We start from the raw sequence: 71,219 nt of genomic DNA on the forward strand, positions 1-71,219 counted from the left end.
GCGCACACACACACACACACACACACACACACAGAGGGAGGGAGAGAGAGAGAGTGAGTTTCAACCATTGCAGTCTGGTTTGGTTAAACCCATGGTTTTTTAAGCCACAGCGATTAAATCCACGCGCCTAGAAACCATGAGGAGACCGTTGAATGAATTGTAAATACAGTCTCATCTTTTTTTAGGAATACATAATAATATTTCCTACATAATACATGAAATTATTCCGGCTGGGTGGCTTTGGGCCAAGCACCAGGAGAGGGTGAATTCTAGTCCCGCCTTAGGCATGAAAGCCAGCTAGGTGACTTTCGGCCAAGCCCCAGGAGCTGGTGAGTTCTAGTCCCATCTTAGGCATGAAAGGAGCTAGGTGCCTGGAGCAATCACCAGGAGATGGTGAGTTCTAGTTCAGCCTTAGGCCTGAAAGCCGGCTGGATGACTGGACCAATGACCAGGAGACGGTGAATTCTAGTCCTGCGTTAAGCCTGAAAGTGGGCAGTGTTACTCTGGGCCAATCACCAGGAGATGGTGAGTTCTAGTTCAGCCTTAGGCCTGAAAGCTGGCTGGATGACTGGACCAATGACCAGGAGACGGTGAATTCTAGTCCTGCGTTAAGCCTGAAAGTGGGCTGTGTTACTCTGGGCCAATCACCAGGAGATGGTGAGTTCTAGTTCAGCCTTAGGCCTGAAAGCCGGCTGGATGACTGGACCAATGACCAGGAGATGGTGAATTCTAGTCCTGCGTTAAGCCTGAAAATGGGCTGTGTTACTCTGGGCCAATCACCAGGAGGTGGTGAGTTCTAGTGTCACCTTAGGCATGAAAGGGACTGGGTAGCTTTGGACCAATCGCCAGGAGATGGTGAGTTCTAGTCTGTTCTTAAGCATGAAAGTGACTGGGTGGCTTTGGGCCAATCACCAGGAGACGGTGAATTCTAGTCCCGCCTCAGGCCTGAAAGCTGGCTAGGTTAATCTGGGCCGATCACCGGGAGATGGTGAATTCTAGTCCTACCTCAGGCCGTGACCCGACAATTGAGCAATAGACATCTGTGCGCCGACAAAACCGCGATGTCAAAATCACGCCCACAAATTCGCGACGTCAAAATCGCACCGACAAAAGCGCAATGACAATCACAATTAGAGTTAGGGTTAGGGTTAAGGTAATAACGTACGTATACGCGTCCCACTATGTAGCTTGTTGATGACGCGCATTTGTCGGCGCGCTTTTGTCGAAAATCAATTAGCGATTTTGACGTCGCGGTTTTGTCGTCGCGGTTTTGTCGTCGCGGTTTTGTCATCGCACATATGTCTATCGCGCATTTGTCGGTGAACCACCTCAGGCATGAAACTCGGTTGGGTGACGTTGGGTCAATCACCCGGAGACGGTGAGTTCTAGTCTCACCTCAGGCCTGAAAGCCGGCTGGGTGACTTTGAAGCAGTCTCCCCCTCAGCGCAGGCCACCGAACAAGATTGTTGTGTGGAAAAGGAGAGAGAAAGGAGTATGAGGTACATTACTTAAAAAGTAATAATGGGAAGAGAAATATGTAATAAATATCGAAGGTTGGCCTGTTCCCATGTTTAGCCCAATTTCCAATTCTCCCGACTGTTTAATGGACCTTTCTTTAAATTATAATCATTCATTTTCAGCGAAGATTTCCTGAACGTTTGATATCGCCTCACACGACGGGACCTTCTCCTCATGGAAACTACAGTTCCAATCAAGCTAAACGGGTGAGACCCATGGGAATTGTAGTACAGGTAGTTCTCGATTTACAGAGTTCATTTAGTGGCCGTTCAAAGTTAGCCTAGCGCTGGAAAAAGTGATTGACCGCCATTTTTCTCACGACTCCTACAACCTTCCCGTGGTCACAGCCAAACTCAAATGCTTGGCAACCGACTCCTATTTACGACGGTTGTAGTGTCCCGGAGCGGTGTGCGTGTCACGTGATAACCTTTTGCGACCTCCTGACGGGCAAAAGCCAAGTGGGGAGTTGGAGTCACTTAACGGGGCCGCGTTACTACATCCCCAACTACAGGGATCCACGCGACGGACGTGCCAGTAAAATGGGAGGAAACTTCACCTCACGGCCATCTTCCGTCGCCACAGAAATGCTGGGCTCTCGGTTGTGGTCGTAAAGTTGAGGACTGCCTGGGTCAGGGTGGGAAAGGGCTGCGTTTTAGCGACCGCGTTTGAAAGAAAGAGAGCGAGACGTCAAGCGTTTGCACCAGTGGTGGGATTCAGTCGGTTCGCACCTATTCGGGAGAACCGGTTGGTAACTTTCTAAGTAGTTCGGAGAACCGATTGTTGGAAGAAATCTCCTTTTGTGTTTTTCCACTTTACAGGGCTAATCCTGTAAGGAAGGCAGGAAGGAAACATTCTGGTGTTGTTTCTAGCCTCATCTTTATTGCCCTGCTTACAGAAACTGCCTCTCCGGTTAACCCTTTTTACATTGTAACAGCTAAGGCGAAGCGCCCATCGACCTGAGTAATGTTGAGTTCGCCACGCCCACACGGTCACATGACCACTAAGCCCCACCTACCCACCTGATCATTAGGGCAGAGAACCGGTTGTTAAATTATTTGAATCTCACCACTGATTTGCACAAAAGTTAACACTTAAATGAACGGCAGGTGGCCTTTCTCAGTTTCCGTTGTCCGTTCCTGCTGCAAACGAGAATAGACGAAGCTTGTTATAAGCTTCCAGATTGTCTCTATTAGTGACGGTCCCGGTTTATTGTCCACTTGATTTGTTCTAAGTGGTTGTGATCAGTTCAGTGAGAGTGCTGTGGCCCGTCAAATGGCCAGCAGGTTCGAACAATGAGGAGGTTGGGGAGGAACATGGGCCAGTCCTGGAGTCTGGGGAAGGCTCGGACGAGGGCTCTGCGTCGGAGGCAGAGAGGGGGCCAGAGCCGTATGCCAGTTATTAGCTGCCTTCACAGTCAGACATGAGTGAGGCAGAAGAACAGCTGGAGCCTGTTTCCCAGTGTGCGCATGGGCAGAGTTGCCAGACGAAGGGAACAGCTAAACAACTGGGATCGACGGGAGTAAGGTGGACAGTGAATGGCCCCTCCCAGGGCTCTGTGTCGGAGGAAGAGAGGGGACCAGGGCCGTCTAACAGTTATCAGCTGCCTTCGGAGTCGGAGATCAGTGAGGCAGAAGAACAGCTGGAGCCTGTTCCCAGTGTGCGCCTGCGGAGACCCTCCAGGAGAAAAGACTAGCTAAGAAATCAGGGTTGACTTGAGAGTAAAGCCACACGTGGACGGTGAATGGCCCCTCCCAGAAGAAATAAAAGAGGAGCGACAGAGGAATGGAGTTTGCAGGAGACAATTAGTTCGCTTCATTGGTTCGGGACTCTCCGAGACTCCTTGCCAAGTTTTGCAGATCTCGGCCTGGCCGCTCTCCAAGCCAGATAAGGTCTGTGACCGTAAATCCTCCTTTGAAAGACTTTGCGGGATGTGAAGGAGTGGAATTCACAGTATATTAATCAAAAGGCGTTTTATTAATTAACAGCTGAGAAATCAGGGGTCGACTTGGGAGAAAAGCCACAGCTGGATGGCGATTGCTCCCCCCCCCACCCGTAGGAAATAAAAGGGGAGCGAAAGGGGAGGGGGCTTTTGCAGGAAACAATTGGTTCCTGCATTAGATTCGTTTCAGGAGTGTGAAGATCTGTCCTTGAATCTCCGAGACTCTCGGCCCAGTCTTTCCTCGCACAGCACCTCATTTGGAAAATATTGACATGGCAGCTTTCCAAGCTAGATAAGGTCTGTGGCCATAAATATTCCTTTGAAAGACTGTTTGCCAGGCCTTGGCTGAAGGTGAAGGAGAGGAATTCACATTTCTTTAATAAAAGGGGTTTTGTCCGGAATCTGCTTCATGCTTTTTGGGAGAAGCTTCAGTCAGAACAGAGACAAACAGTCTTCCCCAGATTTCCCAGCGGGATGGACTACAGTTCCCATCACCTGCCCTCAAGACTAAAATGGGAACCAATGACAGGCAGTCCTCGATTTACGACCGCAACCGAGCCCAAATGTGCATTTCTAAGGAAGACGGTCGTTAAGTGAGTTTCAACCTCCGTTATGACCTTTCTCGCCACAGTTGTGAAGCGAATCTCTGCCATCGTTAAGAGGACAACACGGTTGTTAAGTGAATCTGGCTTTGCTGGTCCAAAAAAAGGGACTTGTGACCATTTTTCACACTTAACGACCGTTGCGGCAGTGGTGTGATCCAAATTCAGACGCTTGGCACGTGACTCGTATTTATGACGGTTGCAATTTCCATGGGACGGACGGTCCCCTTTTGCGACCTTCTTGTGGAAGCAGGTTATTAACTTAACAACTGTGGCCAGAAAGGGTGTCAAATGGCGCAAAACTCACTTAACAACTCTCTCGCTTGGGCTCAATAATGGTCGTAAGTCGAGGACTCTCTGGATTGAGTCGCCAACATCGAGACCTTGGCTCTGTGTTCAGCTTCAACCATCAGCAAGAATCATGCCGCTGAATTTTTAACTTTTTCCCGTACTACAGGCAGTCCTGTAGGTACGACCGCAACTGAACTCAGAATTTCTGGTTGTTAAGCGAGACATTCGTTCAGCGAGAAATTTTTGTCCCGTTTTACCACTTTTCTTGCCACGGTTGTTCCGTGAACCCCTGCAGTCGTTAAGTGAGTCCTTTGGTTGTTAAGGGAACCCTTGGCTTGTCGCAAAAAGGGGGGACGGCGTGACCCGCCGGCCAGCACCAACTGTCGTAACAACGAACCGGTGGCGCCAAGCGGCCAAATTTTGACGGCTGCACCGCCGGGGGGGGGGGGCTGCGTAACTGTGCGAAAACCGTCTTAAGTCATGTCGTAACTTGGCACGGTCGCTAAGCAGACGGTCGTAAGTCGAGGACTGCCTGTAATTGACCGAATTTTTTTAAAAAAAAATATTATTATTATTATTTTGTGATCATTATTTTAATTTCTCCCAGTTTTGGGCACCAAGCGAAGCCGTTTGTTTGCCAAGTCTCAACTCCCTCCGTGCCTCGTTTTTTTGCAGATCTGCCAGCAAGTTTCCCCCCTTTGCAACACACCACCGTAGGAATGTTAATTAGCAACCCGGACTTAATTAATTCAGCTGCCAATTAGTGTGGCGCTCGGGAGGGGGGGGGCGGTTCGAGAGGGGGGGGAGAGATGCTGCAGACTGGGGCACAGATGGCTGTTTATGGGCTGGCAGAGTGCCACTATTTTTCCCCAGGCGGGTGGGATGGGCGAGAGGGGAAAGCCAAAAGACTCTCTGTTGTGTTCGTACGTGGTTGAGGGGTGGGGGTGGCTGTGTGCGTGGGGGGGGGGGTTAGACTGTGTCGCTTCCCCGAGAAAGACGTGGCCGTGAGCTTCCACACACCCCCGTGGTTGGCATAAGGAGCAGGGCACCTGGACCCGACCTGGTACTTGGGAGTGGGGTACCGATTTGGAGGTTGGCACGGGGGCAGGGAGGGGGGGGAAAGGGGGCTGCGGAGGAGAGAGAGAGAGAGAAAGGATGGGGTGATGGGGAAAGAGGGAGAAAAGGAGGAGTGGAAGCAGGATAATATTGCCCAGAGGTTTGAGGGAAAGAAGGAAGAGAGAGACAGAGAGAGAGAGAGAGACAGAGAGAACGAAGGCGGGCATAAAAGCCAAAAGATGGTTGGAGCGAGGAAGCCCGTGATAGAAGATGGCAGGGGGAGGTGGCGTATGCCAGCCGGATACCAGGAGAGATTCTGCACAGGGGAGGGGTGATGACAGCTGGCATGGAACAGCCGCCCGCCCTGCCACCCTCCCTCCACCCCTCCCTCCCTCCTTTCTGCGGCATTCGTTCTGCTCACCATCGCCGATGCCAACTGGGCGGGTGGGGGGTTGTGGGGGGGGAAGAGCCTGCGAGAGAGAAATGCCAGGTTGGTTCACAAATTGCAGCCGAGGGAGGGCGGGCGGGGGGTGGGTGGGTGGGTGGGATGGGATGGAACCCGGATATGGAGGGGGAGGGAGAGAGGAGCAGCTGGCACGGCAGTACCCGCCAGGCGACACGGAGGCAGAGAAGGCCAGGGCAAGGGATTGGCATGCGGCCGGTCTTTCGGGACGTTTTGGGGGAGCCTTGGCACCGTGCCCCCCTCCCTCTTTGGCCTCTACAAAGAGACTTGGGCACCAGGCGGCAGCTGGCGAGAAGCGGGCAGCGTGGGGAACCCATGCGACGGCCGAGGGCTCGGAGCACTGACGGGCATTGGAGTAGCGCAGGGACTCCGACGGACGGATGGCACGAGGCAGGGAGGGAAGCGAGACGCAGGCGTAGATTGCACCGGGAAAACAACCCCGGGTAGAGGGACCCAAGGCGGGCATTGCCGGAGCCGTGGGTTGGCGAAAGCTGCTTGGCTGAGCCCCCGAGAATCGGGCCTTGGCATCCCCAATCGATTGTGCCTGCACCGTCTCCCCCCACCGCCATGTTCCTTCCCCTTGGCACCCTTGTGCCCGCCTGAACTTGGCACTGAGCCAAAGCTGGTGGGGGCTGGCATCGCCCCGGCTGGTACGTGAGTAGAATCCCTGAGGTTGGCACTCTGCAAAGAAGAGGACAGAAGCGAGGCATTGTTGGCAACGCTGCTGGCCAGCCACCACCTTGGCATCCATGTGGGCACGGAATAAGAAGTTGTTTGGTCTTCCTTCCTTCCTTCCTTCCTTCCTTCCTTCCTTCCTTCCTTCCTTCTCATTATCATCCCTCCCTTTTCCTTCCTTCCTTCTCACTATCCCTCCATTATTCTTCCTTCCTTCTCTGCCATTTTGCACCCTTCCTTCCTTCCATCCATCCATCTTTTCCTTCGTAGCCTCCTTTCATTTTTCCTTCCTATCTTTTCCTTCCTCCCTTCCTTCCTTCCTTCATTCCCTCCACCTTTTCCCTCCTTCCTAGCCATTTCATTTTTCCTCCCTATCTTTTCTTTCCTTCCTTCCTCTGCCTTCTTCACTCTCCTTCCTTCCTTCTCTGCCTTCTTCACTGGCATTCTTCTTTCCTTCCATCCATCCTGCCTTCCTTCCTTCTTCTGTCTTTTTCACTTTCCTTCCTTTCTTCTCTTCCTTCTTCACTCACATTCTTCCTTCCTTTCCTTTCCTTCCTTCCCTCTCCTTCTCCACATTCCCATCTCCTTCCTCCCTCTGCCTTCTTCACTCTCCTTCCTTCCTTCTCTGCCTTCACTGACATTCTTCTTTCCTTCCATCCATCCTTCCCCTTCCTTCCTTCCTTCCTTCCTTCCTTCCTTCCTTCCTTCCTCTGCCTTCTTCACTCTCCTTCCTTCCTTCTTTCCTTCCTTCCTTCCTTCCTCTGCCTTCTTCACTCTCCTTCCTTCCTTCTCTGCCTTCTTCGCTCACATTATTCCTTCCTTCCTTCTTCCCTCTCTCCCTCCCTCCCCAGCCGTTATCTCTCTTTCCCCCTTTCCCCACCTGGGACTACCCATCCCTGCGGATCCGGTCCAGGAGTTCCAAGCACCTGCTCATCTTCTCCTTCGCGGATCTTGGAGGTGAGCGTCCACTTTTCTTTCTCGCGGGCCTCTCGGAATGGCCTGAGTGGGTTGGGAGAGCGCTCGGCTGGCTGGCTGGACCACGAGATCCCCTGGCATGGATTGGGTGCCTCCTTCTCCCCAGAAGGAGCAAGAGGAGCTTTTGCAGTGGACTACAAGCCCAGTGAGGCTTGGCGGTGGGAGGGGTCAGAGGCGTAGCTGATGGGCTACTACTAAACGTACCGGCCTTTGCACAGAGGGCCAAAGACGCAGAAGTGGGTGTGGGGGGGGGAGCATGCGTGGGAATATTTAAAATTTGCCCCTGAAACTCCCCCCCGCCCCTATTTTATGAATTTGGACAGATTTTTCGTGCATTTCCCCCCTATTTGGACTGGAGCAAGCTTTTCTAAAAATGTCTTTTTAAGTGGCCCTTTTAGTGGAAGTTAGACTCAGTTGAAATCCATCGGGTCGTGACGGCGAACCGGTGGCACGCAGAGCCCTCTCTGTGGGCATGCACACCATTGCCAGCTGCTCTTCTGGTTTCCCGCCCATGCATGCGTGCTGACCAGCTGCTGTTGACGTGCACCAGAGCGCCATAAACCTGAAAACCAGCTGGCCAGCGTACATGTGTGTGCCGTAAACCCAAAGACCAGCTGGCCGGCGCCCATGCATCTGCCGTAAACCCAAAGATCAGCTGGTTGGCGCGTATACACATGCCGTCAACCCTAAGACCAGCTGGCCGGCGTACATGTGTCTGCTGTAAACCCAAAGACCAGCTGGCCGGCGTGTATACATGCCGTAAACCCTAAGACCAGCTGGCCAGTGCCCATGCGTCTGCCGTAAACCCAAAGATCAGCTGGTTGGCGCGTATACACATGCCGTAAACCCTAAGACCAGCTGGCCAGTGCCCATGCGTCTGCCGTAAACCCAAAGATCAGCTGGTTGGCGCGTATACATGCCGTAAACCCTAAGACCAGCTGGCCAGCACCCATGCGTCTGCCATAAACCATAGATCATCTGGCTGGTGCATATACACGCTGTAAACCCTAAGGCCAGCTGGCTGCCGTGTATGCGTATGCCATAAACCTGAAGACCAGCTGGCCGGCACATATACACACACTTTAAATCCAAAGACCAGCTGGCTGGCATACATGCACGTGCTGTAACCTAAAGACCAGCTGGCCGGCGCCCATTCGTCTGCCATAAACCCAAAGATTAGCTGGCTGGCCCATATACGCACTGTAAACCCGAAGACCAGCTGGCTGGTGCACGCATTCACGTACCGTCGACTTGGTCTTTGCATTTACGGCGCTCCAGCACTCGCAAAGACCAGCTGGCCGGCACGTATACACACGTTTTAAACCTGAAGACCAGCTGGTTAGCGTGTATGCGCACGCCATAAACCCCAAGACCAGCTGGCCAGCGCCCATGCGTCTGCCGTAAACCCAAAGACCAGCTGGCCGGCACGTATACACACGCTGTAAATCCAAAGACCAGCTGGCTGGAGTACATGCATCTGCCATAAACCCAAAGATCAGCTGGCTGGCGTGTATACATGCTGTAAACCTGAAGACCAGCTGTATGGCACGTATGCACACGCCATAAACCCGAAGACCAGCTGGCTGGCATACGTGCACGTGCCGTAACCTGAAGACCAGCTGGCCGGCGCCTATGCATCTGCCATAAACCCAAAGATCAGCTGGCTGGCACGTATACACGCCATAAACCCAAAGACCAGCTGGCTGGCGCACGCATTCACATACTGGCAACCTGGTCTTTCCGTTTACGGCACTCCAGCACTCGCAAAGACCAGCTGGCTGGCACGCATGCCCTCACCAGAAACCCAAAGAACAGGTGGCTGGCGCACGCATGGGCACCAGCCAGCTGGTCTTTGGGTTTACGGCACTCTGGGATGCAAGGGCATTCCGGTTTGGCCACTCAGTGCTGAAAAGTTTCACCCTCACTGCCATCGGGCTATTCGTATAGGCGCGTGCGCCTTTAATAACGCAACTGTCAATTATTCTAGGCGCCTTAACCATCTTCTAATCCACCGTTGTTTTTCCGGAGTTCGAAGGGATTTCCTCAGCGTTCGGCGAGGATAAGATTACCGCTTTCAGGAGAAGGGGGTGGGGTGGGGGAATACTTAACTAATTAGAAACGGTTCGATAGGGATAATCGTTTGTGTCGTACACACCAATCATTTAGAGCAAACGATTGGGGGCTAGGGCGAAACGAGCCCGCAGCTAAGAAATCGGAGAACTAATTTAAATCAACAAGTGAAATACAATATTATTGGCTTTCTGTGTTCATTAGTTATTGGTATTTCTTTTCTTTGTTTCTTTCTTTCCTTTTTTTCCCCCCTGACGGCTTCGCTCTGTTTCTTCCATTTGTGGGTTCGTTTTTGGCCTTCTTGAGTTTTTAATTTGCTTTTTTGGAATTGTTTGGCTTTGGTTTTAAGCAAGCCTTGGAGATTCTCCCCACCCTCCCGGTCTTAAAACCTAGGCTGCTGCAAATACAGATAGATCGTACCTTACGACAGCAAATGAGCTCAAACTTGGTGGTCGAGCGAGAGACGTCGGGTTAAGTGAGTTTGAACAACTTTTTTTTTGCTTCGGTTGTTAAGTGAATCGCTGCCGTTCGTAAGTTAGTCACCCGGTGGTTAAGTGAATCAGGCTTCCCCGTCGACGTTGCCGGTTGGGAGAGGTCGCAAAAGGGGATCACGTGACCTTGGGATACGGCAACGGTCGTAAGTATGAAACTGCTGCCACGTGTGTGGATTTTGATCACACAATTGATCACGGGGAGGCTGCAACGGTCGTAAATGTGAAAAAGGTCTTAAGTCTCTTTTTTTTTTCCAGTGCCATTGCAATTTTGAACCAGTGGTGGGATTCAGCCGGTTCGGGATGGTTTGAGCGAACCGGTTGTTAAATTGCTGGCTGGCCTCGCCCCTTCCAGGAGTTCACACATGCCCCGTTTTGGCTCCCAGCTAAGAGCAGGGAGGCCTACTAGTCCCAAAACAGGGCGCATTGGGGGGTACACACACACACATACAGAGCCTGTTTTTGCTCCCAGGAGGCTGCAGGGCATCCTACTAGGCCCAAAAAGCGGTGCAGGGGGGGGCACCCTCCCTGTAGCCCGTTTTCTGCTGCCAGAGGGGTTCAGGAGGCTGAGTGCTGCCTGTCACAACCCATAGCCACGCCCACCATGTCCACATCCACCCAGCTGGCCATTAGGGCAGAGAACCGGTTGTTAAATTATTTGAATCCCACCACTGCATTGAACGGTTGCTAAATGAACTCTTTTTAAGTTAAGGATTACTTGTTTGATTTTGGTTGTGAGCAAACACAGGAGATTTAATTCCCCCTCCCCTCTCTTAAAACCTAGGCTGCAAATACAGGCAGTCCTCACTTTACAACCGCCACTGTGCGCAAAATTATTGTTGCCAAGGGAGAAAGTTGCTAAGCGAATCGCTGTGGTTGTCCAATGTGGAACCCGGCCGCGAAGCAAATCGGGCTTCCCCCATCAACTTTGCTTGTCATAAGGTCGCCAACGGGAATCACGTGACCACCCCACCCGGGACTCTACGACCGTCATAAATGCGAGTCAGTGGCCAAACGTCCTAATTTAAATCACATGACTGCGGGGAGACTGCCACGGGCTTATAAGTGCGAATCACAGCCATCGGTCCCTGCTTTTTTTTCCAGTGCCATTTGCACTTCGAATGGTCACTAAATGAAGCGTCGTTAGGCGAGGACGACCCGCGTAGCAACTGATTTGTGGCTTCCAAGCCTTTGGTGACATCCACGTTCCAGAATGCTTCTACACATCCTGTAACGTCATGGAAGCTCAGCCAATCAGTGGCAGCGATTCCTCGTTTTGCAACTACAGGTTTATGGATCATTCGGAGTTACGCCGCCGCCGTAAAAAAGGGACGTACGGCCACTTCGTCTCTTTCAGACCATTGAACAACCCCGTGGTCACCTGATCGAAATTGGGACAACTGACTTGTATTTACGACAGTTGTAACATTTACGACGGTCTTACCCCCTAGGCTTCCCATGAGTAAGGTCAGGGAGTGGCTGGATTCACTGAATGACGGGATGGTTCACTTAACAGCAGTAGGGACCATAAGATGAGCAGTGACTTTTTTGTTTTGCCTTCTGTTTTCTAGCCACTTATAAATTATATTCCATATTTTATAGCAATCCGATTATTCTCTTTCTTTCAAATCCATGGTCATTTTGTCCATCTCTGCACATTCAAGTACCTTTCTAGTTATTGTTTCGTCTGCGGGTGTATTGATTTCTTTCCAGTTTTGGGTGAGGCGGCGGTAAGTGTGTGTAGTATGTTTGAATGTTGAATGTTTATTTTATTTATATGCTGCCCTTTTCCCCCGAAGGGGACTCAGGGCGGCTCACAACTCAAACCAGGGAAGGGATGATACAGACAAAATTAAAAATGACACAAAACAATGCATAATTTAAAACACACAACAGTCATACCATTCGAGACGGGGGCAACGGTTCTTTAGCCCCAGGCCTGTCGGAACAGCCAGGTTTTAAGGGCTTTGCGGAAGGCCTGGAGGGTGGTGAGGGTTCGAATCTCCACAGGGAGTTCGTTCCAGAGGGTCGGAGCAGCCACAGAGAAGGCTCTTCTCCGGGTAGTCGCCAGTTGACACTGGCCGGCGGATGGAATTCGGAGGAGGCCTAATCTGTGGGATCTAATCGGTCTAGTGGAGGTAATTGGCAGCAGGCGGTCTCTCAAGTACCCAGGTCCAATACCATGAAGGGCTTTATAAGTGACGACTAGCGCCTTGAAGCGTATCCGGAGACCAATAGGCAGCCAGTGCAGCTCGCGGAGGATAGGTGTTACGTGGGTGAACCGAGGTGCACCCACGATCGCTCGCGCGGCTGCATTCTGGACAAGCTGGAGTCGCCGAATGCTCTTCAAGGGCTGCCCCATGTAGTATTAACTGTTGAGATTTTTTGTCCGTTTTCAGGTCTAATATTCCTAATAAGAACGATTCTAGTTTCAATTTCTTTATTTCGCCCCATAATTTCTTCCAGGCATTTCTGAATTTTGCACCAGTATTTCCTTGCGATGGGGCACATCCACCACATAGGGTAGAGTGTTCCGTGGCTGCATTTCCAACATTTGGGGGATAGATTTGAATACATTTTGGCCAATCTCGCTGGGGGCAAATGAAAGTCGGCAATGACTTCCTTAAGAGCGGAAATTCTCGTGCTGATCGTGGTCGTAAGCCAAGGACTCTCTTTACGGCTGTGCTTCATTAGAGGTCCTTAATGGCCAGGGGCTAGGGGTGTTGTTAAAATGTGAGATGTAGCATTCGCAAGCAGATAGTCTTTGATTTAACAATGAAACTTAAAATTTCTTTTTTTAACAAAAAAAAAATTTAAATCACTTTTCTATTAATTACATCTCTTAGTGCTGCGTAAACATTGTGTTGTCTTGGTGTTTAATTGGCTTAACAGAACAGATTCCATAAACTGAGCATAAAATTTCTGTGGCTAAGCGAGACAGGGGTTAAGTAAACTTTGTCCCATTTTACAACCTTTCTTGCCACCGTCGTTAAATGAATCACTGCCATTGTTAAATGAGTAACACGGTTGCTAAGGGAATCTGACTTTCCCACTGACGTTGCGTTGTGTTGAAATTTGGTGGGATGACTATAGTATTTTCCCCGTCTAAAATATTGCGATTGCTTTGAAATTCGGTTGAATGACAATAGTATTTTTCCATTCTAAAATATTGCTATTGCTTTGAAATTCGGTTGAATGACAATAGTATTTTTCCATTCTAAAATATTGTGATTGCTTTGAAATTCGGTTGGATGACAATAGTATTTTTCCAGCCTAAAATATTGCAATTGTTTTGAAATTCGGTTGAATGACAATAGTATTTTTCCATTCTAAAATATTGCAATTGCTTTGAAATTCGGTTGGATGACAATACTATTTTTCCAGTCTAAAATATTGCAATTGCTTTGAAATTCGGTTGGATGACAATAGTATTTTTCCCGTCTAAAATATTGCAATTGCTTTGAAATCTGATTGGATGACAATAGTATTTTTCCCGTCTAAAATATTGCAATTGCTTTGAAATCTGGTTGGATGACAATAGCATTTTTGCATTCTAAAATATTGCTATTGCTTTGAAATTCGGTTGAATGACAATAGTATTTTTCCATTCTAAAATATTGCTATTGCTTTGAAATTCGGTTCAATGACCATAGTATTTTTCCATTCTAAAATATTGCTATTGCTTTGAAATTCGGTTCAATGACAATAGTATTTTTCCATTCTAAAATATTGCTATTGCTTTGAAATTCGGTTGGACGACAATAGTATTTTTCCATTCTAAAATATTGCAATTGTTTTGAAATTCGGTTGAATGACAATAGTATTTTTCCATTCTAAAATATTGCTATTGCTTTGAAATTCGGTTCGATGACCATAGTATTTTTCCATTCTAAAATATTGCTATTGCTTTGAAATTCGGTTGGATGACAATAATATTTTTCCATTCTAAAATATTGCTATTGCTTTGAAATTCGGTTGAATGACAATAGTATTTTTCCATTCTAAAATATTGCTATTGCTTTGAAATTCGGTTGAATGACAATAGTATTTTTCCATTCTAAAATATTGCAATTGCTTTGAAATTCGGTTGAATGACAATACTATTTTTCCAGTCTAAAATATTGCAATTGTTTTGAAATTCGGTTGAATGACAATAGTATTTTTCCATTCTAAAATATTGCGATTGCTTTGAAATTCGGTTGGATGACAATAGTATTTTTCCGGTCTAAAATATTGCTATTGCTTTGAAATTCGGTTGAATGACAATAGTATTTTTCCATTCTAAAATATTGCAATTGCTTTGAAATTCAGTTGGATGACAATAGTATTTTTCCCGTCTAAAATATTGCAATTGCTTTGAAATTCAGTTGGATGACAATAGTATTTTTCCATTCTAAAATATTGCTATTGCTTTGAAATTCAGTTGGATGACCATAGTATTTTTCCATTCTAAAATATTGCTATTGCTTTGAAATTCGGTTGGACGACAATAGTATTTTTCCATTCTAAAATATTGCTATTGCTTTGAAATTCGGTTCAATGACCATAGTATTTTTCCATTCTAAAATATTGCAATTGCTTTGAAATTCGGTTGGACGACAATAGTATTTTTCCATTCTAAAATATTGCAATTGTTTTGAAATTCGGTTGGATGACAATAGTATTTTTCTAGTCTAAAATATTGCAATTGTTTTGAAATTCAGTTGGATGACAATAGTATTTTTCCCATCTAAAATATTGCTATTGCTTTGAAATTCGGTTGGACGACAATAGTATTTTTCCATTCTAAAATATTGCTATTGCTTTGAAATTCGGTTGAACGACAATAGTATTTTTCCATTCTAAAATATTGCTATTGCTTTGAAATTCGGTTGGATGACAATAGTATTTTTCCATTCTAAAATATTGCAATTGCTTTGAAATTCGGTTGGATGACAATAGTATTTTTCCATTCTAAAATATTGCTATTGCTTTGAAATTCGGTTCAATGACCATAGTATTTTTCCATTCTAAAATATTGCTATTGCTTTGAAATTCGGTTGGACGACAATAGTATTTTTCCATTCTAAAATATTGCAATTGTTTTGAAATTCGGTTGAATGACAATAGTATTTTTCCATTCTAAAATATTGCAATTGCTTTGAAATTCGGTTGGATGACAATAGTATTTTTCCGGTCTAAAATATTGCTATTGCTTTGAAATTCGGTTGGATGACAATAGTATTTTTCCCATCTAAAATATTGCAATTGCTTTGAAATTCGGTTGGATGACAATAGTATTTTTCCCATCTAAAATATTGCAATTGCTTTGAAATTCGGTTGGATGACAATAGTATTTTTCCATTCTAAAATATTGCAATTGTTTTGAAATTCGGTTGGATGACAATAGTATTTTTCCGGTCTAAAATATTGCTATTGCGTTGAAAATCGTCGCCATCTTGGTCAAACGGGCTCCAGATTTGATAAGACCATTCTCCAAGCAGGATTGGCGTGCTCATTAAAACTTCGCTGTTAAATGTGATAAATCAATGGGTGGATTAATCATATGTCTTTGGTTTTTTTTGGGGGGGGGGTATAAATTTGTTCGTGATCATTTTCTCCCGAGAATCATTATTTTCCTATTCCGAAGGGTTTAAAAGCAGAGATGGGGTATCAAAATGTGGACTTCTAAAAATCTTTCCAGAAATCCCTACTTTTTCAGGCAGTTTTAGCAGGAGGGGGGGGGGGTTGGCAGGAGGTGGGGGTTGGCAGGACTTCCTGATGTTCAATTCCTTAGCTTCTCGTTTATTCTATTCTATTTATTAAATTTATTCGTTTCTTTGGTTTTAAGACAGAGGTGAGTTTCACATAATTGTAGCACCGGTTCGCCGCACACCGAAAAGTTTACTACTTTGCTGGTGTGTGCAGCTTGCAAGTATGTGCGGCTTAGAAAACGTGGCTAAATAGGACAGCATAGCGCCGAGGCAGGAGGGCGGGCCTCCCCGCAGGTCGCCACCACCGGATGAGCTGAACCGGTTCGAAACCGGCTGAATATCCCCACTGGTTTAAGGTTGGAATCATGAGCTGGAAGTGTGTCTGTGTGTGTGTGTATTTTACTTTTGGGGGGAAAAAAGCACCTTTGGGAGAATCACGACCGGAATGATTGAGAATCAGCATAGATATTTGCCTGTTTGCAGCGCACAATTGTGTTCAGAGTTCCCCGTCTGAGGGTGGAATATCTTTGCGGGTTCGAAACGAGGAATTTCTGAACGTGAAACACCTTATTGAGAACTTTGTGGGGTTTCTAGGCTGCTCACCAACGGTTGTTTCGCCTGGCTCGGAGAACGTTTTGTGAAATTGGACACTTAGCGCCGTGAAACCCAAGGGTGAGCTTTCAGCAAACCCTGCTGTGGTAGCAATAGCAATAGCAATAGCAGTTAGACTTATATACCGCTTCATAGGGCTTTCAGCCCTCTCTAAGCGGTTTACAGGGTCAGCATATTGCCCCCAACAATCCAGGTCCTCATTTTACCCACCTTGGAAGGATGGAAGGCTGAGTCAACCTTGAGCCGGTGAGATTAGAACCGCTGAACTGCAGATAACAGTCAGCTGAAGTGGCCTGCAGTACTGCACACCCTAACCACTGCGCCACCTCGGCTCGTAGGAGCGTAAGCGTATTTAATAGACGGCAGCTGAAACCGAATTTTCAGTGTTGTTGAAGCGACAAATACTGTGTTTCCCCCAAAATAAGGCCTATCTCAAAATAAGCCCTAGCTCGATTTTTACATGTGTGCCCCATATAAACCCTACTCCAGGTGGTGGGTTCCAGGCGCTATGGCCCGGTACAGCCGCAGCGGCCACCATACCGGTACGGTGGCTCGATTGGCCCATCCGTCCACCCATATTCCATAGCTGTTTATAACGCAACCAGCCAATTGCGCGAGCGTGCAGCGCCTGTGCAACCTCAGCCGAGCAGCTGGGTGTGGCAAGGCGGTAGCAGTGGTGGGATTCAGCCAGTTCGCACCACTTCGGGAAAACCGGTTGTTAACTTTCTGAGCAGTTTGGTGAACTGGTTGTTGGAAGAAATCATTAGGGCAGAGAACCGGTTGTTAAATTATTTGAATCCCACCACTGGGCGGTAGTATGTGCATGCGTGCGCAGTGTGTGTGCCTGACTAGGATGCCTGGACCCGTGCGCAGTGTACCGGTTGTGACGGGATCTGGAACCCACCACTGCCCTACACCAATAAACCCTAGTTAAGACCCCATCCACTCCGTTACACCAGGTTGCACGAAGTGGGGTGAGGCACACGGATAAAAATCAAGTGAGGGTGGGGATGGAGGGTGGATTTGCCCCATGTGCCCCGCATCCACGTACCTTTGGACAGCTACAACCAGGCCTCGCCCACCCTGACATCTGCCTTACCTTGCCGTCCCACTTCATCCGCAGCTGATTGCCGTCGCTTGTGGGTGTCGCCCCCTGGCCTCTGTTTCACTGTCAGGAGCCTTCAGAAAAGGCCTCTGCAGCCGGGAAAGTGGCTCTGGATTGATGTGCATGGCGCCCGCCCCCCTCAACCTCCGTTTTGCCGTCAGAGCAGTGGTGGCTAGCTGCCGGTTCTGACTAGTACAGCCGTACCAGTAGTGGCCTGGAGAAGCTGAGAGTGTACCAGTACGGTGGCTCATTTGGCCCACCCGCCCGTCCACGCTCTATAGCTGTATTAATGCCAAAAGGTACACTGCGCACCCACGCAGCGTGTGGAGCCTGCACACGCCCTGACAAGCAGCTGGGTGTCACAGGGGCGGTGGATTGCACATGCACGCCAGGGCACGCCAGGCTCTTGCACCAGTGGTGGGTTTCAAACAATTTTGGAACCTCTTCTGTAGGTGTGGCCTGCTTTCCGGGTCCACTGGTAGAACCTCTTCTAACCGATTCGGTAGATTTGACAAACCGGTTCTACCGAACTGGTGCGAACCTGTAGGAACCCACCTCTGTTGTGCACGGACATACCGCAATCAGCGTACCAGTAGCGACAATAAGAGCAACCCACCATTGCGTCAGAGGAGCCGTCAGAGCGAGTTTCTTGGCTGCAGAGGCCTACAACGGCGAGACGGAGGCTGGATGTGCCACGCACGAGCGGCGGCAAGTGGCGGCAGAAGAAGTGGGCTGGCAGAGGCCCCATGGACTCCTGCTAGGCAGGGCTGTTGCCGCCGCCGCCGTGAAGTTAGACAGTGGAAGACTTCCCCTGAAAATAAGACCTAACGCCACTTTTGGAGGCAAAAAATAAATAAAATAAGACCAGGCCTTATTTTGGGGGGGAAGACAATAGTTCTCGCCTTATGACTGGTCGCTTAGGGACTGTTCAACGTTACGACGGATCTTTCTAGTTCTGAACTTCTGATAGGTGGTGGTTCTCCCAAGGGACTGCATTTGGATGCTGGGCAACCGGTCCAAATTTAAGAGTGTTTGCAAAATCCTGTGTGTTTTTGTGTGTGTGTGTGTGTGTGTGTGTGTGTGTGTGTGTGTGTGTAGTTGTGTATCACGTGACTTTGTTTTATGATTCCACCACCACCCCCCAAATGGAGATTAACTTCTGCTTTCAGCAAACCTGGCCTGCAGCAAACGATCGGTTCACTTAACGAACGCTGGGGGGGGAAAAAGGTTGTATTGTAAAATCACGCCGGTGATGATTTAGGAGTGTAATAAGGAAGGCTCCATTATGGTCGTAAGTTCGAGGACTACAAATGAATTTTTGTGAGAAGTCTTTGGAGAAATTCCAAGGATGTTGTGGCCCTCGTTCGAGGCTAAGAAGGGATTGGACACCCATTTGTCTGAAATTGTATAGGGTTTCCTGCCTGAGCAGGGGGTTGGACTAGAAGACCTCCAAGGTCCCTGCCAACTCTTGTTGTTCTATTCCAGGGATGGCGAACCTTTTTTTCCTCGAGTGTCAAAAGCGCGTGTGTGCGCGTGCCCACAACCACAATGAAATGCCCCCCTACACACACACGTGTGACCCCCCCCTGCGCTCACCCAGCCCCTGAACATGCGGGCACAACTCCCGTTTTGGTGGGCATGTGGGGGGGGTCGCATCCTCCCACCCTCTCCACACATGTGCGCGTGACCCCAACGGCACCCATGAGTGCATGTCTCCCAAGAGAAACCCGAAAATCAGATGGCACTGCATGCGCAGTGGAGCTAACTTGGGCGACAGCTCGTGTGCCCGCAGAGATGGCTCGGCGTGCCACCTGTTACGTATGCCCCCATCACATTTCTGTTCTATTATTTTCTTCTCTTCTCTTCATATTTTATGGTATTCCCTATTCTAGTCTATTCTAGATTCTATTTTATGGTATTCTATATTCTATCCCCACTCCATTCCTATTCTATTCTATTCTATATTTTATGGTATTCTATAATCTATTCCACTCCATTCATATTCTATTCTATTCTATTCTATTCTATTCTACATTCTATTCTATTCTATTTTATAATACATTCTATTCTATTTTATGCTATTCTATATTCTATTCCCAGTCCACTCCATTCCTATTCTCTTCTCTTCTATATTTTATGGTATTCTATATTCTATTCTATTTTATGGTATTCTATATTCTATTCCACTACATTCCTATTCTATTCTATTCTACATTCTATTCTCTTCTCTTCTATATTTTATGGTATTCTATACTCTATTCTTTTCTATTCTATTTTATGGTATTCTATATTCTATTCCACTACATTTCTATTCTATTCTACATTCTATTCTAGTCTATTCTATTCTATTTTATGGTATTCTATATTCTATTCCACTCCATTCCTATTCTATTCTATTCTACATTCTATTCTATAATTTATGGTATTCTATATTCTATTCTTTTCTATTCTACTTTATGGTATTCTATATCCTACTCCACTCCATTCCTATTCTATTCTATTCTATTCTATTCTACATTCTATTCTATTTTATGGTATTCTATATTCTATTCCCACTCCACTTCTATTCTATTCTCTTCTATTTTATTTTATTTTATGGTATTCTATATTCTATTCCACTCCACTCCACTATATTCCTATTCTATTCTATTCTATTCTATTCTACATTTTATTCTATTTTATGGTATTCTATATTCTATTCCCACTCCACTTGTATTCTATTCTATATTTTATGGTATTCTATATTCTATTCCTCTCCTATTCTATTCTATTCTACATTCTACATTCTATTCTATTTTATGGTATTCTATATTCTATTCCACTCCACTCCTATTCTATTCTATTCTATTCTATTCTATTCTATTCTATTATTATTTCTATTTTTATGCTAATAAAAATAATTCTATCCCAAAGCTGTCATGTTCAGAAAAACAGAACAATTTTGTATCCTATCTCAACTGGGTTTGCTGAACACTTTTAATAAATTTTGCGGCTAAACTGAACCATTTGGGGGTGGGGGGTGTACCCCGCACACTTAATCATAAAGGAATTAAATTTGCAGAATTCTCCTGAAAATAAGGCAAGCGGGACATTAGTTGAGTTTAGTGGCTGAGAGAAGCCAGGGTTAAAATCTTAACTGGGTTAACACAAATTGCCAAATGCTAGCAGATCTGCGATTTGTCCCTTGATTTTCTGAAGCGGAATTGAAAATTTTTTATATTGGCCACTGAATTATTTTTGCCAGTCAAAAACATTTTGGACTTTTGCAATATAGGTAGTCCTCCATTAAAAACGGTCGTTTAGTGACCGTTTCAAGTTACGACGGCGCTGGAAAAAAGCAACTTACGATGGTTTGTCACACTTACAACTGCCGCCACATCCCCGTGGTCATGTGATCAAAATTTGGGCGCTTGGCAACTGACTCATATTTACGACGGTTGCAGTGTCCCGGGGTTGCGTGATCCCCTTTTGCGACCTTCCCACAAACAATGTCAATGGGGAAGCCAGATTCGCTTAATAACCGTGGCAAGAAAGGGGAGCATAATTAACTTAACCAATGTTTCACTTAGTGACAGAAATGTTGGGCTCAATTGTGGTCGTATGTCAGGACTACCTATAGAGTAAAAGGGCTGGTATTTTGGGAAGGCATCCCAACTTCTTACTACCTGTTGCGTTACTATGCAAAACAACCTACGACGGTGTGTTAATTGTACTACTGTTATTTTGTTGTTTCTTTGTACCAAAGTTGCAAAATTATTTTTAGAGGTTGAACATTTCTTGTCCCAGCTTTATTTTTCCAGTCCTCATGAGGACTAGAAGCTCATTTTTATCAAATGGAATTCTCGCCGAAATATCATGTCTCGTTCACTCCCTTGCTGACCGTTTTGCCCTGATTTTGTATCTATTTTGTATATTTAAAGAGTAAATCTTTTGGTGGCTTTTCTTATTTTGTGGCCTGTTGGCAGAGGTGGGTTCGCCACGCACCGAAAATGTGAATGACCGTGAGCTTCTGCGCACGTGTGTGGTCTTTCACACATGCGCTTTGCTCGCGTGCACATCTTGCACACATGCACACGGCTTAGAAAACATGGCTGAATAGGACTGCATAGTGCCGGGCCGGGTGGCCCACTCACAGGTCGCCACTATCGGTTCGTCTGAACTGGCTGAATACCACCGTCTGTTGGACAGTTGAGGTAAAATTTTGAGAGGTGTTGAATATAGAACAGTATTTTTCACCGTTGGCTATTCCAAGATCTGTGAATCGGTTTGAATACCACCACTGCCCGTTGGAGAGTTGAGGTAAAAGTTTGAGAGATCTTGAATCTAGAACAGTATTTTTCACCGTTGGCAATTGCAAGATATGTGGATCGGTTCGAACCGGCTGAATGCCACCACAGCCTGTTGGAGAGTTGAGGTAAAATTTTGAGAGGTCTTGAATCTAGAACAGTATTTTTCACCGTTGGCAATTCCAAGATGTGGGATCGGTTCGAACCGGCTGAATGCCACCATAGCCTGTTGGAGAGTTGAGGTAAAATTTTGAGAGGTGTTGAATCTAGAACAGTATTTTTCACCGTTGGCAATTCCAAGATATGTGGATCGGTTCGAACCGGCTGAATACCACCACTGCCTGTTGGAGAGTTGAGGTAAAATTTTGAGAGGTGTTGAATCTAGAACAGTATTTCTCACTGTTGGCAATTTCAAGATGTGGGACCGGTTCGAACCAGCTGAATACCACCACTGCCTGTTGGAGAGTTGAGGTAAAATTTTGAGAGATGTTGACTCTAGAACAGTATTTCTCACCATTGGCAATTTCAAGATGTCTGGACTTCAACTCCCAGAATTTCCCAGCCAGCTGGCTGGGGATTCTGGGAGTTGAACTCCAGTTTGAGATATAGCAACATTACAACACATTAGGAGTGACAATCAAACCGACAGACTAAAGGAAGGGAGGGAGGCCAAGGCATTCATTCAATGACCTGTCGAGGGCTACAGTGGGGTGATATCCCAAACCTGGTTAGCAGTAACCTTGGTTAGTATACTTCTGTGACTTACCTTGTCGGGTTAATCCAAAAAGTTGATTTGCTGACATTTCTGTGTGTTGGGCCACTGCCCCCCAATTAAATCAAAAACAGCCTGGTGGAATCCGGGAACCGATTAGTTGATAGTTGATAGAGCTAAGGTGAGCAGTCAAGTCCCATACAGGTAGTCCTCGACTTACAACTACAATTTTATGTTGCTAAGCGAGACAGTTGCCAAGTGAGGTTCGCCCCCATTTTATCTTGCCACAGTTAAGTGAATTGCCGCAGTAGTTATATTAGTCGCCTGGTCGTTAAGTGAATCTGGCTTTCCCCATTGATTTTGCTCATCAGGAGGTCGCAAAAGGGGATCTCATGAGTCCAGCACACCACAACCTTCATAAATACGAGTCAGTTGCTGTGGCAACTTGAAACAGTCACTAATCAGAATGGTCGTAAATCAAGGGTGAACAGTATTTGGCTATTCTGTATTTTTCCAATACAGATAGTCCTCGACTTAACGACCACAATGGAGCCCAAATTTTATGTTGCTAAGCGAGACGTGAAGGGAGCTTTGCCCTGTTTTACGACCGTCATAAATACGAACCAGCTGCCAAAACATCTGAATTTTGATCACGTGACCCTGGGGACGCTGCAAATGTTGTAACTTTGAAAAACGGTCGCAACTCACATTTTTTTCAGTGCTGTTGTAACTTTGAGGAGTCACTAAATGAACTGTTGTAACCATTTCTGTCCCTGTGAAAGATGAAAATGGAAGCATTTCTGACTTGCTCCTATTTCACGGGTCTCCAAACATGGCGACTTTAAGATGTGTGGACTTCAACTCCCAGAATTCCCCAGCCAACTCCAAGCCAAATCTCCCAATTCCAAGCTGATTTTGGGGTGCTTCATTTAAGGCCATATTTCTCAAGCATGGCCCCTTTAAGACATGTGGACTTCAACGCCCCGAATTCCCCGATGCTAACGCAGTCCTTTTGATATGTATGCCCATTGTGGACTGTATACTCTCTTCTAATCCCTTTCTCTGCAAACTCTCCGCTCTAGGAGACAGGAGGAAAAAACAACAGTGATGACTGGCTGGGGAATTCTGGGAGTTGAAGTCCACAAGTCTTACAGTTGCCAAGATAAAAATCCCCTGCCCTATTCATTCATCTCTCTGATGCATTGCAGAGATGGGGCATTTCTCCTAAAAATGTACATTTCTGGACCGTTTCGAGATTTTTGGAAATGAGATTACGAATGTGCAAGAGAAACAGGCCACGGCTGAAATCCAACACACAAAATTTCATTCCCAAACTTCCTAATTTCAGGGAAAGGGCTATTGCAGAAGTGTATCCCAGATAGTCCTCGACCAGAACAGGGCCGAAACATTCATCATTAAGCATTGTTAAGTGAGGCATCAGCTGACCGCACCTGAGTTTATGGCCCGTTTGTCATGACCGTTAAGCGAATTGGCACAGTTGTTAAAGCGAGACGCCAGATAGCCAGCTAGCTGAAGAGGTCACAAGTGATAACCGTGTGAGCATGGGAGGCTGAAATCATCATAAATGCATTGAAGGAATGCAAGAGCCACAGTGGCGCAGTGGTTAGAATGCAGTATTGCAAGCAAACTCTGCCCACTGCCTGGAGTTTGATTCTCACCATCTCGAGATTGACTCAGCCTTCCGAGGTCAGTAAAATGAGGACACAGATTGATGCTGATTCTCTAAACTGCTTAGGGAGGGCTGTAAAAGCAGTATATAAGTCTTAAGTGCTATTGCTATTCTATCCTATCTTACTTACTCACTGCCGACTGCCAGCAGTTCGATTCTGACCGACTTGAGGTTGACTCAGTCTTCCGAGATCGGTAAAACGAGGTCACAGATTGATGCTGATTCTCTAAACTGCTTAGGGAGGGCTGTCAAAGCAGTATATAAGTCTTAAGTGCTATTGCTATTCTATCCTATCTTACTTACTCACTGCCGACTGCCAGCAGTTCGATTCTGACCGACTCGAGGTTGACTCAGTCTTCCATTCTTCCGAGGTTGGTAAACTGAGGACCCAGATTGTTGGTGGCAAGACGCTAACCAGCGGTGAGCTTCACTTAGGTTTACCGCCGGTTCGCAAGTGTGCATCATGCACGCACCTTCTGTGCTTTGCTCGCGTTTTGATGCATGCGCGCAGCGTCAAAAACGGCATCAGACATTTTGGAGCTTGGGTGGATGGGTGGATCCATCTGCAGTTCAGTGCAACCGGTTCTGGCGAACCAGTACGAACCGGCTGAATACCACATCTGATGCTGACTCCGCTTAGAGTGGGCTGTAAAGCTGTATATAAGTCTAAGTGCTATTGCTATTCTATCCTATCCTGCCGACTGCCAGCAGCTGAATCCTGACCGATTCAAGGCTCACTCCTTTCGAGGTCAGTAAAACGAGGACCCAGGTTGTTGGGGGCAAGGGGCTGACTTTGTAAAACCGCTTAGAGAGGGCTACAAAGCACTGCGAAGCGGCATATAAGTCTATTGCTGTTGCCAAGCACCTGAACCGTGATCACGTGACTTCAGGCCCACTACAACGATCGTAAAAAGTGAAGGCCGGCTGTCACTATTTTCAACACCATCCTAACTTTCGCTAAACAAATGGTCATAATGCGAGGACTACTTGTATTCTCATTCTGAAAAGCTCCAACTCGGACAGTTTGCGGTTAGCACGCGCTCCGATGGAAAATTTTCACACACCCCTCCGTTCGGAACGAAAAACGGGCCGCACATTTAGAAACTTAGAAGAACTTAAGAAACTTGGACATTTACAGACTGATTTGCAAAACGACTTAAAACGAGGAATTGAAACTAAAACAAGACCCCCAAGTTTCTGTCCCCCCTGGTTTTTGGTACCTCAAATCATCTCGCATTTGATCTTTTCTTTTCCTACGAGATGTTTTTTTTCTTTAATATAATTTTTTTTATTTTTTTTTTAAGTCATTCCCCCAACCTTCCCACCCCCTCACTTTAAATACACAACAGAAAGACAATTTTCCCCCCAGTCTGGGGTGTGGCATTGTGGGGGGTGAAGGAGAGTTGAGAACAGGGGAGGGGTGGGGTTGACGGATCAGCTGTTTCTCCGTTCAGCTTTCCTTTAACTTCCTCCCCCCCGGTGTCGTTTGTTTGGTATCTGTGTAAGGGTGATGGGTTTTCATTGTTCTGCGTCCCCTTCTTTAAACCCACAAGTTTCCATCTTTGTCCAGTTCTTAAAATTCACGTCCATCTTTGTCCGCTGGAAGGGAATAGAAAATACGCCGTGGGAGGAACGGGAATCCAAAGATCGCCCCTCCCCCCTCCCAAAATAAGTGTTACAAAGGCAGGAAAGAAACGTTGTAGGGATTAATTTCTTTTTTTTCTTTTACTCCTTCATTTTATGTCTATTAAAAAAAATTATTTCCAGTTTGCTTTTTATGACTTTTTTCTTTTGAAGGTGGGTGTTCTCTCTCTCTCTCTCTCTCTTTTTTTTTTTGGTTATTGTATAGAAGGTTTTTTTTAAAGAGCTTTGGATTCCTAAAAAGGGTTTTTTGTGTATATTTTTTTTTCATTTTTTGCAAGGTTTTGTCAACACGCATGGCACCCGGGACGGCGCTTGCGTGTTTGACGAGAGTCCGTCGTTCCATGAGTCCTTTCTTTCTTTCTTTCTCTCTCTCTCGTTTTTTGTTTTTTTTACAATTTTTCTTTTCTTTTAAAGCCATCGGAGTTAGGTTTCGCGTCGTTTCCCCGCACCGAGACAGAACTCGCATCTATCAGGAGGAAAAAGACAGTTGAGGTTGTTGGGTTTTATTTGGTTCCCCAGGGGCAGGAAAAGACCCAGCTGGGGGTGTGGGAAAAAAGGAAGAGGAGAGAGACGAGAGAAAAATAAAATAATAAAATTACGGGAAAGAGAAATCTCTCTCCCTGGTTTGGTTACTGATCAAATCCATCAACAGTTCAGGAATCTGTCCGTCCGTCCATGACAGTTCTTAATATACAAAAATGGTTAGCACATGCTTTTTTTTTTTGAGGGTTGGTGTCGGGAGACTGAATTTTTCACTTTTAATCCTTCCCCCGTCTTAAATTTCATCTCCTCGAGTTTATCTTTTATTTATTTATTTTCTTGTCCATTCTTTCTTTGCTTTCATTTTTTTTGGCCTTTTTTTTTTCAGTCGGTAACACAGTAAAAGGAGCGGAAGGTTTTAAGTGTTAAAGAGAAGGAGCTTTTATGGAAAGGGGGGGTGATGTATAGGTGTGTAAGTGTGTATGCGTGTGAGAGAGAGAGGAGACTTGTGAGTGTAGGATGGACGTCAAGATTGGAGCAGCCACTGTCTTCAACAGGGTGGGTGGAAGAGATCAGATAGATGGTTGCGCAGGTAAGTCGAGGGAAGGTTTGGGGCCAGCCGCGGGAAAGGGAAACAGTAGTTATGGGAAACGTGGGTGAAGAATTTTGGAACACCAATGTGAAGAGCGGTGACATAGTTTTGATATTACAAAAGGGGGGAGGGCAATTTCTCAGCATCATCAGAAGATGTTAAAAGCCTGGGGGAGGGGATGCAGCCTTAAATCCTATACCTGTACTCAAATTGTTTTTGCTTCGCACAGTTGCTTTCGGGAAGTGAGGGGAGCCGAATGTCAACTCATAAAGCATTTGCATGTTTGTTATAAGTTGCCACGGTGAGGAAAGGGGGAGAGCGCATTCCACGCACACCTTCAGCTAGAGTCGGATCTCAGATTACTGCAGCAGGCTTGTGAGGCGTGCACCTCGTTGGAGAATGCGATTTCTGACATTGACTAAGGGGAGGGAAGAAACAGGGACAAAGTTCAGCCATAATTTAAATGAGGTCAGATCTGACTGCAATGAGGTATTGCCGAAATGGTGTTCCTAATAAATGACTGGGTTTCTTTTGAAACTTGGCTGGAGGCTCACGAATTAATTAGAGCATCTTTCGGAAACCTGACAGCATCTCCTTGAGATGTTCCTTGCAGATGGGAATGTGGTGGAAGATGTAGAGGGACCCGTCGGCAGCACAGGAGGCGGAAGACTCAGGAATACAGAAATAGGTGGGTCGGGATTCTGGAGGAGGTCATGAGCTGCCAATCTCATTGGATCTGGCCACAGGATCTGGGAGAGGGGGTAGGAGAGGTAGGGAATTAGCATCAGTGGGTCCTTAGGGAGATGCCTGAATGGGAGGAAGGACAGAGCAGTGTGAAGAAAAGCTAGTAGGAGAATATCTGCAACAGCCAGTGTTGAGTTGGGTAGAGAAGATGACGCTTTGTAAGGACCAAGGCTCCCCCAATGGATGGGTTGTGTTTGGCTCAATCTGTGGAAGTCGAGTGACATTTAGAATAAAAAGGGGGGGGCTCAGGCCCTTGAAAGCCTGGGGAGGGGACATGAAGGAACCCCCTTCTCAAGAAAGCTTCCTGGCTGGCAGTGAGAAATGGGGGAGAACCTGGGTCTGAAATGGACCTTGAAGAAGGACGACTGTTGGGTGGAAGTAGAGGGGTGGTCCTCGCAGGTGTCCACCCACCCACAGGTTCGTTCGCTAGTCAATCTGTCTCCATTGATGGCAGTACAACATCCATCTCTATAAAGCTAGTAGTGTCGTAGAGGTAGCGTTACTTTTTGGATTGGAGTCCGAGTGAGGTAATTTGGATTCCTCTTTGGCAAACACCGATGCGGTTGCTGTGGTGGAGCTGGCCTTGCGGCGGTGAGCGCTGGATCGCAGGTGGGCTCCCAACGCCTCCCGGCCACTCACGAGCACCTCGCAGGCCAGGCAGTGGTAGGTGCACACGGGCACGCGCAGGGGAGGCGGCGCCGCCTGGCGCCCGAAGTAGCAGAGCGCCGTTTGATGGGCGACGGCCGCCCCCTCACTCTCGAAGGCAGCTTTGCACTGGCGACAAAGGTACTGGTGAGTCACGTCGACTGTAGAGATGCCTGGGGCCTCGGACACCTCGACGGGGGGCTCGGGTGTGGGCGTCGGGAGCAAGGGGCTGGGCAGCAGCCCCATAAGTGTCTGAGGTATGACGGGGTTCATGGGGAACAGCCCCTTCTTCATGCCGTAGAGCTGCTGAAAGTACGCCCCCGGCAGTTGAGCTCCGAAAAGAGAGGGGGCGGCGGCGGCTGCAGTAGCTGCTGCTGGCAGTGGGAAGGGCAGGAACTGGCCTCCCAGCAGGGCCGGCACTGCAGCCTTCAACGTCTTGAGGTTCTTTAGCGTTGCAGTGGAGGACAAGGAGGGTTCCTGGGCTGGATTTGAAGTTGGTTCGGCCTGACCGTCACTAGGAGCGGTCTCAGGAGCAGGAACAGGAGCAGGCTCAGTTAAGGGGCCGACCTGGCTAGAATCCGGTGGCAGATGCTGAGGTAAGGAGAGGCCTGGCTGGGAGGTGGCCAAAGGGGAGCTCAGGATCCCCGCTGAGGAAGCAGGCGTGCCTGTTCAGGTCGGAGAAAAAAGGAGAGATGAATCAAGGGGTGGTGCTGTCTCTCCTTTGGGAATGTGTCCTTTCTGAATACCTCACCCCTCACCCACCCCCCCCCCGCTTAAAATTGCAGGATCCTCTTCCGGCCTTTGCGAGTTAGCCCGTTCCCCTCCTCCAATCTCACCACCATCTCCTCTGCACCGGGAGTCCCCCTGCAGCCCTTGATGCAAAGATAGAGGGGAGAGAACGGGAAAATTCCTCGGCTCTCTGCATATTCCTGCCCCCCACCCTTCACAAAAAAAAGCGAGGAAGGTATGAAAATGAAGATTCATGAACCACGGAAGGAAACCAGGAAATAAAAATGTGGTGGTCGGCCAGCCTTCCAGGTCAAACGTGGACCAGAACTTAGAATGGATTTGGCAAATGTCGGAACGTCACTGGTGTTCCTGGAAAGATCAGAACAACAGTCCCTACAGCAGGGAGGACGTCATACAGTAAGCGTACAGTAGAGTACGTTGCAGCGTACAGGGCGCTGTACAGCAAAACCCATCACGCAACTCAACCCCGAGGCGCCACAACTATCCTTGGATGCCCACCGTTCTACAATCTCACTTACCTGGCACAAAAGGGGGCTTGGCCCCAAGAGAAGTTGGCATAGCTGTAGGAGTCATTGGCACGCCCAGCCTGGTTGGGGAGGGTGCTCCTTTGTCCGGCACCAGCTCGTAGCATTTGCTCTCACTCTTGAGCTGGGATCGGATGGCCTCCTTTAGCCGAGCGAGGTGGCCGCGAGAAAAGAGGTGCCCGCGACAAGAGACGTAGAAATCATACTTGACTTCACAGTAGCGGCATTCGGATTGAGCCTGAGCACTGGAGGGGGCCTCATCACTGCCACTGGTCCCGCCGGAGGCAGCCTTGGCCTTTTTCTCTTTCGCCCGCGCGTTCTGAAACCAGACTTGAATCACCCGTTTGGGGAGTCCGATCTCCTCCCCCAGCACCTCGCACTCCTGCATGGTTGGAGTTCGGTAGATCTCATAACACGCCTTCATGATCTTCAGCTGGACGCTGGACATCTGGGTACGATACCGTCTCTGACCCAGAGAGTCGTGGTACTCTCCAGAACCGCCATCCATCATTCGATTCCTCTGACCGCCAGAGAAGTCCAGGTCAGCCGAGGAGGAAGAGGAGGAAGAATCGCTCAGCTCCCCTCCAGACAAGCTTCGGTCTTCGTGCTCCTTGGATAATTCTTCTTCGGCCATTTCTTCCTGGATCTGTTGTTCCATGACAACGTCTGGCTTCGTTAGAAGGGGCTGGAGGTTAATCACAGAGAGGTTGGGTGCGAAGGACCCACCATAATGAACAGGGTTATCCCGTGGTGCGGGGTTGAACTTTGGGAAAGTGTTAAGTTGTGCTGGTGGGGGCTTGCTGGTTGGGGTGGCGGCACTGGTATTACACCGGAACTGGCCCTTTCGCTCACGGGCTCTTGTGTTCTGGAACCACACCTGGACGACTCTCTTTTTCAGCCCGACTTCTTCAGAGATGCAGTCAAGCATTTTCCGGGTGGGGTTCGAATCTTGCATGTACCAGCGGTAGAGAATCTCTAGTTGCTCGGGCAGAATGGTGGTCCGCAGACGCTTGTCCCTGGGGGGTTCGTTGTCTCCTCCGGCGATGCTGGCTGTTTCACTTCCCGTGGGAGACAAGGTCCCATCTTCGTGTTTTCGCTTCTGTGCCCGGGAAGGGTCTGGTTGGACCAGGCGGTCGCCAAATACTAAGGGAGTCATGTCGAGGGGAGATTGAGGACCCGTCGAAGCTAAGGGAGGGCCAGCTGCTGGGAGGTGACTAATGCGGTGGATATTCAGGAGGTCGCTGCTGGAGAATACGGCGGTGCACTGATCACAGGGATGGTTCTTGGAGATGTCGGGGGGCATAGAAGGGGCAGGTTGCTCTTCTTCCACGGGTTTGTCTCCAGCAACATCTGTCTTCATATCCCCACCAGATCCCGAGATTTCTCGTTTCTCGTCCCCTTCCTCTTCCTCCTCCTGCTCCTCCTCCTCAGGCCCTTCGTTCTCTTCCTCATCTCCTTCCCCCTCGTCCAGCTGATCATTGTAACACTTCTTCAGGTGGCGCACCAGCTCAAAGATGCAGCGGAAGGCCGTCCGACATTTTTTACAGGATGGCTGTGCGGCGGCATTTCCGCAGTTGCCCATGCTTGCTTCGTTCCCACCACTCTTTCGGGCTTTCTGGCGTGCGTTTTGGAACCAGACCACAATGACTCTATTGGGCAAGCCCAAAAGGGCAGACAGGCGTTCCACCTCGCCATCTTTGGGATAAGCACTCGACTCAAAGAAGGACTGCAGAGCCTGAGACTGGAACTCAGTGAATTTGGTACGAGAAAAACGCCGGGTTGAAGGGAAGCCCCCACGGGGAAGATCCATGACTCCTGATGATACGTTCTTGCCTTCCTCTTCCTCCCCTCGAAACCAAAGAGACTTCAGGCAGTCAGGAGGTACACAGGGAGTCTCGTTTTCTGGTGGAGGCATGACCACCGGCATGGGTTGCATCAAAAATGGAGGACAGAGAGCAGGGATCTCCAGCGGTATTGAAGATTGCGTCACAGTGACTGTGGTATTCTCCATGACGGTGGTGGTGATGGTTGGAACTGCTGCTGGCGCAGTAGTGGTGACTGCAGTTGTCTCAATTGGGAGTACGGACGGAGGGGGAGGATACATGCTGTCGTAACTCTTCCGGAACTGTGCAGCGTAGCGATTGAGCGCCTCGAAGGGCAGGAACCGCCGGTGCACATGCTCCTCGTGGGTTTTCAGGATGAGCATGTTAGAGAACTGTTTCCCACAAGTGCCGCATTGCAGCTTGCCCACAGGAGGACGCAGGGGCACGGTAGGGGGCACAGTGGCCGCTTGTTTGCCCTCGTTGTACTGGATCACCAACTCAAAGCCGAAATTCTCCAGGAGGGCTTTGGCTGCTGTGCGAGAAACCTCATTCCCTGCTTGGCTTCCATCGGCTTCTTCCCCTTCGGTCTCTTCGGCTGTCTCTGCCTTGGAGCTACTTGCGATGGCCGTGGAGGCTGGTTCTTCTTTGGGGGGCAGGGGAGGAAGCAGGACAGGCGACGGGGTAGGCAGGGTCAGGGTTGGCGCGGCTAAAGCCAACTTGGGAGCCACCTTCAGATCATGTAAGTAAAAAGGGAGCAGCAGCTGTTGTTGTTGCTGTTGTAGTTTAAGCAGGGATTCTGGCACCAGAGGAAAAGGGGGCAGCAGCGGTGGGGTGAAAAGGGGCGTAGGGAAGCGGGGCAGTTCTGCTGCGGGCGGGGTGAGAAATGGCAGGGTGGGCACCTGGACACAGCTGGGGGCCTCGGTTTCCAGAGGGGTCTCGTTGGAGGGTTCCAGTTCGGCAGGAGATACGTCCGCCTTGCCCGCGGCTTCCATCTTGGCCACGCGGGAGCGAGTCTGGTGCAACACGGAGCGCATGTGGATCTCCAAGGTGGAGCTCTGGTTGTAAGAAACCCGGCAGGTGGTACACTTGTAAGGCTTGTCCGAAGAGGGCTGGAGAGCCCCTGGGGCGCCGGGTTCCCCACGAGAGGACGCCGACGGGTCCGCTGAGGCCTTCTTCATCTTGTGGAGGTGGGAGACCGAATTGTAATGCACCAGCAGGATGTTCTTCTGGGTGAAGGACTCTTTGCAAACGGTGCATTTATAAGGGCGGGCGGGATCCAAGAATTTGTCCAAGGCGAAATTGGTGGCCTTGCGGTAGGACAGAGGGTGCCGGGAATCCGGATTCAGCAGGACGGGTGGAGAGGATTCAGGCGGTTCCGCGAGGACAGGTGCTGGTGGCTGCTGCTCTTCGGGGGTGAGGTTTGGATGTAACGGCTCGTCCTCTTCCGGCTCTTGAGGAGTGACGGCGGGAGGAGGCAGAGGAGGAGGAGGAGGAGGTGGTGGTGGAGAGGCAGGAAGTGACTTTTCCGCATGCTCCTTAGGAGGCGGGGAGGCGGCGACAGAAGGTGGGGGTGTTTCAGGGGAAAGTACTGGTGGTGGGGAGGCTTTCTCCTCTATGGTTGGTGCTGTGGAGAAGAGAGGAAAGCGTTACAGAATTGTACATATTCCTACAGAAGGGAGCCAGTGTTGGCTAGCGGTGAAGACAGCAGAGTAGAAACCAGGAGACTGGGAGTTCTAGTTCCACCTGAGGAATGAAAGCTAGCTGGGTGACTTTGGGCCAATCACCAAAGGACATTGAGTTCTAGTCCCGCCTCAGGCATATAAATGCCTGGGTGACTTTGGGCCAATCACCTGGAGACTGGGAGTTCTAGTACCGTCCCAGGCATGAAAGCCAGCTGGGTGACTTTGGGCCAATCACCAAGGGATATTGAGTTCTTATCCCGCCTCAGGCATGAAACTGTCTGGTTGATTTTGGGCCAATCACCAGGAGACTGGGAGTTCTAGTCCCGCCTGAGGCATAAAAATATCTGGGTGACTTTGGGCCAATCACCTGGAGACTAGGAGTTCTAGTTCCGTCCCAGGCATGAAAGCCAGCTGGGTGACTTTGGGCCAATCACCAAGGGATATTGAGTTCTAATCTCGCCTCAGGCATGAAACTGTCTGGGTGATTTTGGGCCAATCACCAGGAGACTGGCAGTTCTAATCCCGCCTGAGACATAAAAGTAGCTGGGTGACTTTGGACCAATCACCAGGAGACTGGGAGTTCTAGTCCCACCTTAGGCAGGAAAGCTAGCTGGGTGACTTTGGGCCAATCACCAAAGGACATTGAGTTCTAGTCCCGCCTCAGGCATGAAACTGTCTGGGTGACTTTGGGCCAATCACCTGGAGACTAGGAGTTCTAGTTCTGTCCCAGGCATGAAAGCTAGCTGGGTGACTTTGGGCCAATCACCAAGGGATATTGAGTTCTAATCCCGCCTCATGCATGAAACTGTCTGGGTGATTTTGGGCCAATCACCAAGGGATATTGAGTTCTAATCCCGCCTCAGGCATGAAACTGTCTGGGTGATTTTGGGCCAATCACCAGGAGACGGGGAGTTCTAATCCCGCCTGAGGCATAAAAGTAGCTGGGTGACTTTGGACCAATCACCAGGAGACTGGGAGTTCTAGTTCCGCCTGAGGCGTGAAAGCCAGCTGGGTGACTTTGAGCCAATCACAAGGAGGTGGTGAGTTCTAATCCCTGCCTCAGCCATGAAAGTTAGCTTGGTGACTATGGGCCAGTCACCAGGAGACGGTGAGTTCTAGTTCCGCCTTAGGCAAAAAAGCCAGCTGGGTGATCTTCAGTCAGTTACTCTCTCTCTCAGCCCAGCCCACCTCACAAGATTGTTGTGTTGGGGGGGGGAAGGAGGAGGAGGAAATATTAGGTATGTTTGCCACCTTGAGTTTAAAAACAATAATAAAGAGGGGATATATATAAATAAATAAATAGATAGATAGATGATAGATAGATGATAGATAGATAGATAGATAGATAGATAGATAGATAGATAGATGATAGATAGATGATAGATAGATAGATAGATAGATAGATAGATGATAGATAGATAGATAGATAGATAGATAGATAGATAGATAGATGATAGATAGATAGATAGATGATACCATAGATAGAGAGAGAGAGAGAGAGATTAGATAAAGATAGATAAATAAATCTCCTTCCCCCAAACACAGCAGTAGGCAGAGGTCATATTCCCTTTGCCCCCCCTCAACAAAGACCAGAGCCAAGGTAAAAGAAATGCCTTTATATTAATTAATTACTCTTAAAGGTGACAGTTCTGATTTTGGTGACCGCCTGGGACTGATCCCTGCAATTTCCTTGGCAAGATTCCCCACCACCACCATCCCCCCAAATGATCTGCCATTGCCTGCTTTTTAGGGCTGAGGCAGACGGACTGGCTGGAGCCGTTTTTTGTGCATAAAACGGGACTAGAATTCACAACCTCCTGATTTCTAGCCTATGGATGGTGCTTAAGTCGGGGACCGCCTGTAAAATAGAATAAAATAATAACTTGAAGAATAGAATAGAATAGAATAGAATAGGATGAAGAAAATAGGAATAGAATGGGATGCAGTGGAATGGAAAGGAATAGAATAGAATAAGTTGAAGAAAGTAGTATAGGTTGAAGAGAAGAGAATAAATAGAACAGAAATAGCAATAGAATAGCAATGAATAGAAATAGAAATAGCATAGCAATCAATAGAATAGAATAGAGAAAGAATAGAATAGAATAAGTTGAAGAAAATAGAATAGAATAGGTTGAAGAAAACAGAATAGAACAGAACAGAATAGAATAAGTTGAAGAAAATAGAATAGAACAGAATAGAATAGAATAAGTTGAAGAAAATAGAATGGAACAGAATAGAATAGAATAAGTTGAACAAAATAGGAATTGAAAGGAATAGAATAGAATAGAATAGGTTGAAGAAAATAGAACAGAATAGAATAAGTTGAACAAAATAGGAATGGAAAGGAATAGAATAGAATAGGTTGAAGAAAACAGAATAGAATAGAATAGAATAGAATAAGTTGAACAAAATAGGAATGGAAAGGAATAGAAAAGAATAGGTTGAAGAAAACAGAATAGAATAGAATAAGTTGAAGAAAATAGGAATGGAAAGGAATAGAAAAGAATAGAATAGAATAGGTTGAAGAAAATAGAATAGAATAGAATAAGTTGAAGAAAATAGGAATGGAAAGGAATAGAATAGAATAGAATAGGTTGAAGAAAACAGAATAGAATAGAATAAGTTGAAGAAAATAGGAATGGAATGGAAAGAAATAGAATAGAATAGAATAAGTTGAAGAAAACAGAACAGAACAGAATAGAATAGAATAAGTTGGAGAAAATAGAATAGAATGGAATGGAATAAGTTGGAGAAAATAGAATAAAATAGAAATGGTTGAAGAAAACAGAATAGAACAGAATAGAATAAGTTGAAGAAAATAGGAATGGAATGGAAAGGAATAGAATAAAATAGAATAGAATAGGTTGAAGAAAACAGAATAGAATAGAATAAGTTGAAGAAAATAGGAATGGAATGGAATAGAATAAGTTGAAGAAAATAGAATGGAAAGGAATGGAATAGAATAGGTTGAAGAAAACAGAACAGAATAGAATAGAATAAGTTGAAGAAAATAGGAATGGAATGGAATAATTTGGAGAAAATAGAATATTGAACAGAATAGATCAGATGAAGAAATCATTTACCAATAAGGGGGCTTGGGGCATCCGGCCTGGCCACTTGCTCTACGCCGAGAGAGCCACCTGGTTTGGGTGGGTCAGGAGGAAGAGGCACTCCGGGAACAACTTTGGTGGTGAAAGTCATTTCAACCGTCGTGGCCTGAAGCGGAAACGGAGACCAAACAGAATTAAAAGCCCACCCCCCCAGTCAAATGTTTCCCCATCGAGAGCTTAGCCCCAAAAGACGGGCACCCATTCAACAGGTTGAGCTTCTCTCCCCCAACCCCCCCCCCGCGCGCGCGCCTGTTCAGCGGGCGGAGAAACCTCCCCCGGTGGATTGAAGGGAGGGCCTGGGAGCCATTAAGGAGCCCGTTAGGCCTCCTTGAACCCACCACCAGTAGCAGCTTCTCCACGCATTCGGGTACCACGTTGTGGACGTGGCTGAGGTGGAAGTGGAGGTTGGCCCGGCCGACCAGCTGCTCCTGGCACAGCGGGCAGTGGAACTTGGGCTGCACGGCATGCTGGGAGACGGTGTGGGCCCGTACGGCGTCGGACGACGGGTCGGCGTAGTTGCAGTAAGGGCAGCAGAAGACCTAAAGTGGCGGGAGGAGACAGCGGAAGAATTAAAAAGGGAAATCGGAAGGAATTTAAAATGAGACACACCCAAAGAGAGGAAGAATGGACTTGGATCCGCACGCCTCTTTCCCAAGATGCATCTGAGACAGGGGCGATAAAGTCAAGATGGCGGTGGCAACCGGGTCTGTTTGACGCGGCCCAGGCGTGCCACACAGGATGGGCTGCAACAATTGCCTTGTGAAGGGGGGTGGACGGTCTCCAAACTTGGCGGCTTTTAAGACTTGTGCACTTCAACTCCCAGAATTCCCCAGCCAGGGAAGGAGGAAAAGATAGATGAGGGAGGAAGAAAAAAGAGAATAAAAGAGGAAGGAAAGAAATATAGAAGGAAGGAAGAAAAAAGAATAAAAGAGGAAGGAGAGGAACATAGAAGAGAGGGAAGGGGAGAAAACTAAAAGGAAGGAGAGAAATATAGAAGAGGAAGGAAGGGAGAGATAGAAGAGGAAGGAAGGGGAAAAGAATAAAAGAGGAAGGAGAGAAACATAGAAGAGAAAGGAAGGAAAGAAAAGAGAAGAGGGAGGAAGGAAGGAAGGAAGAAAAAAGAATAAAAGAGGAAGGTGGGAAACATAGAAGAGAAGGAAGGGGAGAAAACTAAAAGGAAGGAGAGAAATATAGAAGAGGAAAGAAGGGAGAGATAGAAGAGGAAGGAAGGGAAAAAGAATAAAAGAGGAAGGAGAGAAACAGAAGAGAAAGGAAGGAAAGAAAAGAGAAGAGGGAGGAAGGAAGGAAGAAAAAAGAATAAAAGAGGAAGGTGAGAAACATAGAAGAGAAGGAAGGGGAGAAAACTAAAAGAAAGGAGAGAAATATAGAAGAGGAAGGAAGGGAGAGATAGAAGAGGAAGGAAGGGAAAAAGAATAAAAGAGGAAGGAGAGAAAGATAGAAGAGAAAGGAAGAAAAGAAAAGAGAAGAGGGAGGAAGGAAGGAAGAAAAGAATAAAAGAGGAAGGAGAGAAATATAGAAGAGAAGGGGGAAAGAATAAAAGGAAGAGAAACAGAAGAGAAAGGAAGGAAAGAAAAGATAGAAGAGGGAGGGAGGAAGAAAAAAGAATAAAAGAGGAAAGAGAGAAATATAGGAAGGAAGGAAGGAAGGAAGGAAAAGATAGAAGAGGGAGGGAGGAAGAAAAAAGAATAAAAGAGGAAAGAGAAATATAGAAGAGAAGAAAGGGGGAAAGAATAAAAGGAAGAGAAACATAGAAGAGAAAGGAAGGAAAGAAAAGATAGAAGAGGGAGGGAGGAAGAAAAAAGAATAAAAGAGGAAAGAGAGAAATATAGGAAGGAAGGAAGGAAAAGATAGAAGAGGGAGGGAGGAAGAAAAAAGAATAAAAGAGAAAGGAGAGAAATATAGAAGAGAAGGAAGGGGGAAAGAATAAAAGGAAGAGAAATATAGAAGAGGAAGGAAGGAAAGAAAAGATAGAAGAGGGAGGGAGGAAGAAAAAAAATAAAAGAGGAAGGAGAGAAATATAGGAAGGAAGGAAGGAAAAGATAGAAGAGGGAGGGAGGAAGAAAAAAGAATAAAAGAGAAAGGAGAGAAATATAGAAGAGAATTAAGGGAAAAAAACTAAAAGGGAAGAGAGAAATATAGAAGAAGAAGGAAGGAAAAGATAGAAGAGGAAGGGAGGAAGAAAAAAGAATAAAAGAAGGAGAGAAATATAGGAAGGAAAGGAAAAGATAGAAGAGGGAGGGAGGAAGAAAAAAGAATAAAAGAAAGGAGAGAAATATAGAAGAGGAAGGAAAGAAAAGAGAAGAGGATGGAAGGGAAAAAAGAATCAGAGGGAGGAAAGAGATATAGTAAAGGAAGGAAGGAAAAGATAGAAGAGGATGGAAGGAGGGAGAGAAAAATAGAAGGAAGGAAGGGAGAAGGAAAAGAGGAAGGGAAGGATGGAGGGAGGGATGTGAAAAGAGAAGAGGAAGGGAGAAAAAGATAGAAGTTGAAGGAAGGAAGGAAAGAAAAGAGGATAAAAGGAAGGAAGGAAGGAGAGAAAATATAGAAGGAAGGAAGAAAAAGAGGATGGGAGGAAGGAAGGAGAGGAAAGATAGAAGAGAAAGGAAAGAGGGAGGGAAGGAAGGAAGGAATTGTGGGTTATTCTCAATCCACCACCCAAGAAGCAGGGTTAAATTGGTCCTTTTGCCAAATTCGGAAATCCAATTACGGTAGATTGAGCCCAAACCTTTCTACACAACAGTCTGGTGGCTTTCTTCTTTTTTAAAAAACAAATTCCGACCGAGAGACGCTTTGAATCTGAACAAAAGCAGAGAGCAAGGGGAGGTGGGGGGGGGGTTTCCAGCTCCCCACCTCAGCATGTGCTTTGTTTAACAAATGTGGCAATCCCTCCCCCAAAAAAGAGCAAAACCAGGGCCATCATCCCCCAGCCCCTGGATCTCTCACACACACCCTAAGCCCCCAGCCCACCCACCCTGGGGTCTTCAGCCCCGGTCCAGAAATGGAGAATCTGAGCCGTTTTTTTTCTTCTTCAAAAAACCTTTTTCAATGGCGCTCCTGCTATTAAGTCGGTATAAATCTCTGATCTGTCATTGTCATTTGTTAAAAAAAGGAGGAAGAGAGAGAGAGATGAAAGAGAGAAATAGATACAGAGAGATGTAGATACAGAGAGGAAGAAAGGATACAGAGAGGAGAGAGAGATACACAGAGAGAGGAGAGAGAGAGAGAGGAGAGAGATACAGGGAGGGAGAAACAGAGATATGGAGGGAGAGACAGGGAGAGAAAGAGAGATACAGAGGAGAGAAAGATACAGAGAGAGAGAGAGAGAGAATAGAGATACACAGAGAGAGAGATACAGAGAGAAAGAGATACAGAGAGAAAGAGGAGAGAGAGATACAGAGAGAGAGATACAGAGAGAAAGATAGAGATATACACAGAGAGAGGGAGAGATACAGAGAGAGAGAAAGAGAGAGATACACAGAGAAAGAGAGAGAAAGAAGAGAGAGAGATACAGATAGAGAGACAGAGAAAGAGAGAGATACACAGAAAGAGAAAGAGGAGAGAGAGATATAGAGAGAAAGAAAGAGAGATACAGAGAGAGAGATATACAGAGACAGAGAAGGAGAGAGAAAGAGATATATAGAGAGATACACAGAGAGAGAAAGAGAAGGAGAGAGAGACAGATAGAGAGACAGAGAAAGAGAGAGAGAGAGAGAGAGATACAGAGAGAGAGAGATACAGAGAGAGAGAGATACAGAGAGATACAGAGAGAGAGAAAGAGAGATACAGATAGACAGAAAGAGAGAGAGAGATACAGAGAGAAATAAAGAGAGATACAGAGAGAGAGAGATACAGAGAGAGAGAGAGAAAGAGATACAGAGAGAGAGAAAGAGAGGAGAGATATACAGAGAGAGAGAGAAAGAAAGAAGGAGAGAGAGAAAGAGATACAGAGAGAAAGAGAGAGATACACAGAGAGAGAGAGACATACAGAGGGAGAGAGAGAGAGAGAGAGGGGGGAAAAACGAAGTGTGTCTGGCGCTCCCGTTATTAACCTCCTCCATTCACACTTGACTGCACACAATTGTCGTTGCGTGGGTGAATCATCGCTCTTCGCCCACCCACCCACCCTGCTGCCTCCGACGAGGACGCTAATTAATTTTTGAGTTTTAATTCAGGAACAGTTGCGCCCCTGCCGAGAGTTGGGGAGGGGGAACCAGTGTATTTGGGGGAAGGGAGCAGGAGGGAGGGTGTTAAGACGAGGCGGCCTGAAATTTGGGTGGGGGACCGGTGTGGGCGGGGGGATGGGGAAGAGGGGGCAAAAGCAGGAAGTGGGGCTGAGCTCCTATGTTGTTCAGATGTCACACATACACACAGCTTCACTACACTAAAAGAAACTCACCGTTGTGTCTCCTGCGCTGCCAGAAGATGCTGCTTCGGTCTCATCAGAAGCTGTTAGAAGAAGAAGAAAAATCACATTTGGCGAAGGAAGGAAGGAAGGAAGGAAGGAAGGAAGGAAGGAAGGAAGGAAGGAAGGAAGGAAGGAAGGAAGAAAACAGAGAAAGAGCAGAGAGAAGGAAAAGTAGAAGAGGGAGGGAGGAAAGGAAAGGAAGAAGGAAGGAAATGAGAAAAATAGAAAGAGGGCAGAGAGAAGGAAAAGTAGAAGACGAAGGAAAGAAGGAAGGAAGAAGGAGGGAAGGAAGGCATGAGAAAAATAGAGGGCAGAGGGAAGGAAAGATAGAAGGAAGGAAAGAAAGACAGAAGAGGAAGGAAGGAGAAAAATAGAGGGAGGGCAGAGGGAAGGAAAGAAAACTAAAGAAGGAAGGAGAAAAATGGAGGGCAGAGGGAAGGAAAGATAGAAGGAAGGAAAGAAAGACAGAAGAGGAAGGAAGGAGAAAAATAGAGGGAGGGCAGAGGGAAGGAAAGAAAACTAAAGAAGGAAGGAGAAAAATGGAGGGCAGAGGGAAGGAACGATAGAAAGGGAAAGAAAAAAGAAAGGAAAGATAGAAGAGGAAGCAAGGACGGAAGGGAATAAGGAGAGGGGGAGGGGGAGGAAGAAGGAAAAGGAAAGAAATAGAAGGGAATAGGGAGGGAAGGAAGGAAGGAAAAAGGAACGAAGGGGAGAGGGAGGGAAGAAGAAAGGAAAAGAAGGGAGGGAGGAAAAAGGAAGACAGGGAAGAGGGAGGGAGGGGAAAAAGAAAAAGGAAGGAAGGAGAAAGAAAGAAAGAAAGAAAGAAAGCTGTGTGCAATGTGCTGGGAAGAGATTGGGGCATGTAATTCTCTCTCTCTCTCTCTTTCTCTCTCTCTCTCTCTCTCTCTCTCTCTCTCTCACACACACACACACACACACAGAGCTAATCCTTGACTTATGACCACAATTGTCAGGTGAATTTTGCCCCCTTCTGCAGCCTTTCTCGCCGCCGTCCTTAAGTGAGTCACACAGTCATTAAGTGAAACCAATTTTCCCGCTCACTTTGCTGGTCAAAAGGTCCGCCAAAGGGGAATCGCGTGACCCCCGGGACTCTATAACCGACATAAAGAACCAGTCAGTTGCCCAGCATCCGAATTCCGATCCCGAGACCAAGGGGACGATGCGACGGTCGTTAAGTGGGGGGGAAGGGACACAAATCACTGTTATCCCTTTGAACGGTCGCTAAACGAACCGTGTCAAGCCGAGGCTTTGTTTTAACCAGCGGGCAACGCATTTCATCAAGGGCGGTGATTTCGCTGAACGGCGGCGGCGAGAACGGTCGTAAATTGGGTCGAAATGAAACACGTTGCCTCCCTGAGCGACAGAAACGTTGGCCTCCATTGTGGTCGTAAGTCGAGGACCTCTTTGCATTGGGCAAGGGGGCTTGCGTAACCCACAAAGTTACTCACCAACAATCCGTGGTTTCTTCTGTTTTTCTTTTTCAGGTGTTAAGCTATCCAGGAGAGATTCCTTCCCTGAAAACGGCGAGAAGAAGAGAGATCAGTTGAAACGGAGGAGTTCTCCCAATCCGGGAGTCCTCGCTTTCCAACGGTTCATTCCGCGACCCTTCGAACTTACAACGGCACTGAAACAAGGGACTCACGACCAAGTTTCACGCCTACGACCGTGGCAGCATCACATGATTTACATTTATGATGGTCCCAACATCCCTCTGAGGACCTTCTGACGCCCCGTATTCCCGTAACAACCGGGTTTATAATACAATACGATAACAGAGTCGGAAGGGACCTTGGAGGTCTTCTAGTCCAACCCCCTGCCTAGGCAGGAAACCCTACACCGTTCCAGACAAACGGCTATCCAACATCTTCTTAAAGACTTCCAGTGTTGGGGCATTCACAACTTCTGGAGGCAATTTCTGTTCCACTGATTAATTGTCCTCACTGTCAGGAAATTCCTCCTCAGTTCTAAGTTGCTTCTCCCCTTGATTAGTTTCCACCCATTGCTTCTTGTTCTGCCCTCAGGTGCCTTGGAGAATAGCTTGACTCCCTCTTCTTTGTGGCAACCCCTGAGATATTGGAAGACTGCTATCATGTCTCCCCCAGTCCTTCTTTTCATTCAACTAGACATCCCCAGTTCCTGCAACCGTTCTTCCTATGTTTTAGCCTCCAGTCCCCTAATCCTCTTTGTTGCTCTTCTCTGCCCTCTTTCTAGAGTCTCCACATCTTTTCTACATCGTGGCGACCAAAACTGAATGCCGTATTCCAAGTGTGGCTTTACCAGGGCCTTGTAAAGTGGTATTAACCCTTAACGTGATCTTGATTCTATCCCTCTGTTGATGCAGCCTAGAACTGTGTTGGCTTTTTCGGCAGCTGCTGCACACGGCTGGCTCCTATTTAAACGGTTGTCCACTAGGAATCCAAGATCCCTCTCACAGTTACTACTATTGAGCAAGGTACCACCTATACTGTAGCTGTGCATTTCATTTTTGTTGCCTAAATGTAGAACCTGACTCTTTTCACCACTGAATTTCATTTTGTTAGATAGGGCCCAATGTTCAAGTTTGTCAAGATCCTTCTGTATCATTAGCCTGTCTTCCGGAGTGTTGGCTATTCCTGCCAGCTTGCTGTCATCTGCAAATTTGATGAGTTCCCCATTTAATCCAAATCATTGATAAAGATTTTGAAGAGTACTGGGCCCAAAACAGAGCCTTGGGGTACTCCACTGCATACTTCCCTCCATGAAGATGCAGTTCCATTGAGGACTACACGTTGAGTGCGGTTGGTCAGCCAGTTACGAATCCATCCCGTGATGATGCTGTCCAACCCACATTCTTCTACTTTATCTAGTAGTAGGTTATAATCTACCTTATCAAATGCCTTACTGAAGTCCAAGGAAACTATATCGACGGCATTCCTCTGATCCACTAATTTTGTCAAAGAATGCAATAAGATTAGTCTGGCATGATCTGCTTTTTGACAAACCCATGTTGGCTTTTGGCTATTAGTTTGTTTACTTCTAATTCGTTGCTTGATTATCTTTCCCAGAATCTTTCCTGGTATTGAGGTCAAGCTGATAGGTCTGTAGTTTCCTGGATCTATTTTTTTTTTCCTTTTTTGAAGATGGGAACCACACCAGCTCTTTTCCAGTCCTCTGGCAGTTCCCTGGTGCTCCAGGATCTCTGAAAGATATAGTTCAGTGGGGTTCTACCACAAAACCGCGGATGACAAAATCGCGGTCGACGAAAGCGCGTATGTGACGTCATCACAGCGCGACGAAAAAGATAGAAAAATGTAAAAATAAAGCGAAAACCTTACCCTAACCCCCCCAAACCTAACCCTAAACCTAACCCTTAACCTAACCCTAAACCTAACCCTAAACTTAACCGTTAACGTAACGAAAAACCTAACGCTAACCCTTAACCTAACGCTAAACATAATGCTAACGCTCTAACCCTAACCTTAACCTAACCCTAACCCTTAACCTAACCCTTACCTTTATGTGAATCGGCTTGCTGTAATTTAATTTTTATTTCAATTTTTCGATCTTTTTCGTCGCGTTGTGATGACGTCACATACGCGATTTCGCCGACCGCACTTTTGTGGAACGTGGTTTTGACGGGTCACGGTTCAGTGGTTCTGAGATCTCGTCTGCCAGTTCCTTCAGAACCCTGGGGTGTAATCCATCCCGTCCTGGTGATTTGAACTCGTCTAGGGTAGACAGGTGTTCACTCACCATTTTCTTCCCTATTTCAACTTGTGTTCCTAATCTGATTTTTGTGGTGCTGTTTTTGATAGGTTGGACTGTTTTATCCTTTCGTGTAAAGAAAGATGCAAAAAATGAGTTAAATAGTTCTGCTTTCTCCCTGTTGCTTGTCACCTTCTTGCCACTTTCTCCCAGCAATTGTTTCCTTAACCTTTTTCTTGTTTTTAACATGTTGGAAGAAGCTTTTTTTTTTGTTATTTTTTACTTTTGTGGCAAGCCTTTCTTCATTGTGAGCCTTAGCTTTCTTTACTTCATCTTTACAGGCTTGGGCTATTTGCTGATATTCTGCCTTAGTTATGTCCCCCCTCTTTCCACTTTTTATACTTAACTTTTTTGTCTTTCAATTTGTCGGAGAGTTCTTTATGCAGCCATGCTGGTTTCTTTGGGGAGCTGTTAATTTTTCTTCTTCATTGGTATTGTGCTAGACTGGGCTTTTGTAATCTCATTTTTCCAAATTTCCCAAGCTTCTTGAGTTGTTTTCCCCTTGAGGTTTCTCATCCATGGAATTCTTCCCAAGCTCTAAGTTTATTGAAATTAGTTCTCTTAAAATCCAAGACTCTAGTTTGACTTTGTTCTACTACTTGTGTTTGCATCATGTTGAATTCCAATATTGCATTGCCCCCAAGGTTCCTGTGGCTTCAACACCTTCTATCATTTCTTCTCTGTTAGTGAGAATTAAGTCCAATATGGCCGATCCCCTTGTTCCCTTCTCTACTTTTTGGGAAACAAAGTTGTCTGCTAAGTTCGTTAGGAACCTGTTGGATCTTCCACTTGGTGCAGTTTGTTTCCCAGTTGATGTCAGGGTAGTTAAAATCCCCCATTACTATTGTGGGGTGCTTCCTACATAGTGGTGACTAACAACCACTGCAAACGGTTCACTTAACAACCGCATTCTCCGCCTAACAAGTACAGTGGTTCACCGCACAGCCGGATTACTAATTAAAACAACGGCCAGGGTTCCACTTCCCAAATGTGGCAAGGGAAGTCGTACGACGGGGCGAACCTCGCTTAAGCTATGTCTCACTTTAGCGACAGAAATGCTGGGGGCTCCGTTGCGGTTGTACGTCGAGGACGGGTTTTTCAATGTGCTGGAAGTACCGTTCCCCCAAACCTCCTGGCCAGGCAAGAAGGGAGTTGACCCCTGACCTGCGTTTTGCGCCCACCATAGCAATAGCAATAGCAATAGCAGTAGACTTATATACCGCTTCATAGGCCTTTCAGGCCTCTCTAAGCGGTTTACAGAGAGTCAGCATATTGCCCCCAACAATCTGGGTCCTCATTTTACCCACCTCGGAAGGATGGAAGGCTGAGTCAACCCTGAGCCGGTGAGATTTGAACCGCTGACCTGCTGATCTAGCAGTAGCCTGCAGTGCTGCTTTTAACCACTGCGCCACCTTGGCTCATCCTACGTTGACAAACCGAGTTCCCCTTTACGGAAGCTAAGATCATCTCAAAGACGGGAAACTTAAAAGGATGTCCAAAAAAAGGAGGAAGAGAAGAAAAAGAGAGAGAGAGAGAGAAAATGGGAATTCCAGCCTCCAGGCTGTGAAAAACCTGAATGACGCACGATTCAGGCCTTTATCCTCGTCAGCGACTAATTAAACTCTCAACCTGAGCGGGATCGTTAATATTGAACGGGGTCGGCCTCCCTGGCCAATAGACACGGCCTCGCTACCATCGGCAACTCAATTAGCACGGCTCGATACGCCCGCCGCCACGCGAAGACCCCCCATTTCTCACTGACAACGGGCCGAGAGCGAGCGAGTCCCCCTCGCCGCACATACAGCACGTCAGGGCGAGAATTCCCGCATCCCTAAACCCTCCCAGGGGTCTCCCCCATGTTTCCATCACGGCTGTAGACCGCACTGCGCCGTCATTCTCTCCGTCCGTCCCTTGAGCTCTTCTGCACAAAGGTGAAAGGCCTGGCTGGTGGATTGACCCTCGGTCGCGTGCCATCGCCCCGCTTTCAATCATGCGCTGCCCGGTGGCACCCCTTCCCCTCAATTTCCCCCACCCATCCTGGTGATCCCGATTGACTTCCCGCGCCAGGTAAAGATGCAAGGTCAGGCGGATTGGCAAGCCATAAATCTGGGAAGACGGCCAATTTCCACCGCTCAGATAGGGTTCCCCGGTGTGGGAGGGGCGGGGAAGGGAGGTGAGCTGGTTGGTGGGTGGGTTAGGCAGCCTCAGCTGGGGGGGAGGGAGAAATATATAGCTTTCCTTCCACCGCTACCAACCCCCTTCTCCCCTTCCAACTTCTCCCCGGCTGCGGTCTGTACGTATCTCGGTCTCATTTCTCTTCTCCTTCATTCTTCCCCGCAGGTTGCTAGGCAACCTCCCCCAGTATCTGTCATAATCCATTATGAAGCTGGGGTGTGTGTGAGTGTGTGAGTGTGTGCAACGAGAGGAGGAGGAGGCTGGCGGGGGCTGGCAGAGAGGAGGAAGAACAGGGAACCTACCGCGCTCCGACATTGGACGCAGAGTAAAACATTCAGCAGGCTTAGGAAATTGCACGGTGTTTGCTACCCCCTGGGAGGGTGTTTTTTTTCCTCAGTTCCCACCCACCCAGGATCAAGAAGGCATCCCTTGCAGATGGTGTGGTTGGGGGTCCTTTCTTGCTTCCCCCACCCCCACCCCCATCCCATCAATCTCCCTAAAAAAAATATATCAACATTTCACCCCATTGGGACCCAACGGGCCTCGGTGGTCCGCAGCGCCAGCCCCACCCACCAGCCGAGCGGCACGGCAGTTTACCTGCAGGGTTGGCGGGCGCAAAACAGACGTATCTTTCGAGGCCCAAAGTGCCTTCGCCGTTCTGGAGTAGCTGGAGGCGCCACTGGCCATGTGCCTCGCGGTGGTGGGGAGAGCGGAGGTGCTGGATCATGGCCAGGCGGTTGGGCGAGTCGACGTGACACAGGAGGCAGCGGAACTGCGCGGGTTCAGTGGCGGGCGGGGGTGCCGAGGTGGTCTCCATTTCCAGAAGCAACTAAGGGTGAAACAAGAAAGGGGGGGGGTTACGGGTCCGAAGAAGAGGGAAAGGACACCCTGTGTCTTCCAGGTCATTGGTTCCCTTCGTGGGACTATTGGACTCGCTTTCCCTGTACCCCCTTGGTACTTCAACCTACTTGTAGTCCTTCATCTGTAACCTTTTTCTAGAATAATAGGGTTGAAGGGCACCTAGGAGGTCTTCTAGTCCAACCCCTCCGCTCAAGCAGAAGACCCTGTACCCATTCCGAGGCAAATGGCTGTCCAATCTCTTCTTTAAAATCTCCAGGGATGGAGCAACCACAACTTCTGATGGCAAACTATTCCACTGGTTAATTGTTCTCACTGTCAGTAAAGCCGAAGAGCCAGCGCTATCCAAAGACATCTCTGTGGTCATGTGGCGGGCATGACTCCATGCCGAAGGCGCACGGAACGCTATTCCTTTCCTACCAAAGGTGGTTCCTATTTTTCTACTTGCATTTTTAATGTGCTTTCGAATGGCTAGGTTGGGAGAAGCTGGGACAAGTCACGGGAGCTCGCTCCGTTATGCGACGCTAGGGATTCGAACCGGCAAACTGCCGACCTTTCTGATCGAGAAGCTCAGCGTCTCCGCCACAGAGCCACCGCGCCACCCATCTGGAATGGTATGTAGGGTCTCCTGCTTGAGCAGGGGGTTGGACTAGAAGACCTCTAAAGTCCCTTCCAACTCTGTGATTTTGTTATCTTCCACCTGTTATTTCCTTGTCCTGCCTTCAGGTGCCTTGGAGAATAGCTTGACTCCCTCTTCTTTGTGGCATCCCTTGAGATATTGGAAGACTGCTATCATGTCTCCCCTAAGTCCTTCTTTTCATTAAACTAGACATACCCAGTTCCTGCAACCGTTCTTCCTATGTTTTGGTTTTCGGGCCCCTAATCACCGTTGTCTTCTGGGGTTCAAGTTCAACCTAATCAACATCTTTCAGGAACATCTGCTCCACCCCTTTTCAGTAACGCTTATACAGGCGGCCCTCGACTTACGACCATTCCTTTAGTGCCCAAAGTTACAATGGCACTGAAAATAAGGACTTTTTTTTCCACACTGATGACTGTTGCGGTGTACCCCATGATCACGTGATCAAAATTCAGACAGTTAGCAACTGACTCATATTTATGACGATTGCTGTGTCATGGGGCCACGTAACCCCCTTTTGCGACCTTCCGACAAGCAATGGGCAAGCCGGATCCACTTAACAACGATGTTACTAATTTAATAACGGCAGTTGTTAATGTGGGAAGAAAAATGGGGCAAAGCTCAGCATATGCCTCACTGAGCAACGTAAATGTGGGGGCGCCTTCGTGGCCATAAGTGGAGGACTACCTGTCCTGAATATTATTCTCAATTCGGCTTGTCTCTGCATCCTCCCCCAAATTTGGTACCTTGTAACCTTGCAATGCTTCCTGGTGGCCGGTGCCGGCAACATGAAGCTGGATTTTTTCCTTGCTGTTGGTCTCGTATTCACACAGGTTGCAATGAAGGTGTAGGGGCGGTCCCAGGGGCAGCTCCACCCCCAGGTGCGCGGCCAGGCTGCCCCCTTCCCGCAGGTGAGCGGCCAGCTGGTACTTCAAGGCGTGCTTGTCGGTCTTCAGGTGAAGCTGGAAGTTGGCTTTCAGTTGGGTGCCGTAAGCGCAGAGCCGGCAACGGTGCAGGTCGCCAGAGATTTCTTTCCATTCCATCTCCGGCAGGGAGCGCGGGGTGGAGGCGTGCCGGAGGAGGCTATCCAGACTGTCGGTGCTGAAGACTTGGCACACCAGACAGCTGAACAATCTCTGGGGGGCCAGTAGGTCAGGTCCAGATTGGGCTGGTGGCGAGGAGGGGGGAGCAGGTTCAGGAGAGAGAGAAGCGGGGGCTGCGGAGACGAGAAACAAAGCGGGCACGTCAATTTTGCGTCTCTATAGGGCAGTGTTTCCCAACCACGGGTACTTTCAGAAGGGGGGACTTCAACTCCCAGAATTCCCCAGCCAGCTGGCTGAGGAATTCTGGGAGTTGGTCCACCCTTCTGAACGTTCCTGCGGTTGGGAAACACCGCGATGAAAAGAATGAGAATGCCGTATTGCAGACTAACTCTGCCCATTGTCAGCCGTTCGATCCTGACCGGCTCGAGGTCGACTCAGCCTTCTGTCCTTCTGAGGTCATTTAAAAGGAGCACCCAGATTGTTTTTTTGGGGGGGGGCAATCCCCAAATCTTGAGGGTTGTGACGTGGTATAGGAGGGCTATTGTTAAATGAAGAATTGAGGTTGGCGCCACGATATGGAAAAGAAACTTGGATTTTTAAGACACAGCGGTGCACAAGACATGATAACCATGGATGGAAGGGAGAGAGAGAGACAAAATCAAGATGCCAGGGGGAGATCTTGAAGAAATGGTCAGGGGTGGGATTCTACCAGTTTAACAACCAGTTTGCTGTGCGGGCGTGTGCAGATTACAGAGAAATCACTTTCTGCATTACTGCTGGGGAGGAAAACAGTGGAGGCACCGCAATCCACTCTGCCGCGCCACTCAGCTGAGCTTCAGAAAAGGGATTATAGGTGAGTATAGCGCAGGGACGGGACGGCAGACCCAGCTGAAAGTCGGCGTGAACCGGTTCGCTCCCAGCTGAGAGTCAGAGCTAGCGGTTTGGCTGAACGGGTCCGAACCGGTCGAATCCCACCCCTGGAAATGGTGGACCATAGATATGGATGAAGAACAACAGGACAGGAACAAAGTCAAGCTTGGGGTCCTTGAAGGCCAGGACCTAGAGGTCCATACTGACACCAAGAATGGAAAGTCCTTCTTACCTGCTCCCAATGTAGCCATCTTCCGCCCCGACGTGCTCAGATGTTGGAAGCCTCCATTGAGCAAGAGTTGAGGTTGTTCCATGGGCTTGTCTGCCCGCAGAGGTGGGTTGCTCCCCGCGTGGACCTGGTGGGGATGCGAGTGGTGGCCATGGCCCAGAGCCTGTGCCCCATAGAACGGGAACAGCTCAGGCTGAGCCTTGCCTCCCGGAGGGGTCTGAGGTTGTCCGAGAAGTCCCGGCAAAGTCAACGGCAGCCCTTGATGGAGCAACAGCATGTTCTGCATGTGCTTCTCAGATGTCATGTGGATCCGTAAGTTACGGGAGATGTTGGTCTCGTAACTGCACACCTTGCATTGCCAGGACGACTTGCCCTTCGACTCCTTCTCCTCGGGGGAGGACGGGGAAGGGGCCACCGGAGGAGCCACCGGCGGTCCACTGCCTCCCGTGGCTTGGTAGCCCTGTAGGTTGGCCAGGTGTTTATCGGACTGCATATGGATGCTGAGGTTGCCTTTGGTAGTGGTGGAGTAGTTGCAGGCCTCACAGCGGTAGGGTTTGTAACCGCAGTTGTAGCTCTCGCCACGAGCCAGGCGCGGGTGGGGACCGCCGGTGCTACAATAGGCACAGTGGCTGTTGTTCTCCGGATGTTTCTCCTTCATGTGGACGTCAAGGGTCTGCTGGTACTTATAATGCCAGTTGCATTTGGGACATTTGAGTGTCTTACAGGAGTTGCGCGAGTGCAGCAGTGACATGTGGCCCGACAAAGTCAACCCCGAGTACGCCATCGCTGTAAAATCTTCCCCGAAGCTCAACGTGGGTCCTCCTCCACCGTTGTGGCCGTTGCTCCCGAGTCCATTGTTGACCTCAAACCCAGTCGCCATCACTTCATTGGCCATCCCTACACTGCTCAGGCTGTCCGCCAAGTCAGCTGCGCTGATATCGCGGCCCGGCCCACCGCACGTCCGCTGGGTATCGTTGGGAACGCTGTCGGCTTTGGGAACGGACTCGGCCCTGCTGATTTCAGCCACTAGGTCCACACAAGGGACCTCGTGCATCAGTCTTTCCTTCAGGATCTTGTTGGTGGTCCTTTCCTTGTTGACATCCTCCTGGGGTGGCCCCATGTGGTCAGGATATGGGCCCTTGGTCAGTGGTGTTTCTGAGAGGGGGGTGTTAACAGCCAAGGGTGCATTTGATGTATCTGGTGAACTTTGGTCTGGAAGCAGTTCCTTCTCTTTCTTCTTTTCATCCACTTGTGCTACCTCTTCCTCCTCCTCCTCTTCCTCCTCCTCCTCCTTCTCCTTCTCCACTTCTGGTTTCTCCTCCATGGAACCATTTGCCCAGTGCGTGCCGCCGACCCTTGAATCTTTGGTATCTGATGGCTCGCATCGTCTTTCTGGGCTTCTCTTCTTGTTCTCATTTTCCTCCTCCTCTTCTTCTTCCTCCTTCTCCTCCTCCTCCTCTTTTACATTCACCCATCTGCTACACATTCTGGCATTGAGGTCTGCCTCGGTGGTGGGGTTATTTGGTTCTAGGAAGCCCAGGTCGGTGCCCTGGAATACAGCCGAAGCCCCTCCATCCAAGGCCTGGCGTTTCTCGTTGCTGAGCTGGACGCCGTGCGCCGTATGGGCATGAGATGCCAAGGTAGGGCCCTGGTTGAATGAGAGGCGGCACGTCAGGCAGAGCCAAACGGGACCCCCTGGCATCAGGTTGTCTCGGCCACGGGTGGCTTCCTCATTCTCCACGGGGACGGTGGGGACATCTTTGGATTTGGTGACAGCGTTTTTGGCAGGCGTACTTTGAGCTGGGGCCCCGGCCAGTCGGTAACTATAGAAGGCGCCTTGAGGGGTCACCTCGCCTGGCGCTGAGGTATTCTGGGACATTTGGTCAACAGACATAAAGCCTTGGTTAGGACCTCCACTGTCCTGGATGTGGAGAATGGACACTTGAGGAGTGGCGGTGACGGGGGAGCCCTTTGGTAAGAGAACGTGGCCGCTAGCGAGGAGGTACGCCGAACCGTCAGCGGCAAAGAAGAGCCGGGCCTCGCGACCACCGTCCTCGTCTCTTTGTTCCTCCAGCTGGACCCCATCTTCGGCCAGCGGCGGGCCTCGAGGGAAAGAGGGCAGATTTGACAAGGACAGGCTGGGGTCCGCTTGAAGCTGTGGGGTAGACGAGACGGCGGCAGGGAACTTGGCCAAGCCAAGCGCGGCAGCTTGGCTGCTGGCACAGGGTCTCATGACATCATCGGGATGGGACGAGGGGGAAGAGGGAGGGTCCCGGAGGGGGGGTTCTTTGGTGGGTGGCAAGGCAGGAGAGCCCTGAGCAGGCCGAACCGCGGCCCGGTCATCCTGTCCGTCTGCCGGGGGGACAGAAGCGGAGGAGTGGGAGGAGGAAGAGGAGGAGGAGGAGGAGTTAGAGGGAGCATCCATGGCGGTGCAGGCGGGAGGAGCACGGAGGGATCATCTCAGCACAGGAGCCGAGACCCTGCAGGAAAAACAAGAGAAGACAAACATGTGTGAAATTTGACCAGTTCTATCCAGTTCGGGCAAACTGATTGTAGCGGTGGAGGCTCCACCCACCCACACAGACATCATCATGTCTCATTTTTTACACTCTGCACATGCGTGGAAGGTCCTGCGCGGAGGTGGCGCCAATGGTGGGTTACGGCCAGTATGCCCTGGTACGGGCGTACCGGTGCCTGCTGGAAGCACCATGTACCGTTCTGGTACAGTGCTCCGGAGGGCTCACCCATCCGCCCACCCTCCTTACCTGTATTTGACCCAACTGGGCCATTCGCGCACACACTCGCAGCACACGGTGCCTGCGCGATGCTCCGCCGAGCAGCTGGAGCGTCACGGGTGGTGGGTGCCAGCACGCATGCACGTGGTGGATGCCTGGCCCCATCGCAGTGTACCAGTTGCGACAGAATCCAAAACCCACCACTGAGTGGCTCACACTTGCGAATTGGTAGCGAAAGTAAGTTGACTTCACCCTTGATGTGAATCCCATCTTACCACAAGAGGACCAACAGGTCCATTAATGCACACTTAAGTGATCTGGCTAACGTGGCTTGCAATCAATCCACGGATCGCAGGAATGTTAGGAAGGGTTACAGACAATCCACAACTTACAACCATTCGTCTCATGACCGTCCAAAGTTACAACGGCCCTGAAAAAAAAGGGGCTTTGGGCCATTTTTTCACACTTACGACCGCCGCAGCATCCCTATGGTCACAGGATCAAAATTTGGATGCTTGGCAACCGACTCACACTTACGACAGTCGCAGTGTCCCGGGGTCGCATGATCCCGTTTCGTGATCTGCTCACAAGCGAAGTCAATGGGAAAGCCAGATTCACTTAACAACGGGATGCTAACTTAACAACCGCACTGATTCGCTTAACAATCGCAGCAAAATCAGACAAGGCTCTCATTACATCCGCCTTGCTTAGTAACGGATCTTCCAGTAGAGGTAGTCCTCGATTTACAACACTTCATTTAGCGACTCTTTGAACTTGCACTGAAAAAAGGGACTTACGACCGTTTTTCACTCTTACGACCGTTGCAGCATCCCCAGGGTCATATGATCCAAATTCAGATGCTCAGCCACTGACTCGTATTCACGACAGTTGCAATGTCACATGATCCCCTTTTGCGGCCTTCCGACAAGCAAAGTCCACAGGGAAATCAGAGTCACTTAAAAACCAAGAAACTAATTTAACAATTGCACTGATTCACTTAACAACCGTGGCAATTTGTAAAACCAGACATGGCTCGCATCCCAACCATATATCTCAGCGATGGCTAACTGTTTTGTTGTCGTCTGCCAAAAGCAGGCACGCTCGCACCCATAATGCAATGTGTGTGCACTCCCCCCTGCGCATGGGTTCTGACCCAAAACCCCGCACCCCGTTTTGCGCCTAGTAGGCCTCCCTGCATCCTCCTGGGACCAAAAGCGGGCCATGAGGGGGGGTGGCACCACATGCACACAGACACCCCCTCAGCCCACCGTTTCGGCCTTCTAGGCCTCCCTGCAGCCTCCTAGGACCAAAAACAGGCCGTGAAAGTTGGCGCCACACACAGAAACACATCCAGCGTCCCGTTTTGGGCCTAGGCAGCCTCCCTGCAACCTCCTAGGACCAAAAGCGGACTATGGGGGATTGGCGCCACAAACACACCCTCGGCACCCCGTTTTGAGCCTAGTAGGCCTCCCTCCAGCCTCCTAGGACCAAAAGTGGATCATGGGGGGTGCGACACACACCCTCACCACCCCGTTTTGGGCCTAGTAGGCCTCCTTCCAGCCTCCTAGGACCAAAAGTGGACCGTGGGGGGGGGGGTGGATGGTGCCACACACATCCTCAGCGCTCCGTTTTGGGCCTAGTAGGCCTCCCTCCAGCCTCCTAGGACCAAAAGTGGACTGTGGGGGTGGGGGTGGGTGGATGGTGCCACACACATCCTCAGCGCTCCGTTTTGGGCCTAGTAGGCCTCCCTCCAGCCTCCTAGGACCAAAAGTGGACTGTGGGGGTGGGGGTGGGTGGATGGTGCCACACACATCCTCAGCGCCCCGTTTTGGGCCTAGTAGGTCTCCCTCCAGCTTCCTAGGACCAAAAGTGGACCGTGGGGGGTGGGGGGTGCCACACACACCCTCAGCGCCCCGTTTTGGGCCTAGTAGGCCTCCTTCCAGCCTCCTAGGACCAAAAGTGGACCGTGGGGGTGGGGGGTGGATGGTGCCACACACATCCTCAGCGCCCCGTTTTGGGCCTAGTAGGCCTCCTTCCAGCCTCCTAGGACCAAAAGTGGACCGTGGGGGTGGGGGGTGGATGGTGCCACACACATCCTCAGCGCCCCGTTTTGGGCCTAGTAGGCCTCCCTCCAGCCTCCTAGGACCAAAAGTGGACCGTGAGGGGGGGGCACCACACACACCCTCAGCGCCCCGTTTTGGGCCTAGTAGGCCTCCCTCCAGCCTCCTAGGACCAAAAGTGGGCCGTGGGGGGTGGATGGTGCCACACACATCCTCAGCGCTCCGTTTTGGGCCTAGTAGGCCTCCTTCCAGCCTCCTAGGACCAAAAGTGGACCGTGGGGTGTGTGGATGGTGCCACACACATCCTCAGAGCCCCGTTTTGGGCCTAGTAGGCCTCCACTCAGCCTCCTGAGACCAAAAGTGGACCGTGGGGTGTGTGGATGGTGCCACACACATCCTCAGAGCCCTGTTTTGGGCCTAGTAGGCCTCCCTTCAGCCTCCTGAGACCAAAAGTGGACCGTGGGGTGTGTGGATGGTGCCACACACATCCTCAGAGCCCCGTTTTGGGCCTAGTAGGCCTCCACTCAGCCTCCTGAGACCAAAAGTGGACCGTGGGGTGTGTGGATGGTGCCACACACATCCTCAGAGCCCTGTTTTGGGCCTAGTAGGCCTCCCCTCAGCCTCTTGAGACCAAAAGTGGGCCGTGGGGACAGCGCCCCCCCCCCACACCCTCGGTGCCTCATTTTGGGCCTAGTAGGCCTCCCTCCAGCCTCCTAGGACAAAAGGCGGGCCGTTGGGGTATCTGTATGGGTGTGTGCCCCCTCCCCCAACCCCATTTTGAGCCTAGTACAGGCCATGGGAGGGCGCTCCACCCTACCCCCCCCCCTACATGAGCCCCCCGCTATGCATGCACAAGCATCTCCCACATGTGTCCCTCCCCCCACTCATGCACGGCAGAGATCCGAAAATCAGATGGCCGGCAGGAGGCACGTACGCTTGCACGATATACAGCTAAACTGGGGCGACGGCTCGCGTACCCGCGTAGAGGGCTCTGCGGGCCACCTGTGGCATGCGCGCCATCACGGATGTATCTCAATGATGGTTTTTCTGGTAGCAATTGCAGTTGTAGGTCGAGGACTGACTCTTACGGGAAAAAGCTGTTCCTTGTGGAAAGAGATTTGCAATGCAAATTTAACATTGTTGACTCTCGTACAGGTGTGCGTGCCGCACAATATATATTTCTGATCGTCCTCCCAGGTGTTCAGCTCTGTGTATTTTCACTCACATACACAGTTCCTTAACTCTACAGGTAGTCCTCGGCTTACGACAGTTCGTTTAGTGACCGTTCAAAGTTCCAGCGGCACTGAAAAGGGACATGATCGTTTTTCACACTTACGACCATTGCTGCCTCCCCTTGGTCATTTGAGCCAAATTCAGACACTTGGCAACTGACTCATACTTATGATGGTCGCTGTGTTCCGAGGTCAGGCGATCCCCTTTTGCGACCTTCTGACAAGTCAAGTCAATGGGGAAGCCAGATTCACTTAACAGCCATTATTACTCGCGTAACGACTGCAGTGATTCACTTAACAACTGTGGCAAGGTTGTAAAATGAGACACGGCTCGCAACACGACACGTTGCTTAGTAATGGATTTTCTAGTACGGGCAGTCCTCGACCTACAACAGTTCGTTTAGTCACTGTTACAGAGGCACTGAAAAGGGACTTATGACCGTTTTTCACACTTACAACCGTTGCGGCATCCCCTTGGTGATGTGATGAAAATTCAGACTCTTGGCCTCTGATTCATACTTATGACAGTCACAGTGTCCCGGGGGTCAGGCGATCCCCTTTTGTGACCTTCTGACAAGCCAAGTCAAGGGGGAAGCCAGATTTATTTAACAACCGGGTTACTATCTTATCAACCGCAAATGATTCACTTAACAACATTGACACAAAAGGAGCAACATTCACTGAATAACCGTTTCGCTGAACAACCAAAATCTGGGGCTCCAGATTGTGGTTGTAGGTTGAGGCCTACCTGTAATTTACTCCTTGTTATAAAGCAATTAAAATTTATATTGAGCAGAATTCAGTTCGGCCCTCCGTGACAGTCCCATTTTCTCCCGGTTGTTAAGTGAATCTCACTTCTGCCTTGACTTTGCTTGATAGAACATCGCAAAAGGGATCACACAACCCCGGGATATGGCAACGTCACAAAGACAAACTAGTTGCCAAACGCCCAACTTCTGCAACGGTCCTAAGCATGAAAAACTATTGTAAATTCCCTTTCCCCAGCGCCGTTGTGACTTTGAATGGCCACTGAATGAATCGCCGCAAGTCGAGGACTGCCTGCGGAGCTCACATTCGTCCCGTTTTTATCGGAGTTCCTAAATAAACACTGTCAAAAAAAAAAAAAACCACAACAACACACAGCAGTTAAGAACCCGCCTCAGTTTTCCCCTCAGAGTGCCGACCTCCATTTTGACTTTTTTGACCTAACCAGCACACAACTTGTTTTTGTTTGTTTTTTTCCCTGTCGGTCTTCAACTTTCAAATTTTGAGAAGCCAGTCAGGTGGGATGGCTCGTCATTTTGAAAATCGGAGTGGGAGTCCTTTTTCTGCCGCGTCCGTCTCCCTGCGCTCGTCCGATAATGCAAGTCGTATTCAAAGCCATTTCCGTCGATACGGCTGATTGTTTCCCTGCCGCTGGCTGGCGATTGTTAAAATTGCTCTTAATCGAACTGTCCGTCAGCAAATACCTCAGCATCCCCTCTCCTCAAACAACATAAACCAGCAATTCCACCTCCGATTTTCTTGTAAGGTTTAGGTTCTTTTCACACAACATCCTGAGGCGAATTATTCCGACGTCTGGACCGGAACGAATACTCGTCCGCCAAAAAATCCAGAGTAAAATTAAATTCTCATCTGAATTTCTTCACGGTCTTTTTCAGCGACGGGTAGTCCTCAACTTACGACCCGAATGGAGCCCAACATTTCGGCTGTTTTAAGGGAGACACGAGTTTTTGCCTCATTTTACGACCTTTCTTGCCACTATGTGCATTGGGGTGAACCTCACTTAACGGCTGAATTGCTTAGCGACCGAAACGTTGCGGTCGTACGTCGAGGAATGCATTGAGTTTGGTTAAATACAGGCAGTCCTCGACGTACGACCACAGTGGAATTTGCTGTTAAAATGGAGCGTCACCCCGTTTTGTGACCTTTCTCGCCCTTGTTGTTAAGTGAATCCCTGCAGTTGTTAAGTTAGCAACCCAGTTGTTAAGCGAATCGGGCTTTGCCCCGTCTGGTCTGAAGGTCGCAAAAAAAGGAATCACAGGACTTTGGGCCACAGCGATGGTCGTAAGTACGAGGCGGTTGTCAAATATCTAAATTTTGATTGTTTGATGCTACGAAGGTTACAACAGTGAAAACGTGGCCCCAAATCATTTTTTTTCCAGTGCCGTTATAACTTTGAATGGTCACTAAATGAAATGTCATAGTCCTCGACTTACAACAATTCATTTAGCGACCATCTAAAGTTACACAGGAAGTGAAAAAAATCATGAGACTTAGGACTGATTTATACACTCGACAACCAGAATCGACCCTGCGGAATCTCCATGGTCACAGGATCTAAATTCGGCCGTTTGACGACTGACTCGTACTTACGACGGTTACAATGTCCTGGGGTCATGTGTTCACAGTCGGTCAACTTCCCAGTAAGCGGAAGTCTGCGGGAGGAGCCTGATTCGTTTAACGACTGGATGATTCCCTGGGGCGAGGAAGGTCACCCCATGGCGCAAATCTCCCTTAACGACCGTCCCGCTTTGTGACAGAAACGTTGGGCTCACTTGCAGGCGTCCCTCAGGGACTGTCCGCATGGTTAAATACAGGTAGTCCTCCACTTACGACCGCGGTTGAATTTGTGGTTCAGGGAGATTCAGTGCGCGTCGCCCCATTTTATGACCGTTCTCGCCACTGTCGTTAAGTGAATCCCCGCAGTTGTTAAGCGAGCAACCCCATCGTCAAGTGAACCAGCCTTCCCCACTTGTCAAAACGTCGCAAAAGGGGAATGTGTCACACACACACACACACACACCGAGGACGACGGTCGTAAGTATGAATCGGCAACCAAGCGTGTAAATCCTGTTCAGGGGGATGCTACAAATGGGCAGAAGTCCCTTTTTCCAGTGCTGTCGTAACTTGGAACAGCCACTAAATGAATCATTGTGAATTTCAGCACTACCACTACTATTCTACCCCTAAAAACGTTGGATTGCCCCCCCAAAAAAGGTGCATTTCCAAAGTGATAGGACATTCTGGGGAATAATCCAGCATTGGCCAACATATTGCAAAGCTGGCTTATTAATCAATGATGGTTTAGCAGCTCAGCTAAACCAAAGGACAATCAATCGGATTCTTTCCTGTGATTGTTTCAAATCGTCGCAATTTCAGCCCCGGATGCTTTTTTTTAAAAAATGATGTTTTCGGATATGGTCTTCACGCACCCCCTATGCGCACCCCCCTCCCCAAATTCCCAAGCCTGGGGGGGGGAGATTTAAGGAAAGACCCTTAGCCACCTGACTGCTCTATCTATGCGAGGACCTCAACTCGTTTTTCGCAGGGGTAGGAGATCCATCAACCACATGGCAGCGGGACTGCATAACCCAGCAGCCCCAGCCCGCTGGGAGGAGGGTCCTTATGCAATCTGAGAGGTGGGGGGGTGTCCCAATTCAGATCTACTGCAAAGAGCACCCCCCCCTTTGGCTTAAACCAATCTCATCCTCCTCCTCCCCTCTCGCAGCTCTTAAAAATAGATTTATTCTTTTTTCTTAAAATAAGACCTTATGAAGCCCACCGCCCCTTTTTTTCTGTTCATTCCTCCACTTGGAGGGGGGGCCACAGCAAATGGGGCTCTCTCTTCTTTTTTTCCTCGCCCCCTCCCCCTTTTTATCTCCCCCCCCCTCCGCACCTCTATGCTGGCTTCTTCCCCTCCACCCCCCACACACACCCCTTCCGCAGGGTGGTTAGTCGATGCAAATTGTCTCATTAAGGAGAAGAGGAGGCGGGAGGCGTAATTAGAGGGCTGTTGCGTATTTATTGCAGGCATACAAAGGTTGGGGAAGGAGCGCGCGCGCGGAGGGGGGGTGGGCTCGCGGGCTCGCGCGTGTGTGTGGAGGAGTCGGAGCGGGTGAGAAGAGGATGGAGAGAGAGAGAGAGAGAGAAGGAGAATGGAGAGAGAGGGGGGAAAAGAAGGATGCCGAGAGAGAAAAGGAGGGTGGAGAGAGACGAAGGATGGAAAGAAGGATGCAGAGAGAGAAAAGGAGGGGAAAGAGAAGAGGAGGATGGAGTGAGAAAAAAGGGGGATGGAGAGAGACGAAGGATGGAAAGAAGGATGCAGAGAGAGAAAAGGAGGATGGCGAAGGAGAGAGAGAAAAGGAGGATGGTGAGAGAAAAGGAAGAGAGAGAAAAGGAGGGTGGAGAGAGACGAAGGATGGAAAGAAGGATGTAGAGAGAGAAAAGGAGGAGAAAGAGAAAGGAGGATGGAGTGAGAAAAAAGGGGGATGGGGAGAGACGAAGGATGGAAAGAAGGATGCAGAGAGAGAAAAGGAGGATGGCGAAGGAGAGAGAGAAAAGGAGGATGGTGAGAGAAAAGGAGGATGGAGAGAGAGAGAAAAGGAGGGTGGAGAGAGACGAAGGATGGAAAGAAGGATGTAGAGAGAGAAAAGGAGGAGAAAGAGAAAGGAGGATGGAGTGAGAAAAAAGGGGGATGGGGAGAGACGAAGGATGGAAAGAAGGATGCAGAGAGAGAAAAGGAGGATGGAGAAAGAGAGAGAGAAAAGGAGGATGGAGAGAAAGAGAAAAGGAGGGTGGAGAGAGACGAAGGATGGAAAGAAGGATGCAGAGAGAGAAAAGGAGGAGAAAGAGAAAAGGAGGATGGAGTGAGAAAAAAGGGGGATGGGGAGAGACGAAGGATGGAAAGAAGGATGCAGAGAGAGAAAAGGAGGATGGAGAAAGAGAGAGAGAAAAGGAGGATGGAGAGAAAGAGAAAAGGAGGGTGGAGAGAGACGAAGGATGGAAAGAAGGATGCAGAGAGAGAAAAGGAAGAGAAAGAGAAAAGGAGGATGGAGTGAGAAAAAAGGGGGATGGAGAGAGACGAAGGATGGAAAGAAGGATGGAGAGAGAGAAAAGGAGGATGGAGAGAGAGAGAAAAGGAGGATGGAGAGAGAGGGAAGGATGGAAAGAAAGATGCAGAGAGAGAAAAGGAGGATGAAGAGAGAAAAAAGGATGGAGAGAAAAAGAAAAGGAGGATGGAGAAAAAGAGAAAAGGAGGATGGAGAGAAAGAGAAAAGGAGGATGGAGAGAGAGGAAAGAAGGATGGAGAGAGAGACACACAGAGAGAAAAGGAATAAGACCAGCCAGACCCACGCATGTGTGTGTGCGTGTGGGCACGCGCGTGTTTCTGGATCTCACTTCCCCCCCACGCGTGGAAGAGCCACGTGCAAAGGGAAGGGCATTGGGGGAAACGACACGCGAAAACAACCCCCAAGTGCCTTGTGTAGGACGGGCGTGCATGGAGCGCAGAGTCGAGGCAAGGCTCTTGTTCACGTGTAGGCGACCCAGGCGCTCTGTACATGCGCGCGTGCAACCTTGTGCACGCTTGGCACCCAGGCCCGCGCCGTGTGCGGCAAACATGCGATGCATTGTGATGGCAAAACTACCCGTCCATACGTGCGGGATGTATGCACGGGTGCAACGGAAGGCGTGCTATATAGGCACGCGTGCATTATGCACGCTATACTGCCGTGCACGCACCCGATGGACACTATACATGCCTGCACGCGCCGTGCAGACACCCACAACCACAGCAGACACAATCGGAAGGGGGTATCAAGCGGGCATTGCCCGAGCCGCGGGCGCTCTGGTGCAAACCCCGCGGATCTGGGGGTGGGGTGGGGTGTTGGGACTGGGGAAGCGCGTATATCCTGGGCGAAGGAGGATGAGGAGGGGGGAGGAAGGACAAAGCGGGGGATGACCGAGAGAAGGGGAAGGGCGAGGTCCGTGGCTGGCCGTTGCAACAAAAGAGGAAAGGAAGAAAGAAAAAGGAAGGAAGGAAGGAGAGAGGAGAGAGAGGGAAGAAGAAGGGAGAGAGGAAGAAAGAGAGAGGAAGGAGAGAGGCAGAGGGAGAAAGAAAAAGGGAGAGAAAAAGAAGGAAGGACGGAGAGAGTGGGGGAGAAAGAAAAAGAAGGGAGAGAGAAAAAGGACGGAGAGAGCAGGGGAGAAAGAAAAAGAAGGGAGAGAAAGAGAAAGGAAGGAAGGAGGGAGAAAGAAGGAAGGAGAAAGGGGGAAAGAAAAAGGGGAGAGAGAAAGAAAGAGAAAGGAAGGAAGGAGACAGAAGGAGAAATAAAGAGAAATAAATGAGAGAGGGGGAAAAAGAGAATGAAGGGAGAGAGAAAAAGAAAGAAGGAAGGAGAGGGAGAGATAAAAAGAAGGGAGAGAGAAAGAGGAAGGAAGGAGAGAGGGAGAGGAAGAACAAAAATAAGGGAGAGAAAGAGGAAGGAGAGAGGGAGGAAGAAAAATAAGGGAGAAAGAGGAAGGAGAGAGGGAGGAAGAAAAAGAAGGGAGAGAAAGAAGGAAGGAGAGAGCAGGGGAGAAAGAAAAAGAGAGAGAAAGAGAACGAAAGGAGAGAAAGAAAGAGGAAGGAAGGAGGGAAAAAGAAGGAAGGAGAAAGGGAGAGAAAAAGAAGGGAGAGAAAGAAAGAGAATGGAAGGCAGGAGACAGAGGGAGAAAGGAAGAGAAATAAAGGCGAGAGAGAGAGGGAGAAAGAAAAAGAAGGGAGAGAAAGAGAAAGGAAGGAGAGAAAGAAAGGAAGGAGGGAGAAAGAAAAAGAAAGGAGAGAAAGAAAGAGAAGGAAGGAAGGAGAGAGGGAGAAAGAAATGAAAGACGAAAGAAAGAGAAGCGACTTTATTTGGTGAGGGGGGGAGGAAGGGGGCCAATCGAGCCCATGTGGCGTGCCGGCAGGACGGGCGGGGGCTGCAGCAGGGGAGGGAGGGAGAGAGAGAGAAAAAAAAGAGGGGGGGTCTCTCCGGCAGGGCGATTAACGGGGAGATTAATGTCGCGGGGTGACAGGGAGGCAGCGCGAGTCAATAAAACGCGGAGCGCGGTGACAGGCGCCGCTTTAAATTACTCTGCGCAGCGGGGGTGGGGTGGGGTGGGTGGCTTGGAGGGGAGGGGGGGAGGGGCCGGGGCCGGGCTGCTCCCCTTCCCCCTCCCCTCCCTGCAATGGGACTCACTCACCCCCCCCTCCAAATCCCCCAAGCCCCCTCCCCAATATTTGCAAATAAAATAAAACAAAACCCACCAGCATTTCAAGGAGACTTCGGGCAGGCTGCACCCCCCTCCCCTTTTTTTATTTTAAGGGGGCGCTGCCCTGCAAGATTTGTGGGGGGGGGGTTGCGAGAGGCTCGCCTCTCCCCTCCCCCTCCCCAATATCGCGTTTTATTTCCCCTTCCCCAAAGGGGAGAGAGAGAGAGAGAGAGAGAGAGAGAGAGAAGGGAGGAGAGGGGAGGGAAAGGATGCTTTGCAAAGCCACGCTGGGGGGCTCTAGGCGAAAGATAGAGACGCGAGGTGTCGCGCTCCCCCCCCCCCACCCCGCCTCCACTTTCGCTTTTGTTTAATCCCGCCGCGCGTTGAAAAGGGTCGCTATTTTGCATCCGATTTGCATACAATGGGGAGGGAGGGGAGAGAAGAGGGGGAGGAGGAGGAGGAGGAGGAGGAGGAGGAGATGGCTCGCCTGGGGCACCCTCTAGCTTTGGAGAGAAGGGGGCGGGGGGAAGCCACGCACCTTTGCTCCTCCTCCTCCTCCTCCTCCTCCTCCTTCCCCCCTCCCTGAAAGAGACCGCGCAATAACAGGCGAGGATGATCCGTTGCCACCATAATAAAGCCAATAAATGCACTTTGGGGAGGAGGGGTTTCTCCCCCCAAAAAGGAGCTTTTGGGTAGGTGGGCTTGGCTTTCCCTTCTCCCCGCCCTCCCTGCAACCTCCCCTCCCCACACTAGATCCCTTGTTGCCTTGCAGGGAGGGGAGGCATGTAAAAAAACCCACAACTACAGGTTCTTAAGTGTATTATTTGCATCTATATCTATCTATCTATCTATCTATCTATCTATCTATCTATCTATCTATCTATCTATCTATCTATCTCATCTAATCTATCTCTGTTACTCTATCCTCTCTGTCTTTCTGTCTGTCTGTCTGTCAGTCATCTATCTAACCTATTTACACCTATCTATTAATCTATCATCTACCCTCTCTCTGTCTATCATCTATCCTCTCTCTCTCTTTCTCTATCATCTACCTATCCTCTCTCTTATCTATCTATTAATCTATCAGCTCTATCCTCTCTCTGTGTGTGTGTCTCTCTTTATCATCTATCCTCTCTCTTATCTATCTATTAACCTATCATCCCTATACTCTCTCTCTATCATCTCTCTATCTCTCTCTTATCTATCTATTAATCTATCATCTCTATACTCTCTCTCTCTCTCTCTCTTTTTATCATCTATCCTCTCTCTTATCTATTAATCTATCATCTCTATACTCTCTCTTTCTCGCTCTCTATCATCTATCCTCTCTCTTATCTATCTATTAATCTATCATCTCTATACTCTCTCTCTCTTTATCATCTATCCTCTCTCTTATCTATCTATTAATCTATCATCTCTATACTCTCTCTCTGTCTCTCTTTATCATCTATCCTCCCTCTTATCTATTAATCTATCATCTATCTATATTTACTAATCTATCCCCTCTCTTTCTCATATCTATCCATCCTCCCAATAGATAGATAATGATAGATTAATAGATAAGAGATAGATGATAGAGAGAGAGAGAGAGAGAGAGAGAGAGCAAGAGGGGGGGTTAGCTAGATTAATAGATATAGATAGATGATAGATTAATATAGATAAGAGAGTATAGATAATCTATATATATTTATTTATCATCTAACCTCACACTTTCTCCCTCATCTATCTAATCTATCTATCCACTATCCATCCTCTTTCTCTCTAACATCTATCATCTATCTATCCTCTATCTATCTATTAATCTATCTATCTATCTATCTATCTATCTATCTATCAATCATCTATCTATCATCTATCCATCCTCTTTCTCTCTAACATCTATCATCTATCTATCTATCTATTAATCTATCTATCTATCTATCTATCTATCTATCTATCTATCTATCTATCTATCTATCTATCTATCTATCTATCTATCTATCTATCAATATCTATCTATCTATCTATCTATCTATCTATCTATCTATCTATCTATCATCTATCATCTATCTCTATTATCATCTATCCTCTCTCTCTCTCTCTCTCTGATCTCCTGCCTAAAATAGGTCTGTCCCTTTAAGACCTGGAGCTGAACTTCCTATATATCAGGGTTGTTGGTTTTTTTTTGGTAAGGTGGGAAAAGGTGAGTTTTGCTCAATCTTGGAGGGGAAGAGCCCCAAATGGGCTTGGCCGAGGATTGTGTAGGCGCCTGTATGCGTGGCTGGCTGGCTGGCTGGCTGGCGCATGCGTGCCCGGTTGTGATATGAGGTTATGTCCTCTCCAAGGGCATTACAATTTAAAGCCAATTGCAAAAAAAAAAAAAAAACACCATCAAAGATGGCAGTCTGGGATATTGCATTCATTATAGGGAGTGTAAAGAGAGAGAGAGAGATACAGAAAGAGAGACAGAGTGAGACATACAGAGAAAAAGGAGAGAGAGAGAGACAGAGAGAGATACAGAGAGAGAGAGAGAGAAAGAAAGAGAGAGAGAGAAAGAAATACAGAGAAAGAGAGATACAGAGAGAAAGGAGAGAAAGATACAAAGAGGAGAGAGAAAGAAATACAGAAATAGAGAGATACAGAGATACAGAGATACAGAGAGAGAGAAAGAGAGATACAGAGAGAAAGGAGAGAGAGAGAGAGAAATACAGAGAGAAAGAGGAGAAAGAGATACAGAAAGAGAAATACAAAGACAGAGAAAGAGATACAGAGAGAGAGAGAGAGAGAGAAATACAGAGAGAAAAAGGAGAGAGAAAGAGATACAGAAAGAGAGATACAGAGAAAAAGAGATACAGAGAGAGAGAAAGAGAGATACACAGAGAGAGAAAGAGAGATACAGACACAGAGAAAGAAAGAAATAGAGGGAGAAAAAGGAGAGAGAAAGAGAGATGCAGAGAGAGAGAGAGAAAGAGAAAGAAATAGAGAGAGAGAAAATAGAGAGAAAAAGGAGAGAGAAAGAGATACAGAAAGAGTGATACAAAGACAGAGAGAAAGAGATACAGAGAGATACAGAGAGAGACACACACAGAGAGAAAGAGAGAGAAAGAGAGAGAGAGAGAAAGATACAAAGAGGAGAGAGAAAAAGATGCAGAAAGAGATACAGAGATAGAGAGAAAGAGATACAGAGACAGTGAGATACAGAGAGAGAGATACAGAGAGAGAGATACAGAGCTACAGAGAGAGAGAGTAAGAGAGATACAGAGAGAAAGGAGAGAGATACAGAGAGAGAGAGAAATACAGAGAAAGAGGAGAAAGATAAAGAAAGAAAGATAGAATGAGAGAGAGAGAAAGAAATACAGATACAGAGAGAAAGAGAAGAGAGAGAAGAGAGAGAGGGATACAGAGAAAGAGTAAGAGGGATACAGAGAGAAAGTGGAGAGAGAGGGGGTGAGGGAGAGAGCGAGAGAGAGAGAGAAAGAAATACAGAGAAAGAAGAGAAAAAGAGATACAGAGAGGGAGAGACAGAGAGAAAGAGATACAGAAAGAGATACAGATTGAGAGAGAGAGAAAGAAATACAGATACAAAGACGAGAGATACAGAGAAAGAGTAAGAGGGATACAGAGAGAAAGAGGAGAGGGAGGGAGAGAGAGAGAGAATGAGAGAAAGAGAGAGAGAGAGGGAGGGAGGGAGGGAGGGAGGGAGGGAGGGAGGGAGGGCACAAATATGTAAGCTTTTCCAGCAAGGTTCTCTGGACTGGGCCCTGTTTGAAAATAAATAAAAAGGATTTGGGAGCTCCATTCTTTTATTTCTTGCAAAATGAATTTCTGCAAAATGAAGACGCAACTGGAGAAAACAGCTGAAGAACAGAATAAAAAATGCAAAACAAACAAGGGTGATTTTTGCCTTAACATTCTCGTTATTCTGTTTCGGGGGCTTGCAGAAAAACCTCGAAGAACTAAGCCCCTTAAGTGGGAATACCAAGTTGCTAGTCCTCAACGGAACCAACCGCACTGGCCCGTAGGAAAGATTTCAACCAAGGAGACAAAACACCAGCCAAATGACCAAGAATGTAGGAGAGAAGGAAGGGGGGAAGGAAGGAGGAGAGGAAGGGGGGAAGGAAGGAGAGAAGGAGAAAAGAAAGGAGGGAAGGAAGGAAGGAAGGAGGGAAGGAAGGATATATTGTATATAATAGTATATAAAGATAGGATGTTACAAAAATGTAAAATATACCTAGAATGATAACGACATAATGTATATATAGTCCTATATGTAACAAAACAAAAACTGTGGATATAAACTGGTATAAAGTTGTCATAAAGATGAAATGAAAGATGTAAAATGAAGAAAACTGTATAATAAAAATAATTTTTTAAAAAAATGACCAAGAATCGCAGAGTCGGAAGGGGCCTGGGAGGTCGTCTAGTCCAACCCCCTGCTCAAGCAGGAAACTCTACACCTTTAGGGCAAAGAATCAGTCCGTTCTCGCGATGCTTCGTTTGAGGATGGGAACGTCGAGAAAAAATAGTCTCTGACTTACAACCAGTTCGCTTCGTGACCCATTCAAAGTTACTCGTAAGCAGAAGTGGCATTCAGCCGGCTCGCAACCGTTCGGCCGAACCGGTAGTGGAAATTGCGGGGGGCCGAATTCGATGCCGTCCTAATTAGGCACATTTTCAAGCTAAAGCGCTTGTGTGGGTGGCCATGCGGGCACGCACGCTCACACGAGCGAACCGGTTAAGGAAGGTAAGTGAATACCGCCCCTAAACGGCGTTAAAAAAAAAGCGATTTGGGTCCGTTTTTTCGGACTTAACCACTCTTGTAGCATCTCTACGGCTGGTGGTCATGTGATCCAAATTTAGAGGCTTAGCAACTGACATGTCCTTGTGGCAGTTCCAGCATCCCCGTTTGCGAAACTTTCCAACTGGTTACCAACAAGCAAAATCAATTGTGTGTGTTTGCGTGAGAGGCAAATTCACTTAACGATGGCATGATTCGCTTAGCGGCCACAGGGATTCGCTTTACAAATCTGTCCCCCCCCCCCCAGAAGTTGTAAAACGGGACCTGACTCGTTTTTACGGCTTGGAAACATTGATGGCGGTCGTCACGTCGAGGAGGCGCGAAAGAGGATGCTAAAATGTTGGAGCCGTACAAAAATTCTCTTGTTGGAATGCAAGTTGTGATGAGACACAAAATGTCCCATTTCTGTAGGGTAAAGTTTCTCCTTGCATATATGTGCTAGTCGTTCCTGACTCTAGGGGCGTTGGTGCTCATCTCCGTTTCAAAGCTGAAGAGCCAGCGCTGTCCGAAGATGTCTCCGTGTGGCCGGCATGACTCAACGCCGGAGGGGCACGGAACGCCGTGACCTTCCCACCAAGGTGGTACCTATTTTTCTACTTGCATTTTTTTACGTGCTTTTCGAACGGCCCGGTTGGCAGAAGCAGGGACAAGTGACGGGAGCTCGCTCCGTTATGCGGCGCTAGGGATTCGAACTGCCGACCTTTCTGATTGACAAGCTCAGCGTCTTAGCACACTGAGCCACCGCGCCCCACTTTTTTGTATGCTACAGTTCCTAACCAACCAGTTTTGGTAGCTTTAAAATGCCTGGACTTCAACTCCAGAATTCCTCAGTCAGCAATGTGTAGGCCGAGACCCAGAATTCTCAAAAAAAACTACACCTGCTAGGGAATTCTGGGAATCTCTCTCTCTCTCTCTCTCTCTCTCTCTCTCTCTCTCTCTCTCTCTATCTACTATCTATCTATCTATCTCATCTATCTCTATCGTATCTATCTATCTATCTATCTCTCTATCTCTATCTATCTATCTATCTCTATCTCTATCTCTATCTCTATCTCTATCTCTATCTATCTCTATCTCATCTCTATCTCTATCTCTATCTCTATCTCTAATCTATATCTATATCTATATCTATATCTATATCTATATCTATATCTATATCTATATCTATATCTATATCTATATCTATCTATATCTATCTATCTATCTATCTATCTATCTATCTATCTATCTATCTCTATCTATCTGTCTCTGTCTCTGTCTCTGTCTGTCTCTGTCTCTGTCTCTGTCTCTCTCTCTATCTCTCTATCTTATATCTATCTATCTCTATCTATCTCTATCTCTATCTCTATCTATCTATCTATCTATCTATCTATCTATCTATCTATCTATCTCTATCTCTATCTCTATCTATCTATCTCTATCTCTATCTCTATCTCTATCTCTATCTCTATCTATCTATCTATCTATCTATCTATCTATCTATCTATCTATCTATATCTATCTATATCTATATCTATCTATCTATCTCTATCTCTATCTCTATCTCTATCTATCTATCTATCTATCTCTCTATCTCTCTATCTCTATCTCTATCTATCTCTCTATCTCTATCTCTATCTCTATCTCTATCTCTATCTATCTATATCTATATCTATATCTATATCTATATCTATATCTATATCTATATCTATCTATCTATCTATCTATCTATCTATCTATCTATCTATCTATCTATCTATCTCTATATCTATCTATCTCTATCTCTATCTCTATCTATCTATCTATCTATCTATCTATCTATCTATCTATCTATCTATATCTATCTATATCTATCTATCTCTATCTCTATCTCTATCTCTATCTCTATCTCTATCTCTCTATCTATCTATCTATCTATCTATCTATCTATCTATCTATCTCTATCTCTCTCTCTATATATATATCTATCTCTATATCTATCTATCATCTATCTATCTATCTATCTATCTATCTCTCTCTATCTCTATCTATCATCTATCTATCTATCTCTATCTCTATCTCTATCTCTATCTCTATCTCTATCTCTATCTATCTATCTACTCTATCTCTATCTCTATTTCTATCTATCTATCTATCTATCTATTTATCTATCTATCTCTATCTCTATATCTCTCTCTATCTCTATCTATATCTATCTCTCTATATCTATCTCTCTATCTCTATCTATCTATCTATCTATCTATCTATCTATCTATCTATCTATCTATCTATCTATCTATCTATCTATCTTGCCAAGAGCCCAAAGCCAAATTAATTCTCTTCATTTTTTGAGTGATTTTAACATGAGGAAAATTTTCCCAGAATCCTTTGCTGCGGCACTAGGAACTCTGGGAAAATTCCCCTCTCCTTACTGATTAGCAAATGCAATGATTTCTAGCCAGAAACTGATAGATGGTGATATATTGCTTTTTTTAAAAAAAATCCAAATCCACAAGAAAGGGCCAAAACATTCATTTTAAATCCCTAAACGTGTCAAATAAAATCACATTAAAAATGCTTTTATCCATCCAAATGCAATTTATGTCTTTGGCCACGTATCCCTCCAAAAATTGTATACAAAGAGAGTTTAAAACAAAACAAAAAAGCTGGAATCTGACTCTTTGACATTCTAACGTCTGCATTTCGCAAGGCCGTTGGGGAAAATGCGGTTTTGCCTCCATGAGGACTAGCAACTTATGTTTCCTTATGCAAAATGTAAACGATTTGCCTTTACGGGTGTCGAAGAATTTGCCGACTATTATTAAAAGGAGAATATCAGCTGAAGTTTCTCACCACTAAAGAGCAAAGTTTACAATTTTAGTGTCGCTAGAATTATTGTGTGTCACAACAGACTACACACACACACACACACACACACACACACACACACACACTGTTCAAGTCAGCAAATCCAGACTCGGCACCATTATTGTTAGTCCTTGACTTAACAACCATTTATTTAGGGACCGTTCAAATTTCCACAGGCATGGGAAAAAGGGACTTACGACCGTTTTTCACACTTATGACCACTGAAGCATCCCCGTGGTCGCAGCGATTGAAATTTGGATGCTTGGCAGCTGATTCATACTTATGACGGTGGCAGGTCCCGCCAGGGATCATGTGACAAGCCAAGTCAACAGGGAAAGCAGATTCACTGAACGACCCAGTCGCTATCTTGATTCACTTTAACAACTCTGGCAAGAAA

The 71,219-nt window shown here is 47.9% G+C and overlaps 1 protein-coding gene across 1 annotated transcript; it reads right to left on the reverse strand.

Moving 5' to 3' along the window:
- Nucleotides 1–27,070: 27,070 nt before the first annotated feature.
- Nucleotides 27,071–53,878, reverse strand: ZFHX2 (zinc finger homeobox 2). The gene is made up of 9 exons (XM_087714232.1): nucleotides 50,182–53,878; nucleotides 48,783–49,252; nucleotides 47,136–47,367; nucleotides 42,068–42,133; nucleotides 40,590–40,639; nucleotides 36,511–36,711; nucleotides 36,146–36,278; nucleotides 29,552–33,004; nucleotides 27,071–28,948 (listed from the first exon to the last, which is right to left on the reverse strand). Exons 1-9 carry the CDS (start codon nucleotides 52,601–52,603, stop codon nucleotides 28,107–28,109), a joined length of 7,869 nt encoding a protein of 2,622 aa, XP_087570358.1. The 5' UTR covers nucleotides 52,604–53,878; the 3' UTR covers nucleotides 27,071–28,106.
- Between the last annotated feature and the right edge of the window lie 17,341 nt (nucleotides 53,879–71,219).

The sequence above is a fragment of the Thamnophis sirtalis genome, unplaced genomic scaffold, assembly GCF_051295495.1.
Source record: "Thamnophis sirtalis isolate CommonGarterSnake01/CBP01778 unplaced genomic scaffold, rThaSir2_p1.2 scaffold_4, whole genome shotgun sequence".
Lineage (NCBI taxonomy): Eukaryota > Metazoa > Chordata > Lepidosauria > Squamata > Natricidae > Thamnophis > Thamnophis sirtalis.

Excerpts from the sequence above, each read along its gene's own strand:
- ZFHX2 (XM_087714232.1), bottom strand. The coding sequence starts at position 52,603 with ATGGATGCTCCCTCTAACTCCTCCTCCTCCTCCTCTTCCTCCTCCCAC. Across the intron at positions 40,640-42,067 it reads GAAGAAACCACGGATTGTTG|CTTCTGATGAGACCGAAGCA; the intron begins GTGAGTAACTTT and ends TTCTTCTAACAG. Across the intron at positions 36,712-40,589 it reads GCAGCGCAGGAGACACAACG|GTCTTCTGCTGCCCTTACTG; the intron begins GTGAGTTTCTTT and ends CCGCCACTTTAG.